This window comes from Alexandromys fortis, unplaced genomic scaffold (assembly GCF_014885135.2).
Source record: "Alexandromys fortis isolate MF-2015 unplaced genomic scaffold, M_Fortis_MF-2015_v1.1 scaffold_3, whole genome shotgun sequence".
NCBI classification, from domain to species: Eukaryota; Metazoa; Chordata; class Mammalia; order Rodentia; family Cricetidae; genus Alexandromys; species Alexandromys fortis.
The window spans coordinates 19,554,562-19,615,509 of record NW_026067909.1 but is presented as its reverse complement, the minus strand read 5'-3'; the positions used below and the strand labels follow the sequence as shown (position 1 = coordinate 19,615,509).

The following is a 60,948-nucleotide window of genomic DNA, read 5'->3' as shown; positions in this document are numbered from 1 at the left end:
TCGTCTCACAGGAACAAGGCACAGCCTCTTGGTCTTTCTTGGAAGCCCCCTGGGGATGTGCACATTGGACACGTAATTGGGACTCTTAGGGGTTCACCTGGGTTGGTGGGCTTATGACAGGCAGCCTGGGTTCCCCCACCCCACCTCTTGTAACAACAGACCTGGCTTCCTGGCGACCAAAACCACAAGCAGAGAGTAGAGGTGTAAGATACTCACGGCAGGCTGGGCCTGTGTGTAGGAGAGAGAGAGAGAGAGAGAGAGAGAGAGAGAGAGAGAGAGAGAGAGAAGCACAAAGGAGAACAAGAAGAGGAAGGGCAACGCGGGTGAGAGAGGCCACCAGGGCACGGCCGCCTCCCCGCACCAGGATGGCACTTCCAACAGGCAGGCGTGTATAGCAGCTGGAGATGGCACCAGACATGTGGCTCCTCGTTGGGATCGCTGGACTACTGACAGCGGCTCTCTCAGGTAGATCTCTCCTGCCACTTTTGCTAGAGGACCTGGGTCCTGTGAGCTTGACCTCTTGCCAGCTGTTTCCTTGTGGCCACCTTTGTAGAGCTTTTAAGTTAAGACCTTAACTGGTGTTAAGACAATACCTTGGGGCTTGAGATGACACGGGGGCCCCGTAAGGGACCAGAATGGGCTGGATGGTGCTCTCATCCTGAAAGGCCTCCTGGGAGTGAGATGAGCAAGCTTTGTGCCTGACTAGGGTCCTAGGCCTGGGGAGGGGAGCACACCACCACCCACCCGTAGGCTCAGGAAGTCCCCCCATACGCCTTCTTACCATCTCACAGGAAGGAAGAAACCACTCCTTTGAGAAACAGGACCAACCGACATCAGTTAAGCCCCATGTTAAGCCCCAGGGTAGGGCTCCCCGGGACCGGAGGCAGAACCCAGGGAGACCCAGGGGACCCTTAGACTGTCATTCTCGGTGACTTCAGTTCATCCTCTTGGATTAATTTGAGACACAAGTGATCAGGAAGGCTCTTGAGGTCCCAAGTTACCCTCCGAGTGCTGAGGTATTCTGGGCTCCTGGGCCAGGGTTCGGGGGCAAAGGCCTGGGATCACCAGACACTTGTGAGGTACAGTAGAGGATGGAGGCCAAGTTACTGGAACAGGCAACAGTCCAGAGACTCAGAGTTCCTGTGCTTGCTGGGACTTACATCTGGGGGAGAAAGATGGTATAGAAACAGATTTAGGGCCTAAGGAGTCAGGTCTGCCCTACAGCAGGAAAGCCTGGGCCGAGCGGCAGGGATAGCCGGCTGGCTTCAGAGGTTGTGAGCACTCAGGGATATCCAAAGAATTGTCTCTTCTCTGTCTGGATCTGTGGCCATGTTCTCTAAGCTTCCTGATGTCACATTGGCTTAGGGAGAAAGTCATTTTACTCTGGAAGAGGGACTTTCACATCTTGCACAGGAGGGGCCTGGGGCTGGCTGTCCTTTCTTGACCAGCCATTCCCAAAGCGCTTACTCTCGGGACTCAGCTGCCCTCTGCCCAGGCGGACTGCAGCTGGTGAAAGGCCTCCTGCCTCTTCCTGTCCGTCAGTGCCACCATCCCTGCCCTTCCTAAGAGGCCCGGTACAGGCTCAGGATTAAGTCCTAAAGCAAAAGGACTGCTAGTAGCCCAGACCGGGGCTTCAAACGAACCAGCTCCTTCTCTTTCCACTGCCTCCCAGTAGGAGTGAGGGCTGGGGCTGAGCCGGGTGGATACAGGAGCCCTTTGTGCTGAGGCTGAGGTGGCTGGTCCTAGGTCTGAGAAGAAGGGTCCATGGGAAGGTAAGATCTCGGCAGCAGGCCGGTCCAGAGAGTCTCCGTCGGTGTGTACTGTGCCTGCCTCCTGCACGGAATCAGTACCTCCGGCTCCCTCCTGTCCCCCTGTCCCTGTGTCAGTGTCCCCCCCAGCTCCCTCCTGTCCCCTGTCCCCGTGTCAATGTCCCCCTGGCTCCCTCCTGTCCCCGTGCTGATTGCCGATGTCAGTTGACTTTCTTATTGTTACCAATACAAGTTTAGGTTTTTTTTTTTTTTTTAAAAAGCAAACCACTCAAAAAACTTTGTTATTTTGTAAGTGGAAAACTCTTATCATTCACCAGTAATTAAGGGGAAATTAAAAATAAATGGGGGCAAAACCCAACCTGTGGCAATTGAAATGAGGCCAACCAAGCTCCTGGCGCCTAAGGCCTAGACCCACCTTTCCTCTTAGTTAAAGGGGTGATGAGGGAGGGATAAGGACATCCTGGTTAAAAAGTGGTTATTTTCTTCTGAACTTGTCCAGCACTCTGAGCAGGAATAGTCCCCTCTTTGGGCAATGTTTGTTCATCAGTCACTGATGGTCTATGTCCCACTGAGAAATGTCCTGAGAGGATGAACTTTGCAAGTGTAAGGAAAACTGCACCCCAAGGCGTCCCCATGTCTCTCTCCTGCTGATGTTAGGGAGGCTGAGACACTGCGTTCTGGGCTTGAACGTTCCTTCCCCTCTGCCTGACCTGGTAGGCCCTGCTGACTGGGCATGGAAATGCTTACAGGGGTGGTGGATCTGTGTGGACCACACGTGCCTGGGGAAAGGATATTAAGAGAAAAGAGGTAGAAAATGAAGAACAGCAAGAATAAAGGGAAGAGAAAGGTGAAGCCTGGTGAGGTTCTGGTGCTCTCTGCTCAGGAATGGGTCCAAGCCTGAGGGGTCCAAGCCTTGTTTGGTTCTGTTCTGAGGGTCAGGAGCTGGCAGTTGTAGGTGCTGGCTTTCCTAAGAGCTGTAGGACTCTCCTCTTCTTAGGCCTCCTCAGTTAGGCCTGGTGCCTAGCTCCCCACTCAGTCCCACACAGCTTTCTCTGCCTAACTGGCCCCTGCTAAGGCTTGGATGTTACTGGGTGACCATAGCTTAGAGAGACAGACCCTCTGGTTCACGATGATGTTCCCTGTTACCCGGGCCAAGTTCTGTGCCTCTGGGTCCTGGTCATCCAAGGGAAGGAGACTGAGATAGTAAAGTAGGAGCCCTGACGAGAGGGAAGACAGGGTTATGAAACTGGTTTTCACCCATTGTTGCTTCCGATTCCCCAGGGCCTGAGCTCCCATCCTTCTCTGGTCCCCACTTTCCTGATTAGTGGATAAAGTCTTTTGTGTCCTGAAAAGGCAGCTTGTATTATTTTAAAATATTAGAACTTTGGGCTTGGAGATGCCACTCAGCGGTTGAGCGTTTGTCTATTGTGTACAAGATGCCCACTTTGACGCCCAGCGCCACACATAAAGAAATGGTTTAATTTTTAAAAATCTATTTTTCCTTATTTGCAAATATAAATTTTGTTTTATTTGTAAGCTTGATCATTTCAAGGGGCCTCTGAATCAATCAGGCTGAAGAGAGCAACTTCTTTAAATAATAAATGCCCCTTACTAATTAATTCTAGCTAATTAATTCCCTCTGCCCTGTGCTTTCCAATATGGCAGCCACTGTGTTACTTCCATCTGAGATGTATCAGTGTAAATCACAGAACAAACTCTGAAAATGAGTTAAAATTATATATATATTTATATAGTATGTGTGTATATTAATGCATGACACAGAACACATGGAGGTCAGAAAACAGCTTTTAGGAACTGACTTTCTCCTTCTGACATGTGGGTCTTGAGAATGGACCTCAGGTTGCAGGCTTGGCTGTAAGCACCTTTGCCCATTGAACCGTCTTACCAGCCCAACTTTGATATTCTAAACTGGATTTAGAAATTGAGGGGTTCAAATATTCACACACATCCCTCACTGAGCTCCAGTCCTTGCAGGTTCTAGGCAAGTGTTCTGTGTGTGCTAAACTCTCAGACCCGTGAATCCGTTCGCCTTCACAGTAGGGAACAAACTCTTCCCAAGAAAGGGTGTTTTTAGACCTAAGACTCTGACATGAGCAAAGCGGGCGCGAGATTCTCCTAACTATTCTAATGAGGTTGGCAGATATTATCAAATTCTCTTGAGTTTTTACATTAAACTGTGAACTGAAAGTAGCGGCTCCATCATGTGCACGAGTTCTGAGGACCACATGTCCTCAAATATCACAAACACGGGATTTTTACATACCAATGCACAGAAGTTGACCCAACTTTCATTTTGTGTTCCTCTAGAAATACTAGAAGGTTCTACTTATTTAATCAGGTATGCTATGTAAGGTCTAGCCTCATTGGAAGGATTTTCTGGAGGCTGGGGCTTTCTCAAGCAGTGAGAATCTGTCATGTTGGTGTATTCAGTTGAGGTCGGCTCTTTGGTCATTTTACAAAAATAGAAGGTATGATTCCTGTGTGCTGCAAATGGTCACGCTGTGTCTTTCAGTCCTTCAACTGGGCGGTCCTTTGACCCACAGTTTCTGGGTACATGGATCACAAACCTAATCTTCTATATCTGTGTCCTCACCTGGGCAACTAAAATCCATCACGAGTCCACTCTTTCATTCCATTCCATGTCCCATCTTCCTGCCTGCATTACAGCTCACAGATGTATCAGTGACACGGGACAGACTTCCGCATCATCTGGCTTCTCGTGCTGTTTGGCCACAGGTGACAACTGATAAGGGACGAGTGGCCATCCTACAGGGTAGTGCTGGCACATTTAGTTAGCTGTAGATGGTTTCAGAGTGATCTGAGAGGTCCAGGATACATTGCCGACAGCTCCCATGCTCGTTCTGGGCTTGCCAAGACCTTCTTTGCTGCCCATACCAGCCTCATTCCTTACAAGAAAGTTCTTGAGAAAGCCAGGCTCTGGCTGCTGGATTCTGAGGCTAAAAAAAACCCCGAGTTTTCCCCTGAGACAAAAAGAATAAGTAGCTTTTGGTGGGGGTCAGTAAGATGGTTCAGCCAAATCTGGTGACGTGAATTAGAGCCCTGGGAACCACATGGTGGAAGGAGAGAACAGATTCACACTTGTCCTCTGACCTCCATGTATGTACTGTGACACACCCATATACATACGAGAGAGAGAGAGAGAGAGAGAGAGAGAGAGAGAGAGACAAAGAGAAAGAAAGAAAGAAAGAAAGAAAGAAAGAAAGAAAGAAGGAAGGAAGGAAGGAAGGAAGGAAGGAAGGAAGGAAGGAAGAAAGAAAGAAAGAAAGAAAGAAAGAAAGAAAGAAAGAAAGAAGAAAAGAAAAGCTGATCAGGACAGGGCTGGCAGGTCTAACAGAAAAAGACCAGGTCACCTTGCCCAAGCCTGGACCACAGACTGAAGCTACAAATTTCAATGCCTGTGCCAGGTCCGAGGCTTGCACCGAGGAGCCCTTGAAGGCTGTCATTCCCAGGTTGCCAGTATCCTGAAGCTCTCCACCCCTTAACCCTTCTTAAAGGACGTTTGAAAGTGGACTCGTGTTTATTCGTAGAAGAGAATCCACGTGGCTCACAGGGGAAGCTGTTGGAAAGCACCTGAACGTGCCGTCAGTAAAAAGAAATGTCGTGGAAACAGAGCGATGTCACCAGACTCTAGACGCCAGCCCTCTGCTTTGCTACTCTCTTTCCTCCAAAGCGGGGGTTGCGGGTGCCAGGGATGTTTACAACTATTCCCTCAGGAGACCCTGTCCTCCATGACAAGCTGCAAGAGAAACAATTCGGTGATGATAGTGTTGAGGTGGCAGCCAACAAAGCCATTGTGCAAACTTTTGGGTGTGTACTTGCACTTTGGAAACAGTGATCAAAGAAAGGGCAGAGGGGTTGGGCCTATGCCCCTTTGACAAGACTCAGTCTGAGGAAACTGCTCAGCTGCCTGGAACATTCTGGATATAAGAGTGCCATAACAGGCAGTCCCAGGGTACTCTGAGAAGCTCCTGAATTTCTTTGGTGAGCCTTAAAATAGGGTTGACACCCTTACTCATGCCCCATGACCCAACTCTGGTTTGTGTATATATAGAGCCAGACAGTTCCTCAGTAGCCAGCCATCAGCCTTGTTAAGACAGCATCTTTGGCTGGCCTGGAACTCACAAATTAGATTAGGGTAACCGGCCAGCTAGTTCCGGGGATCTGCCTGTCTTTCTCTCCAACGCTGGGACTATAAACACATACCCCATACTCCGCTTACTTTGCATGAAGCCTGGGGATTGAAATTGGGTCCTTGTGCAGGCTGAGCAGTCCCCTCCCAATCAACTCTGGGAAATGGATTCCCTATGACCTGGGAAAGATGGGGAGTCTTTGAAGGGGTGAAGTCAGGCTGGGTTTTGGGAATCAGCTCTTGACTTAACGAACTCTGCAGGGTAATCTCTGGCAAATTCCTTCTTTTCTCTGGTGCTGGTTTCCTCCCTGGAAAATGAACATATTGGGCACTAAGGATGGATCTAAAAATCCTTGTCCTCTAAGTATAGCCCTGGAGATCACAGGCTGAGAGAGCAGAGATCCAGTAGACACCTAGCCTCAGGATGGACAGAGTGTGTCACAACTCCAGCCAGGACCCTGGGGTCAGACAGAGTTTTTCCAATCCCAGCTCTGTAGGACCCCAAGGTTGTTTGTAGGCCTGCAGGCTACAGATAGCAATGCCTGGCATGCTTAGGTGGTCAAGCCAGCTTAGATAATACATCCAAAGTTCCTGAGCAAACTGAGGTGTTCATAATTGTTATACTAGAAATATGTCACGTGAGGCCGAAGGTGATTAACCTTGTACAAGTACAGAGGACTCAGGCATTAAGCTGGTGCCATCGGCACCATGAGCTCATTTACCCAGAAGGCAATTCTCTCTTATAGATGCAGAAATGGAGGGCTTAGCAAAATCTATAGCTAGTGAGTGCCAGAACCCGAGCAGCCCAGGGCCTTTTCTCCGTAAGAGGCCTGATTGGCAGTCTATCAAGCTCTGTGGTCCCGGGGTTCTGGAGGGCCTTTAGCAGTACCGGAGACATGGTGTGACTGTTTTACTCGGCCATGGCTCCCTTAAGAGAGTTTGCCTGGCCGTGAAGATGAACACCGGGACCGGGCAGAAAAGTGAAGCTCAGGAGGCACCGGGAGCCAAGGGGAAGCTGCTTGCCTGGCAGGAAGTCCTATCTCAGCATGTTTATTCTGCATTGAGCCTTGCGCTGTACTGAGACGCAAGACGCAAAAGTCATCTCATTATGAAGAAGGTGGGGAAATATGCCAGGTCAGCCTTGCCTACTGTGGCCACAGATGCCAGCCAGTGAACTATAGCCCCCATCCATTGCTAGCAACAACCATTTTCTAAGCCTCAGCTTAGGTGTTTATCATACCCTAACCTCACAATTCTGGGGCAGCCACCCCCGTTTTAGAGGCAGGGAAACGGAGGCTCAGAAGATCATGTAATTTGTCTCAGTGGTGCCTAATGCTAAATTTAAGGGGGGAAAAATCATGTCCGGTACTGGGGAGATGGCTCGGTGGATAAGGTGCTTGCCTTGTAAGCATGGAGATTTGCATTTGAACCCCCAGAACCCATGTTAGAAAACAAAAGCCTGGCATGGTGATATGGAGCTGTAATCCCAGTGCAGGGGAGGCAGTGGCGTGTGGATCCCTGGGGTTCGCTAGGCAACCAACCCAGCTAGTGAGAAATGTTAACTGGAACACACCGAGAAAACTATGAGACGTCCTGGGAGGCTGCGAGGGCCTCACAGCTCCTTTGGCGGGGGCCATGTGGCTGAAGCATGGGGCAGCAGAGGAGGAACAAACATGGCCCACGTTTCCTCCCGCCATTTTGTAGGTTCAGTAGCTGGACAGCCTACTGCTTGAAACACCTGACAAACGCCAATAGTCAGAGAAGCTGATCCACTGTTGAGCAAGCTGTGGGGCTGGGCCTGGCATACCTGAGAGCTTGGGGACAGGGTCTTCACCCTGGGGACGCAACCTCTTGATTTCCTCTGTGAGAGACGCAGCTCCTGGGTCTCCACAAGTCTTCATGATGAGGCGATCGTAGAAGATCTAGCCTCCACATTTTCAGGCCACTCTCACAATCTTGGCCTGGCTGATGACTTCAGACAGTGCTGCCAGATGCCCAAAGGGCCTGCTTGGGACTGAAGGCATGTGTAGGCTGTTCAGGAGTGGGGCCAGCTGGAGAGGAGAAGACTCAGAGCTCAGTTAGGAGTCACCTGTCTCTGTCTGGGTCAGGGAGAAGTTGCTGTGACTTCAGAACTAGGGACAAAGCTGAGCAGAGGTCTGCCCCTATTATAGAAGAACAGAGTGATACCAAAGAGCCCTCAGGTCCCGACAGACTTGGTCACCAGCTCACCCCCACCAGGTGCTGCTTCCTCAATGGGGTTAGGGGGAAGGGTTTTCTCTGCAGACAATATGCTTTCTGCTAGGGCGTTTACCTCTTCCTGGAGGGGTGCCTGGGGCTGACTGGGGGTCAGGGCAGAGGTAACAGTGCATTACTGAGCTGTCAGAGACCTAGTTCCTACCCTGCTCATCGCTCTAGCCTTCTCTATGTCCTTTCTGGACATGAGAATTAAGTTCCTTGGAGAAGCGTCTTCTGTCCAGACGAGACTCTGGGCACACAATGATGTCTAAGCGGAAGGAAACCCAGAGTGACCCAAGGAGGAAAGTGAACCCCAGAATGCGAAGTGAGGTGTCCAAGGTCAGGGCGAGAAGGCAACTCTGCAGGCTCCCAGTTCCCACCCCAGGCCTCTTCTCACGTTACCTATGAGTCTGGCTCATGCTCAGCTCCCCATCCTCATGCCAGAATAGTTAGGGGATGCTCTGGTCTAACCTGGTCTCACTTGAACACAGGTAACCCTCAGCTTCAACTTGCTAGCCAGCTGGGTGAAGAGAGGAGCTGTCTTGGGCAGCCCCTCTACCCTGCCCATCTACCAGCTGACTCAGCCCCTGAGTTCTGGCTACTTTTTTGTAACATGAGGGCTGGCTTGTTGGGGTTTCTCTCCCGCCCGGTCCTCCAGCCGTTTAGTCCCAGAGAAAATTCCACAGAGATCTCCATAAGATTATAAAACTGATTGTCCCATTAGCTCAGGCTACTTATAGCTTATATTAACCCAATTATTCTTAGTCCAGCCCAGACCACCGAAGAAGCAAGATGTGAGCTGCTCGGATGAGAAAGGTACCAAGCCATGTGGCTAACATAGATAAGAATAATGGGTTAATATAAATGATAAGAGCTAATACAAAGCCAGAGTTAATGAGCCAATCAGTTTATAATTAATGAATGCAGACTCTCTGTGTGATTTTCTTTGGGGGCTTACCGGCTGTGGGAACTGGGCAGGATATAAACCCCAACAAGCCAGCTCTCATGTTACACTTTTTAACTTATCTTTTTCCATTCTCTCCCTCCCTCCCTCCGTCCCTTCCTACCTTCTCTCTTCCTTACTCTCTTCTTCTATCTTATAAATTTTATCATAGCCATTTAATCTGAAACTTACTGAGAAGTTTCATTAATAACACAAGACTTCCCATGAACCCTTCACCCAGACTCACAGCCATTAAGTGCCTCCCATTTGCTCTCAGAGTCAGTTTTCTGTTATCCGTTACCATTTTCCTAACGGTCTGAGAGCAGGTTGTGGATGTTCTGTCTCTTTCCCTCTAAATACTACAGTATGTTTTAGTTCTGTTTCTTAGGCTGTATTGCTATTTTGTTTCATTTCTGAGACAGAGTCACAGACTCTTACTATGTTGTCCTGGTTGGGCTCAAGTAATCCTCCTGTCTCAGTTTCCCAAGTAGCTAGATCTACATTCATGTACCATCATGGCCAGCACTAGGTCTTTTTGTCTGTGAGAACTTCATACCTGTATACAATGAAATATGACCACATATCCCTCCAGTCTCTCCTCCAACTCCGTTCCCCCCCATATCTCTCCCTCCCAACTCTATGCCCCCTTTTATAGCCCAATAAGTCCACTTAGTGCTGCTCGTATGTGCACAGGTGTCGGGTCCTCCACTGATGCATGGGGAAGGTACAGCAGCCACATGCTAGAAGAACGATTTCATGTCTTGTAAAAGCCATCAGCTGCCAGCAAGTCCTCAGCAAGGGTGAGGACCTGGGGCACCTCTCCTATCTGTATGGGCGTTTTGGCTGGCTTCATCTTGAGTTTGTGACTACATCTGCTGTGTCCATAGCTACTTATGTATGTAACTGTGCACATAAACTGAGTTAAGAACTGTCGCTTTAGCAACAGCTATGTCACGTTCAGAGACAGCATTGCACAGCACCCTTTCCCATCCTCGAGCTCTTCCATGTTTTTCCTTCCTCTTCCAAGATATCTCCTGACCCTTGGCCGCCTTGTGTGTGTGTGTGTGTGTTTGTGTTTATATAAAATGTTCCATTTAGGGTTGAACACTTTCGATTTGGGGAGTGGGAAGAAGGCATTCTCTTGCGTAATGACAGTGCACTTTCCAAAAGCCAGGAAATGACCACGGACACATTACTGCTCTCCAGACTTTACTCAGACGGTGCTGTCAGTCCAGTAATATCCAGAAGAAAATTCTGCTTCACGTTCCGTGTGAGGCTTTCGTGTCCGTTCTCTCCCACCTAGATGATTTACCAGCTTTTTCTTTCTCTTTTATGACATTGCTCTTCTTGAAGCACACAGAACAGTTGTTCTGTGAAATGTCCCTTATCTGGTTAGTCTAGTGATTGCCCCTGATGGATGTGAAAGGAGAGACCCCAGGGATGTGAGGGAGAGGGGACAGGGGCAGAGAGGTTAGCAAGGATCACAGAACCTGGGATTGGAATCGACCCGAGCAGGGGGGCGGGGAGGGGGAAATCAGGGTTTAACATATACAATATATTTATACATATGCACCAAAACACTGACAACAAAGGGGTCAGTAAAGAGCCTGCCACCAAGCCTGAGCGGGCTCCTCTCCCACTTAGAAGGCGGTAGGAGTTAAAGGCTGGCAATGCTGTGCTGGTACTTTGGTCTTATTGCTGTTTGTGTGCGTGCACGCGTGTGCATGTGGCTTTGTGTTCACACGTGCATGTGTGCTCTCGCACCACAGTCTATGTAGAGAGGTCAGAGAACAGCTTGCAGCAGTCGGTTCTCTCCTCCCACCATGTGGGTTCTGAGGATCCGGCTCAGGTTGTCAGGCTCGGCAGTAAGCTGAACCATCTCGACCGCTTCAGATTTTTTGGAAGGATTGGACAGTTAGAAAGGGTGTACTTCGATTATTATGCAATTCAGTGCCCTTTAATCTCTTATCTTAAACTGTCTTCTGAGCTAAGTCTGCTGTGGGAAAGTTTCACTAACTGGCGGGAGCAGTAGCGGGTAAAGGCAAATGGGGGAAGGATGGGGAGGGGGCTATGTCATGAGGGATAGAAGCACAGTTTGCAGTAAACCAGGGTGCCCTCTGCTCCTTCAGCCAGACTCCAGCTGGTCCAAAGAACCCTTTAATAACAGAGAAACGAGGCTGTGGAAAGGATCCGGGTCTTACTGCCCAAGACGGCTACAGTAGCTGGCCTCTTCTGCTTACTCTCACGGCTCCCACCCAACTCTAGTGAACGTTCAGAAACAATGTAAACATTAGTCATCCTTATTGTAAAAAAGTTGTAACAACCACATTAAAAAAAGAATGCAGAGAGAGCAGAAGTCTCACCTAGCCCCTTCACACAGCCCACTCGGTCCTTGAAGAAGGGACCTTTTCATTCCCAGAAGCATGGAGGACATTTTGGCCCCTCAGCACATAGGTGGGGGTGCAGAGAAGTAGGCCTGAGGCAGGTTCTCAGCAGCTTCTGCGGAGCGGCTGTTTGTATATGGAGTCTGGGGTCTTCAAGCTAAGCTCTAGCCTGTCTGCTGTGAATCTGGAAAATCCCAGCCCTCTCAGGTAAAATGAGAGTAGCCAGTAGGTCAGCCCCTCAGCTCTGGGCTGTGACAGACCCTGTGGCTCCCTATATGCTTCTGTAGATAATATTTAGTTACCAGCATCTATGAGACTGTTTTAGCTCTAGCGATATCAATATAGCCACAAAATTCTGGCTTTAGAAGGACTTGCTGGTTTATAGCTCTACAATTATCCGGAAATAAAGGCTACGTCCCTCCCTCTTGCTGGTTCCTCTCCTCCTTCCTAGAATTCTCTAGAATTCTAGGCTCCTCCCACCAAGCTGCTGCTGAATTTCTGTTTAGATATGAGTGTAAGGGTGGGTGATTTACTGTCCTGGGGTTAAGTGGCACAGTCCCAAAGACTAGGTGGCCCCAATAAGAGACACCTGTTTTCACACAGCGCTGGAGGTTTGAATTAAGACCAGGGTCATGATGTCAGCCACTGGGGTTCTTGCAGAGGGCTGTGAGGGGGCATCTGTCCTCATCGCCTCGCTTCTGCAGGTTTGTGTCCCATCTAGGGTGTTCCTTTGACTTGCAGGAACATCACTGCGGGTCTGGGAATGTAGCTCCGTTGGTAGACTACTTTCCTTGCGTGCAACAAGTCTTAGGTTTAATACACGGTGCTGTGTAGACCAGGTGTAGGTCGTGGACACTGTGGTCCTAGCACTTGGGAGATGGAGGTTGCGTGACTAAGAGTTCAAGGCCATTCTCGTTACATTGAGTTCAAGGCCAGCTTGGGCTATAGGAGACTCTGTCTCAGAAAACAAAACAAAAGGAAAAACACCCTCCAGTCTCTGACTTAACCCTAACATAGCCTTTTCCCTAGGCACTACATCTGAGTAGTTTTTACGAAGACATCAGTAATCTTAGACTAGAAACTGCCTCACGGACTTCATTTTTACTTGATGAACTCTATAAACACATTATTTTACTTATTTATTTGTTTATTTATTTATTTGGGTATTTTTCAAGACAGGGTTTCTCTGTATAACAATTTGGTTATCCTGGAACTTCTTGTGGAGGTCAGGCTGGCCTCGAACTCACAGAGATCCACCTGCCTCTGCTTCACAAGTGCTGGGATTAAAGGTGTGCGCCACCACTGTCCGGCTTAAACACTTTATTTTTAAATAAGGTCATATTCTGGGGTAACTGGAGTTAAGATTCCAGTATTTATTTTTAATGGTAAAAATATCACACACATGTACAAACCAAAAAGATAAAAGAATAAGAATGGGTAATTATGGCATTTCTGTGTGTTAGAATAATATTTACAAACTCCCCCCCCCATGGTTTCTCTGTGTAACAGCCCTTGTTGTCCTTGAACTCACTCTGTAGACCAGACTGGCCTCGAACTCATAGAGATCCACCTGCCTCTGCCTCTCACTTTAATAGCTGGGATTAAAGGTGTTCGTCACCACACCTGGCTTGTTACATTCTTTTTGTTAACTTCAAAATACCTTTTACTATGACATTTGACAATTTTTTTACTCAGTTTTATTTTGTGTGTAAGAACACTTGTCTGAATGTGCATGTGTGCTTCTTGAGGCTGGGAGAGGGCACCAGATTTTCCAGAACCGGAGCTACAGATGGTTCTGAGCTGCCACGTGAGTGCTGGGACCCAAACCCAAACACTCTTAAAGAACAGCAAGTTTTCTGAACCACGGAGCCATCTCTCTAGGCCCTCATTAAGGCACTTAAAGAATAGTTTGTTGTTTTTTGCTTCTTCCCCCAGCCCCTCATGCCTCCACCAATAGCTTTCTCTCTTCTTGTATGTCACGTGTTGTGCCTCACCCTTCCGATCCCTCGTTCCTCTCTAGTGGTCTTCTCTCTAGTCTCATAGGGTCTTCATCTACCTCACAACTTTGAATTTACATACAACATTACTTATATACAAACATTAAAGGGCAGGCTCTATGTCTGAGAGAAAACGTGTGGTCTCACTCTGACCTGGTCGCCTCACTGAATATAGTCTGTTCTAGTTCTCCTGCTTTTTCTGAAAATTTCATTATTTCATTCTTCTTAATAGCTGAGTAACAGTTCCATCCTGTATGTGCACTGGGTGTCCATCACCCACTCAGCCGTGGGTGGGCAGCTAGGCTGCTTCTATTTCCTGAGAAGAATGTGCAGGTGTCTAGGTAATGGGAGAGAGTCTCTTAGGTGTGTTCCTGGGAGTATTGCAGTTCTATTTTGATTTATTTATTTATTTAGGAACCTCCCTACTGATTTTCATAGTGGCTATGCTAGTTTATACCCCAGCAGAAGTGAATAAGGGTGGGCCTTTCCACACTTGGCTTGGATTTTTAAAAGTCGGCACGATGGATGCACGTATTGTCCATGATGCAATGTGTCGGAAGGAGGCAGGCAAGCTGCTGGAACCGCTCATATTCACACCTCAGCAGGAAAATGCAGGGTTCCTCACTCCTCAGAGATAAATAGAGATTGCAAATGGCTCCCTAGATCAGGTCTCACAGCAACAGTTATGGAAACAATTTCTAGAGCCTCAGATTTGCAGTATTGGCATGTAAGAATGTCCCAGGGTGGTGACTAAGGCAGACCCTGGGTGACTATGCTCTTTTACTGCCTGACATCAGGTTACGTTGACAAAACCTCCTGAGGGTCATAAATAGAAAGCAAGGGATTTGAACCCATCTCAGCCTGCCTCTTTAGATCTTCTCAAGCTGTGGAGCTGACTTCTCTCCCCCAAGGACTCCAGAGTTCAAAAACTAAATCATAGCTATGTGTGCTGTTCTGCATCTTTAATTCCTGCCCTCCGGAGGTAGAGGCAGGTGGATCTCAAAGTTGAAGGCTCTATAGAGTGAGTTCCAGATAGCCAGAGCTACACAGAGAAACCCTATCTAGAAAAACTGAAACCAAAACCAACCAACCAAACAACAAAACCAAAACAAAACAACAAAATCTAAAGAATATACCAGAAGAGGAAGCTGGGTGTGAGCAGGCAGGTGGCCATCCAGCTGGGGCAGACCATCATCCCAAACAGTGGACAGTGATGTCCAGAGCCTGGCATGGCTGCTTTTCAGAAGTTACCGAGTAGACCTTACACTTTGGCCTTGACAAACATTCCACCAAGTCACTGCCAGCCCCGTGTTGAAGACTTACGGACTTTGTATGAAGGAGCCGTATTGACCAATGACATTCAGAGGCTGAGAAGGCAGCATTGCACCCTCAGCACTAAAGCTGAGATTTGAATATTTTCCCAGAAAGCCTATGGGTTCCCTGTTGTACCATTTCACTGATGAAGAAAGGAAGGTGTGCGTGTGGATGGGGGTGGAGGGCAGTAGGAGTGGCAGGCCACTGTTCTACACAACGACATCTTACTCACTCACTCTCTGAAAAGGTACATGTTAGCTAGCGTAGGTCGTTAGGCAGAGATCGGACTTCTGTTCTATGACATCCTCGTTCTTGAGAGTACCTGTCTTTAAAGTATCATTCTTTCTCATCTTTATTTCCCTCCAAGCACTTTGCTTCAAACGCCAAGATGTATTCTTTTTTTTATGATCACAGTAATCTGTGAACTCTGCCAGGACAGGCTGACACAGAGCTGGCTAAGAAAAAGGAATCCATAGAAAAACGAGCAACCCACACCTCCCAGTGGAAGAGTTTAAAAGACCTAATAACTAGAAAGATTTGGAGCTGTCACAGAGGCACCCAAAATGTGGCTTACAGGGTGTTGTGTAGGAGAACCATATGGCCAGGTAGTTCAGAATGCAGGTTTGGCTGCAGAGACGCCGGCCATCTAATCCTGGACGTGTTGCTTAGTAACTGTTACCTCTGCTGCTGAGCCTCAACTCTCTCAGCTGTAACCTGAGATTCCATGGGTCTCTAACATAGATGAATGAGCACATTACTATACATACAAAGCAGGGGTTCGTGGTGGGCAGTCAGATCCACCTTCATTCCCTAGGCCTAGCTGGACCCTGAACCACCCCAACCGTTAAGGACGCATGGTCGTCATGAAGCAGCAGGCTGTGGACCCTCAGTTCATCCCTAGCTCCTCTTTGAATCTTGTTACTCCTGACTTCACTGGAAGCCCGGTGGTGGAAGAGAAGAGGACGGCAGGATTATGGGGTCTATGGACACAGGAGAGATGCCAGCGTTTTCTCCTGAGGAGAGATGACTCGTAGTGGCTTCTGGACACCCATCATCAAGGTAGCTTTCTCCCAGGAGAGTTCAGCTGTCTTAGAAAGGTCCTTGTCATCATCCTTGGCCCCAACCCGGCCCCACAGCACAGAGACTGTTCAGTTTGCCCAGAAACTGCTGCCCCAGCATCCCCGGAAGGCCTCACTGTAGCCCCCAACCTCCAGTCAAACCAGTGGGTGGGGACAGGCCCCAGAGGTGATACTCGGCCTAGCAGTTTCGACCTCTGCCCCTTCCAGCCTACAGAAGCCAGCTCAGCCTTCACAGCGACAGCCAAGCTCTAGACAGCTCCTCAGCTGAACACACGGGTCCCATGCTATCCCCGGGCCTTTGCTCACAGCATCTCCCGCCCAGCTTGCAGCTTCTACCTCCTCTCTTCTATTGAGGCCACCTGATATATTGGAAGGCGTGGGATCTGGAGAGCAAACCTGGATCTAATTCTCATTCTGTTATCTCCAAGTCATGTGACCTGAGGCTGGTAACTTAATTTCTCTGAGCCTCTTTGTCATTGAAATGGAATGGATTTTTCCTATGCGTGTTTTGCCTTCTTGTACGCCTGTGCACCGTGGGTGCACTGCCCATGGAGGCCCAAAAAGTACATCAGAGCCCCTGGAACTAGAATTACAGGTGGTTGCTAACTGCCATGAGGGTGCTGGGAATCAAACCTGGGTCCCCTGGAGAATCAGTCAGCTCTTCTCGGCAGCCATCTCTCTAAGCCCTGAGATGGGTTTCCTAGAATTCCCTTATGTGGCATAAGTATTTCAACCACTCAGCAGAGGGGGCATTCTTGTACATGTGGCTATCGTTCACCAGACCAGTAGGAATCTTCTTCCTGAAGGTCATTAGCCTGAAGATCCCTGACCTCTCCTCCAGCCTTCCTAATGTCAGCCAAGCATGGATGTGCACATGTATAACCTTGGGCTGAGGTTGGAGGACCGTACGTGCAAGGCCTACCTGCACTACACAGCAAGGTTTAAGGCTAGCCTGTTAAAAAAACAAAACCAAACACCAAAAGAACAATGGGCTGAGGATGTGGTTCCAAGCAGAGCCCTTACTTACCCAGCATATATTAGACCCTGGCTGTAATTCTTAGAACCAAGAAAACAAAACCAAGATCTTCCTGGATTTGCTGGCTACCCTGCCTCAACGGAGCAGTCCTTGCCCTCCTGGCCCATCGTTCCTACTCTGCCAGCATCTACATTCTACAGAGAGAATTCTTGGGCCTTCAGGCTGGATGATGCCAGGGTCCCACACCTCCACTTCCTTACAGAAGAGTGGCTGGCCTGGGTTTGGCTCAGGAAGCACTGGTGGAGTGAAGTAAGCCTTAAGGCTCTTCCATCCATCACGAAGGTAACCAGGGTTTGTGAGTCACCCTGACGTGACTGAGTGATAATTGAAGGAGTCCAGAATATTCCCAGTCGGGCTCAGATCCTTGGTCTGCCTCTTAGGAGTTCTACTGTTTCAGAAAGTTCCTTCATCTCTTAAATCCTATCTCTTTACCAATAAATTTATCTCTGAGCACCATTACAGAGAGTGAAAACCATGGTTTCCAACCAAGAAAGGGCAAAAATAGCATTTGGCACACATGACCGTGACTCCGGTGACTTCCGGGGCCTCCCACTTCCGGGGCCTCCCACTTGTGGATTTATCAGTTCTTTTTCTTTTTTCACTACAATCGCACATAGTAAATGTTACAGAATTTTGAAAGTACAGAAAATGCCAATAATTCCACCTTCAAAGGTAGTTCTTATTTATTTCGTATTCATGCCGCAGCTTCTGTGCGGCAGTAAGAGAACAGTTTTTGAGAGTTCATTCCCTCTTTCCACCACGTAGCTGCTGGAGCTAGAACTCTGGCCACCAAGCTTGGCAGCAAGTGCCTTACCCACTGAGCCATCTTGATGGCCCTCAAAGATGGATCATTACTACTCTATTACAGAATCTTCCAGAGTGTTTTCATAACTATCACAAACATACAAGTGTACTGTGAGTGTCTTAAACAAGCCAACATCATCCTTATCCTTCAGATTTAAGCTATGTTTTCTTTTGCTACAGTTGCCCAGATCTTGTAAGGACATTATTAATTGGAATGAAAAAGCATACAGATATTATCAAAAGACTCCCTTGTCTTTGCCACCCAGAGCATCCACCCTCCACGACCAGCATGATGTGCGCATCTTTTCTTCCAGGCTTTTGTATTTTTATTACACAAAAATTCATCCTTGCACAGAGGGCAGTATTAGGATATGAGCTGAATTGTATGTAGATGGCATTCTCCCATCCAAGTACTAACCAGGTCTCACCCTGCTTAGCTTCTGTGATCAGCCAAGATCAAGAGTACATAGGGTATAGGTAGTATGTGTGACTGTTGAAATAGGAGCGGCGGGGCTGTGTCCCCGGCACCCGGCCGCCCGCATGGCTAGCTTATGCCCAAAATAATTACACGGAAACTGTATTCTATTAAACACTGCCTGGCCCGGCTAGTTCCAGCTTCTTATTGGCTAGCTCTTACATATTGATCTAACCCATTTCTAATATTCTGTGTAGCCCACGAGCTGGCTTACCAGGGAGGATCTTAACCTGCGTCTGTCTGGAGTGGGAGAATCATGGCGACTCTCTCACTAAGCTTTCTTTCTCCCAGAATCCTGTTCTGTCTACTCCGCCTACCTAATTTTCTGTCCTATGAGGGCCGAGGCAGTTTCTTTATTAGTAAGAAATCACTCCCACATCATGTGACTTGCTATGGGACACACGGTCCTAAACTTCCACCCTGTGTTCTGAAGATGTGCCAATGAACTGCTTCATTCACAGTTAGGTTGTTGGGTCTGCATACAACACAGTACGCTTACAACTTGTAGGCTATTAGATTGCTTCTCACTGTCTTCTGCTAACAATGAGCATCTTTTGCATACATCAGCATGAAAACACCCAGGATGTTTTTTCCTAAGCTACACGCATGAAGGGATGGTTTCCAACATCTTGAGTTTCATCAAGGAATCACCCACCACCAGCCATTTTCTACACTGTTGCTATTATAAGTAAAGGGATATCCTGTATATTTAGGGTTTCCCCACCCACCAGACACATATGTGCGTAAATGTATTTATCACATATGTTATATATTTGTACTGGTCTATTCAACAAGGCCTTCTTGGGTACTGACTGAGCCAGTTCCCAGAATGGGCTCTTCTTGTGACCTTGCACCAGCTCTGTGAGGTTTTTACACACATGAGGAGGCAGTATGTGAAGAGATTTGCCTGAGATCACTCCATTGGAAGGAAAAATGAGTATTTGAAAATAAATGTTATTGTTTTTTGAGACCAGGCCTCATGCACCCTAAGCTGGCCTCTAACTCACAATGTACTTAAGAATGACCTTGACCTTGTCACCTTCCTCTCCTGTTGAGGTGTGCACCACACCTGTTGTGTGATGGTGGCAATGGAACCCAGGGTCTCATGAATGCTAGGCAATGACTCTCCCGATTGAACTACTGTCCAGTCAAAAGAAATGGCACAAGTGAATAACTGTGGTGCCTATTAGCATCCAAAGCACGTGCTGGCCTCCAGGCTCCTTCAGCATTCCTATTACAGAGCCCAGCTACAGAGCCCATATTTCTGCTACAGAGCCCATGCACCCTGGCTCCTATCCTAAACTTCTCCAGTTCATGGACTTCCCTTCCCCCAACTTCTCACTCCTATATAACCCTGCCATATCGGCCTTGTGGTCTCTTGGCTCCTGGTCCTCTCTCTTGGTCCTTTCTCCTATTTGCTCTCTCTTCCCTTCCTCTCTCATTCTCCTCCTCTCTCTCCTCTCATGGCCTGATTCAGTCTACCGGTCATGTTTAGTCTTCTATTCTCTCCCTGCTCTGGACTCTTCCAGATGCCTCTGTCTGTACTCTCCCTCATATCTACAATAAAAACCTTCCCTCAACCATATCTTGGAGCAGGTGGTCATGCCCTCACTTGATACACTACATCTCTAGCTCCAAGGCTAAGTCTTGAACTCACTCATGCATGATTCCAATCTGCTGTGTAACATCTGCTAGAACAGATGGTCCTCCCCCACTTAGACAGACTCTGTCTAAGATCTCCCAGTGAGCGAGACTCTAGGAAGGGACCTGGACTTCCTCTACTACTCTAGTCTGATTCCTTAGTGGGAGATCAAAGGTATGAGGCAAAGGAAAAGGCAGTGTTCCTGGCTGCTGGGCCCGCTTAGATGCAAGGTCTCCCTCTCACTCCTTGGGGATTTTATTTCGAGTGCTCTTTACTTTCTGTGAAGTGGTATCTCATCGTAAAGTCTGGTAGCTGCAAAGAAGGTACAACCTGAGCAGGCCTGGAGACCAAGAAGGGAGCCTTTTCACATAGAGAAACTCTTGTTACTATGGCAACCAGAGCCCACATCTCCTCTTCAGGAACAGAGGATGCCACGTTTGCAGAGTCAGGGAAACCAGCAGCTAAGTTGTGAAGGAGCGGCAGCTCTAATGAGGTTAAGGAGAAAGAGGGGGAGGGAGAGGGAGAGCATGGGGCTTTGGGGAGAGGAGGGTTGTTCCTGTGCAAAGACAAAGGCTGAGAGGCTTCATGATCACCACGATGCCAAGGACAGAATATATAATTAATGGTCCTCTGCGCTCTCAAATCCACTTGGACTGAACTAGAGAAGTGAGGACGGAGCCTCAGGGTGAAGTGTGAGGTGGCTGCCATGTGCCAAGTCCTCCACGTTCCACAGACTTCACCCCCAGAGCAATCTCATGTGCATTGTGTATTGTGCCCAGCACCAGGTTATAGCTAGCTGGGCTTAATGACTTTGCCAGGCCCCGTAGCTGGTGATTGGCAGCGGTGATCTAAATCACTGTTTGTTTCCAAGGTCCCTCTTCTAAATCATGAAAACAGAATGTCTTGAGAGCCGAGGCCACGACACCGAGGAACTGTTGCTCTGGAAGTGTGCTGCTTTTACTTCGTAGATCATTCCATTTCCTCTCATCCCTTCACACCCACCCCAGCTCCCAACATGAAGCTGAGTTCAGCAAATGTTAATGGGCTTCTTGCCTACATTGGCAAACAGGCACCAGGCTTGTTTCTCAGCGTTGAGAAGAATCCGGCTCACATGTTCTCACTGTCTCCCACTGGGGCAGGGGAGACCCAAACCCTATGGAACTGTGAAGACCCTACCAGGGAGGTTCTGAACTGCCCTCTTCATCAGCCTGGACTCACTGGCAGAAAGGAAAGGAGAAAAAATCAGAATTCAGGAAGGCATGAAAGAGCCAAGCAGGTGAACACCTTCTGCTGTGCGCTACAGTGACAAGGATGCTTTTAAAAGCTGCACTCTTGGGCTAGAGAAGTGGATTGACTTGTAAGGGTGCTTGTTGCCTAAGCATGAGGACCTGGGTTCAGTCCCCTGTAAAAGCAAGGCATGGTCACACACCTGTGACACTAGCATTGTGGCAGTTAGGGGTAGGCAGGGGTATCCCTCGGGCTTATCAGTCATCAGTGACAGAACCCACCTCAAGAAAATAAGGGAGAGAGTGAAACAATGGGACACAAACACCCACTATTTGCCTCTGCACAATCATGTGTGTGTATACACCATACATGCATGTTCATGTACCACACACACACACCCACTTACATACACACACACACACACACACACACACACACACACACACACGCAAAGTTGTATTTCTTTGACCTGAGAGACTGAAGTGCTTTGGGTTTGGAAGCCTTTGAGCCTCTGACACTCACGTCTCTGTCAGTCAAGTACATAGAGACTTCTGTGCATCCTCAAATCTTTCATAGGTAGCATGGGTGAATGGAAAATGTAAGGCTTCTGAAGTAAAGTGAACTCATACTGAAACTCCAAACTAATAATGCTACCTTGATCAAACAGACAAAAGTTAGTTTAACAATGCTTTATTATTTAAAATATTTTCATTTCAACATATCAAAATAATTATTAGTGAGCCTTTTTATACTCTGTTTCCCTCACTAAGTCATTAAAATATGGTATGGACTTCATATGTAAAGGCCATCTAAATTTGGACATTAATTATAGAAATAAGCAATCTGCCCTGGGTATGGTGACTTGCACCTGTAATCCCAGCTCTCGGGAGGTCGGGGCAATAGAATGGCTGGGCGTCTGAGGGCTAGTATGGGCCAGAAGAGCTAGCTGTGTGACGAACCCTGTCTCAAAAAGAAGAAAAGAACAAAGACAGGGAGGGAGGGAAGGAAAGAGAAAGGGAGAGAAGGAGAGAGGGAGGGAGAGAGAGAGAAAGAGAAGGAAGAGGAGGGGGAAGGAAAAAGAATTATCTGTATTAAGATTTCATAACTATCCAGTTGAACAAGGAGATTGTTGTACCCAAGTTGTTCTGAGCTTTTTTAAAAAACTCTCCAGGCCAATAGAGATGGTTCAGGAGATAATCACAATTGCTGAGCAGGCCTGGTGACATGGATTAGATGCCCAGAATCTATACACAGGTGGAAGGAAAGACTCAGCTCCACAAAGTTGTCCCCCAGCCTCCACACATGCACTGTGGCATGAGTTCCCGTCTCACACAGCGATGATGGCGATGGTGACAATAATTTATCCTTTAGAGAAGCTCTCCAGGGGCTGAAGTGAACTTAAAATGAATAGCAATGCCTCAGACGAAGTGAAATGAAGTTGTCTGTCCCTCGGCCGTACACACCACATGCTGAGTGCTCTGTGTGCCCTCTGTCATGGGGCCACAGCACAGGCAGCTCTCCCACCAAGCTGTTCAGGGCAATCTCTAGTCTTTTCAGATCCGTGTTCCTGGCGACCTTTAGGCTGTGAGCTCTCCACACACAGTGGCAGTGGCCCAGCCTCTGCAGTGGGATGCCAGGTGTGTAAATACGCTGTTCTGTCTGTGCTTGGGGGCTTAGTGAGTGGCTTCAAATCTTGCCCTTGGTACTGACCAGCTGGGTTTCCCTAGACTGTCTGCTGCACCTCACTGTGTCTGCTTATTTGATAGTGATATAAGACTGAAAAGGGGGCCCATTCTAGAGAGTTCTTGGGAGGCCTCTGGTCCACCTTCCATGTAAAACAGCTGAATGACGGGTACATCTATAGAACACGTTAAGTGTTCAATAGTTGCTCTCTCTCTTTTTAGATTCGAATTGTCAAAGAATGTAAGGGGTAGAAGAGATCAAAATGGTCATCTACTCATTATACCAGTGAGAAAACAGAGTCAGACAGGCAAAGGACTCACCTAAGGTCACCCAGCAAGTTAACGACAGGAACCAACCACGATCCCTTTCTGCAAGTGCTTAGCTTGGCGTCCCCCCTCCACTGCACCTCCCCCTGGAGAATGCTGACATTTGTGTGGAAAATGCCCAGATCTTGCAGTCGTCTAAGCTGTTCGTTTCTTCCCCAGGAGGGAGTTGGCTTTGGTTAACCTGGCCATATGGCTTTTTCTAGTTTTCTCTGCAGGATTGTGTGAGCAGAATGCCCAGATAGCCAGCCCTAAAACTCATTTCATTGGTGCCGTGGGCAGCACCTGGCACATTCATTTAAAGATGGATGAGTGAGTAGGTGAGCTAGCTTTCATTTTGATGTAGAATACATGGACATTTTAAGGGAACACGAAGCAGGCAGGAAACAGAAAACCTCACAGTAGGAGAATGTGTTTTCTTTCTCCGATGATCTTTCCTCACTGGCAAAGACTGAGCTCCTTCTATTTCTATCCTTTTAGCACTCCTTTTGGGCGAGGCTCTGTGTTCGGTGCATGTGGCCCGCAAAGCGGATATGGATGCTGTCCATGTGTCGCTTAAAATATAGCAGAGCTGTGCTGGCCAGGCTTTCTGTTGCTGTGGCAGATACGCTTGAAAGTGAATTAAGGGGAAAGGAGATTGATTTGGTCTTATAGTTTCAGAGGTGTCCATCCATCACTGCAGGGAGTACATGGCAGGGCAAAGTTTACTGACTGGTTGCCAGTGAGCAAAGAGAGAGATGGAGGGGAGAGGGAAGTGGGGATGGAGGGGAAGGGAAGGGGGTAGAGAGAGCACACACACAGCTGCACTTATGGCTTGCTCTTCTCTCGAAGCCTGTGGGATGATGCCACCCACATCCAGGGTAGATCCCCTCCCCTAGTGAATGAACTCTCTTGGGAAACGTCCTCAGGCACACCTAGAGGTTTGCTTTGCTTTCTTATTTACCTTCCATTTTAAATTCAGTTTTTATATATTTTGTGGGGGTGTGATTGGGATGGTCAGATCAGAGGACGACTTGCCGGAGTCTGTTCTCTCCCATCACGTGGGCCCCCAGGTACCAAACTCAGGTTGTCAGGCTCAGAAGCAAAGCCTGTATCTGATTTACCAGTTTTCTAGAGGGTGAACTGCCATTCCATTGTAAACCTTCACCCAGCCATTAAAACCCCTCCATAAGTAATTTATGACAAACATTTTGAGTGTGTGTGCTCCCAGTCAGCTCTCCAGTGGTTTCCAGAGACCTCAGGTGTCTTCAGTTTCGGGAAGAGTGGGTATCTGCTTGCTTTGGCTTTAGAACTTTGAGAAACAAGAAGCTTTTTATCTGAAACAACAGCGCATTTGGAGTGCTGTGGTCCCCAGGCCCTGAATGACTAAATGTCATATTGATTCTTATAACGAACTTGTAATATGGTGAGACTTCTTTCCAGTTTGGGAAGGAGTCACCTGGGGCTCAGAGACATAGATAGAGTCTCAGCTGGAGCAAGGTCTCTCCAACCACTAGTTCCAGATATGGACTCTGAGCCCCATGAGTAACCTGATCCAGAAGCTCCCCTCCCTTCCCTTCCCCGCTATTCTCTCCCCCTCTCTCCCCTTTCCCCCTAATCCAATGGGGGGGGGGAAATACACAATTTAGGTGAGCTCTCTGGCTCCAATTCACCCCCAACCCTCAAGGCCACTCCTGCAAGCTACAAGCCCAGAGGCAGAGCGCAGGTACGGAGGGCTTCCTTTGCGGCTGTTCCTGATATGTGAACTTGAAAACACTTTCCACACTTCTAACCCTGCTGCCAGCAGCGGCACATGCCACACTTTCCACGAGGTTCTTCCTGTAGACTCAATCTCCTTATTTCTCAATCCTCCCTTCCCCTCCTCTTCCCCAACACGAACCCTTCATCCATCACGTGCTCAACTTCATTAGGCACCTGTGTTTTTTTTTTTTTGGCATCTTGGGTGGAGCTGTGGTCACAGGCGCCCTGAGCTATAGCTGGTACCTAACTGACACATACGACTGGGAAGGGAAGCGAGAGTCTTCTTACTGAACTTGTTCCAATGCTGGGATGGCCTGGGGGCCTCAGCTTCTCTTTTAGTGTCCAGGCTTCTCCCCACTGCCCTCCAGCATCCCTTCCCTAGGATGTCCATGAACCTTGAAGACACAGGATAAATCAGAGTCCCAGCTCCTCAGACTCTTCTATGGGCTTTGTTATTCTGATACTGAGGCTCACTATTATGTAGCCAAGGGCAACTGAACTTCTAATCCTCCTGCCTGTGCCTCTGAGGTGATGGGTTTACAGACATGTACCACCGTCCTGGGTTCTTCCGCAGCTATGGTTTGATGTTGTTTCTTTCTGAGACGGTCCTGCTACCTAGCATGGGCTGACCTGGAATTCTCTGGCTTCCTCTCGGTCCCGCTGGGTAGTATGGACTTGTGCTGCTCCTGGCTTCCTTTAGACTTTTGTCCTTCCCCTTGGTGGCATCTTCCCCTGAACCTTCTCCACAGCAGCTCTTGTCCCACCTGGGTTTCTGCTTGGGACCGGACTGCAAAGGCAGCCTCTTTGCAGCCTGGGGTTGCTCTCTCTCCCTTTCTTCCTCTCCACCTCTTCCCCTTCCTGGTCCATTGCTTTCTAGCACACAAAGCACAGTTCAAGGTTTTGTGTTTGGGGAAAATGAAGGACAATTTAAGGTGGTCAGTGAATTCAACATACAACAGTGAATCATTGTGTAGCCAAGGATGACCTTAAATTTCTGTTCCCCTTGCCGCCACCTCTCAAGGGCTGGGATTATGCACCCAAGTGCTACTGTGTCCGTTTTGTGCAGTGCAGAAGATGGGAGCCAAGGCATGTCTGACACTCACCCCACTAAAGCCTCCGTGCTTTCCTTCTTTTTAATATGCTTGCAGTAGCACCTGCCATCTATTTCATGCAAGCGGTGTGAAAGGAGCTTTGCGTTTCAATGTTTTCTCATTGCTCACGTACATACCTTTTGCACACGTGACTGCTTTATTAAACTAGAGTACAGCCATTGAACGAAACACTTCCTTCATTGTTTCTTTTCTGTGTCTTGCCTTTTCTACTTAATAGAGCATGAAAATCCCTCAGATCAATGTGGCTCTATTTCTTTTTCCTTCCTCCTCCTCCTCCTCCTCCTCCTCCTCCTCCTCCTCCTCCTCCTCCTCCTCCTTCTCTTTTCTTGCCCTGAGAATGTGCTAGGCAGACTAGACTGGACTCAAGCAGAAATCCACCTGCCTCCGCCTCCAGGGTGCTTGGATTAAAGGCATGCACCGCTATTTCAACCCTCTGTCTTACAAAGGGCTGCATACGATGCCATGCTATGAGCAGACAAGACTTTACAAGCAGTGTGTCCATGGACAGACATTTGACTTCATGGGTAGTTTTGTACTATTCCATAAAAATGCACTGAACACTGCTTTCCTTTCCAAAAAGCACACGTATTTGTTTGTGTGTGTTCATGCCACGGCATGCGCATGAGGTCAGAGTCAACCCTCTGCAGCAGGTTCTCTCCTTCCACCATTTGAGTCTGGGGGCTGAGCTTGGGTCCTCAGGCTTGTTAGCAAGTGCTTTTACCTGTGGAGCTGTCTCTTCCATCAGCTTCGCACCTTTTTAAGTCCAGGATTCTTAATAGTACAAGGTAAACTCGTGGGGAAAGGCAAAAATGACCCTATTTGATATGGGAACTGATGGCCAGTCAAAGTGTTGGTGACAAGGAGGAGGGATTCCTGCCCATGGTGGAAGGAAGGTTTGAGGTAGCCTCTGTTCTTGTTCCCACAGCAAGAAATTCAAGGTCACACAAAGCCACCAGGTTCTTGCAACCAGGGATGGGACAGGCCTGTAACACATAGCCCACGGTGCTGGAGTACAGTCAATTTCAGTACATTGGTGACAGCTTCCCCGGGAGCTGGCAGCTTCCAGTTTGCCCTTTCATTCAGTTTGCCAATCAACAAACACTGAGTCCTGGAGGACCCAGCTGGGATCTGCCCTCCAGGACTTTCTGGTCTAGGAGAAATAGCACTCACCTTTACGCACAAGAAAGTGGTTGTCCGCCCTAAGAGAGAGATGATACCAAAGGAGCCGAAACCCCACCCACCCCAAACACGGTTGCATACACACATACTTGGACATAGGACCAGATAAATACAAAGTCTCAATCACATGCTGACACACTCACACACAGCCCCCAGCTCCACCCCACCCCAAACATGATTTTGCACACACACACACACACACACTCACACACGCACGCATGCATACACACACTTGCACACGTCCGTGCGCATGCACACAGACACACGCACACGCACAGACATTCAACCAGATGAATACAGAGTCTCAATCACGTGCTAATACACTTACACATAGCCCCCCAGCCACCATTCCAACCCTCCCTTCTTCTTCCTCCCCCGCATATGCACAAATATTAAAAGCCACACCTGGGCACTGGGCTCATTGCTATGGGAACCGGAATTCTGCAAAATTCTGCAATCTTCATTCATGCGCATCTGAATTCTCGCTCTGAATATTACAGTCGCTGTGGAGTTTGCAATTTGAATTCTGAGTCATTTCCCCATATAGGTCAGGCTGGGAAGCAAAGGACGGAACTGGTGAAGACTGGCAGTTAAAGACCTGATGACTTTCTATCAGGGTGATGGCAGGGCCTAGATAGGAAGGACTGTGTCTCCAAGGGTGCTGCCCCGGGACTTCCCTGGGCCCTAGACAACACAGTGAGCAGGGAAATCCAGAGGGAGACAGTTGAGAAAGGTTTATCCTTTGAGAGAAGCAATGGCATTCAGATAAGTAACAGCCTGCTCAAGGGACCTCACAGGGAGGGGACCGGGGGACAAGCACCATGTTTCTGTTGGCCTCCCTCTCTCTCTCAGCTCTTTTATAGCTCCCCATAGCCTGGATCCAACAGAAGCCCAAAGACCTAGGCAGATGCTGAGGTTGCCTCCTGGGACAGAGTGGACAGCAATGGCACTAAAGGGACAAAAGCCCCCTATCTGGCATTGGCAACACATTTTTTATCACTTGTGTTTCCCTTTCTGATCTGTAAAATAGGATTGATAACTATACCTGCACTGTGTTGTTGAGAGTAAATGGATTATGATATGCAAAGATCTGGAACAGGCCCTTAGAGAAAACCAGTTTCTCTGTCATTGGAAAGCACTTTGTAGCACAATGATTCCCACACAGAGAGAGCCTCCCCCACCCCAGGCTAAAGGGAGCAAAGGAACCTGAGGCTGAGGACCACATTTTCCCAAAAGCCTCAGCAAGCTCCCGTCATTAAGACATCTTGGTGGCTCCCAGGCTGGAGCTCCCTCACCCACCCTGGCTACCGCTGTTTTGTTTTTCAGGCCTCCCGTCTCCATTCCCCTCTGTCCAGCGCAGAAACGGCAGCACCACACACATACCCTTGGACCCAGGTAAACACACCGTTTTCCCAAGCCCACAGTCAACTTTCTGAGGCCAAGCAGAGTGCCTCTGGGTGAGAAAGGACAGTGGACTTACAGGTACAAAGGAAGCCCTCTGACTCCAGAGAATACCCCTTCCTCCTGGCCTGGGAACCAGGTCCCATTAGGCTCTCCTTGTTGTCTGAGAACGACTGTATTTGAGAGTCTCATGTATACCACAAGCCACTTGAGGGATTTGTGCAGTGCAAGCCGGGGTTTGTGGTGGGGTGATGAGCACCATCGACCCTGTCTTTCGTTTTCTCTGCAAGTGTTTACTGATGCCTACTCTGTGCAGAGCTAGCTGTGAGCAAGCAGTGGGGCGCGTTCTGGCGAGCAGGAACAGGTTATTTCTATAGGAAGGTCCCTGGGACCTAAGAAAGGTTCCTATAGGAAGGGCACCCAATCCACTGCAGCAGCAGGTCTTGTGTGTCCTCTAGGTTAGAGGTTCAGTGCAACCCAGGGACTAGGAAGGAACTCTTGGTGCAACAAGGGCCCCTGAGCCAAAATCCTGATTTTCTGTTACAAAGGATGCCACTGGAGACAGGGGTACCAGATAGGGGATTGTGGGACCCAGTCTCTGATTCTCACACTGGGTCTAACCTACCATAAAGCACCAGTTTGGTTCCTGAGCCACACATTTTCTCTAAACTGAACTCTAGAGTGAGGCCTTGATGTGCGCCTGTCTTTTCTGCATCCTACTGGCAGGAAGGCCCGAGAACCAGAGCTGGGAGAGGTGTTGGCCAAGGTCATGAAACAGGGTGGAGGAGGATCCCCCAGTTGTCAGTTTCACCCTGATTTCTATGGGGGAGCAAAGTTCTTAAGAGCTCTCAGTTCAAATTTGACGCTTCCAGAGGAGCAGCTGAGGGTCCGCCTGGTGAACGGGAGCAGTCGCTGTAGCGGTTTTGTGGAGGTTCTACTGGTGACGTCCTGGGAGCCTGTATGCATGGTGGACGGAGACAGACTCACTACCAAGGCTGTGTGTGAAGTGCTGGGATGCGGCGCTTTGGAGAAGGCTACCTACCTGATGCCACCCACCTCGGAGCTGTCACCCGGGGCCACCTCTGGGAACATCAGCAGTGCCGGGAATACGACGTGGGCCCAGGCACCAACCGTGCGATGCAGCGGAGCCGATTGGCAGCTCTGCAAGGTGGTGGACCACGAGTGCAGCAGCGACAAGAGGCTGGTGCGGGTCACCTGTGCAGGTACATGTGCCTGCCCCCTAACTACCCCACAGTTTTAGACTTCAACCACTGCAGTCAAACTTTGGTCCCCAGACTTCCACCACCAGCCTCCCAAGTCGTACCAGCTCAAGGGGTTCCATGTTGATGCCCCACTAAATCATGTCATTACCAGATCTGAGCATCACCTCAGATGTGTCCTGCAGACTCCTCAGCTGGATCTCCAGAGCATCCTCTTGGTCCTCTCTGGTCTCCTATGCTAACCCAATCTGTTTATTCCCTTTACCCTTCCTGATTGGGACTATATGTTCACTCTTCCCTCCAGATAGATAAATTTGCCATACTCCCAGGCTGTCTTTGCTCTGAGTCTTGGTGACTGAGACAATATTCAAGGCTTTGCCTACCTGGTCCCTAGTCCTACCCCCTGTTCTTCAAATTCCTCCCACATAATCTCTAAGTCACGCCCACGGGGTTCACAGTTTAGAGGGGGCTCCCAATCCTCCCTCTAGGTTATAGCCACTCCCACTCCCACTCTTCCTGCCCCACCCCCAACACCCAAAACCCTCCCGTCCTCAGCGAACCAGGCTGTGCGGTTAGTGGACGGTGGCAGCCGCTGCGCTGGCCGCGTGGAGATGCTGGAGCACGGCAAGTGGGGGACAGTGTGCGATGACACGTGGGACCTGGAGGATGCGCACGTGGTGTGTAAGCAACTGAGGTGCGGCTGGGCAGTGCAAGCGCTGGCTGGCTTGCACTTCACCCCCGGCCAAGGACCCATCCACCGAGACCAGGTGAACTGCTCCGGGACTGAGACCTATCTGTGGGACTGTCCGGGGCTGCCTGGAGACCAGTACTGCGGTCACAAGGAGGATGCAGGAGTGGTATGCTCAGGTCAGTCGGTGAGCCTGAAGGAGGTGGCATATTTATGATGGGACATCCTTAGTAGAAGCAGGATTGAAGGCGGGGAGTGTCATATCTACCCCTCCCTCATCACTGTGGAGCCAGGGCTTCCGGTCCCGCCTGTGCTGCTTTTTTATACCCACAGCAATGGCGTTAGTTATCTGTAACAACCCCCAGAATGAGCTGCTGCGGTCAGTTGTTCACAGCTCATATTTGAGCTCAAGATCTAGAGTCCCACCAGGGGGCTGGCCAGAGCAGTGGGGTGGGCAGAGGGATCACAGGAGCAAGAAGGACGAAAACAAGGGCTGTCTGGGCCCATCTCCGCGTTGGGGTTCTAAGTTGACAGCGGTTTGGGCCCAGAACATTCTAGCCCAACTCTGTCACCTGCCCACAGAGCACCAGTCCTGGCGCCTGACTGGAGGCATCGACTCCTGCGAAGGGCAGGTGGAGGTGTACTTCCGAGGGGTCTGGAGCACCGTGTGTGACAGCGAGTGGTACCCGTCTGAGGCCAAAGTGCTCTGTCGGTCCTTGGGGTGCGGATCGGAGGTGGACCGGCCCAGGGGGCTGCCGCATTCCCTGGAAGGTAGAATGTACTACTCCTGTGAAGGAGAGGAACCCACCCTCAGCAGCTGCTCCTGGCGGTTCAACAACTCCTTCTTATGTCGCCAGTCGCTGGCAGCTAGAGTCGTCTGCTCAGGTACTCCTTCCCCAGTCCCTCCACCACTAGATCTGATCCACAAATTCTGCCTACAGATGGCTAAGCAGCTGCCAGATACTGGCCCTTACCATGCTCAGGCAGACATGACTAATGGATCAGAATGATTTTTTTTTGTTTTTTTTTGTTTGTTTTCCTGCAAGATACTCAACTCAGAACCAAATTCATAGATTAAGTAATTACCAAGAAAGTCATTATTATGTGCTAAGTAATTGGTCCCTGTTGATTGGAATGGTTCAGGAGGTGAAGCCAACTTGCTATCCCAAAGGTGATGGTTGCAGGAAAAAACAGATTAGGACACATGGATGGTAACAACATGTGTGACAGCATCTGGAGCTGTAGTCACATGCCAGATACTGCGAGGCTCTTGGCAGCTTATTTCGGTCCGGTCTTACACCCACTGTAGGAGGAGGCTGCTACTGCACTTCTCCAATTCTAAGACCACAGTGGAGGTCATAACATAGGTGTCTTATGGCCTATAAAGACAAAAGCAGACTGGAGGTGCAGCTTGGTGGTAGACCACTTGCCTAGGTGTGCCTGATGCCCTGGGTTCAAACCTCAATACCTCAAGGAAGGGAAGAAGGGAGAAGAGAGGAAAGGAGCGGGGGAAAGAAACACCAAAAATCCTGCTGAGGTTGGTGTGGTGAAAGAAAGCAAACTTGACACGCTGTCACACAGAGTGAGGCCATTGCTCTAGTGACAGAGGCTTTGTAGTATGAACGTGAGGTCCCCCACCTGTAGGAACCCAGTGTGAGCCTCCCTGTGGGGCTCAGAATCCTGACTCCAGCTTTGCTGTTTAGCAGCAAGGAGGACCGGGGCAGCTCCCCAACGTCTGAGGCTTCAGAATAAAGGGTGCTCTTCTGGGTAGCTGGAGACTGAGTTGCTGGCTCCCCGACGTCTGAGGCTTCAGAATAAAGGGTGCTCTTCTGGGTAGCTGGAGACTGAGATGCTGTGGCTTAAGGCCTGTGTAAGCGCCACAAGCTAGGAAGCAGATCCGCTAGAGGAAGTGTGGATTATATTGATGAGAACACAGCTCCCCAGTTCCTGAGGTCCCAAAGAGCAATTGAAAGTCGAGTGGGGAAAGGACACGGTCTGCAGCAGCTTACTGAGGAAGAAGGGCTAGTTCTATCCACCCCCATCCTAACTGAAGCCTCTTCCTCTCACTGCTATGGGCATGGTTCCTGTACCCTTAGGCCTACAGTGGGATCCAGGGCGCTCGTCTGTCTTGTTCAGTTTCTAGACCAAGGTTTGGTACACAGTAGATACTCAGTAAACTCACTAAATAAATTGGTGGTACTTTCCAACAGACTCGCGGAGACATCTCAACCTGTCCACTGCTGAAGTGCCTTCCAGGGTCCCTGTCACGATAGGTGAGTGTAGCTGCTCCCACAGCGCAGGTGCCTGTGTTTGCATGTGTGTTCGTATAGTCATGGGTGTCTGCCTGGGGACAGCTGATGGATTGTTTCCAGGGCCCCCAATCCCACCGATGAACCAGTCCCTTGGGGGGCATCCTGCCATAAAGGACATATGTGAGCAATATACACCACACACATGCACATGCACGCCTTGTGAGCCAGAGAGATCCTAAGTGCTTTGAAACCACTTGGGTGCCACACTCCTGGCACCAAGAGCACCAGTCAGTGTGAGTAAGGTTTAGGGTGTGTGGTCTAGTGCCCTCCTGCATTATTTCCCAAACCTTTTGGCACCCCCCCTCCCGCCGCCATCAACTGAGGGAAGCCTCTCTAAAATCTGAGGAACAAGCTGAGGTCCAGAGTTAGGGTGACAGCAGCCCTGTTGGCCAGCACTCAGACTTCAGCTTCTTTCCAGACCTGTTCCAGGTCCGTCTGCTAGCTCTGTGTAGCTTGGCCAGCACCAGGACTGGCTCCTGGGGCTCACATCCCTGCTGCGGGTATGTTCTCTGATTTCATGAAAGAGTATCCCAGCACTCCGAGCGGTCTGTGCAGTAAGAGCTATGTGGAGGTCCAGCACTGGCTGCACTCCCTGCTGCTCTGCCTGATCACTTGCACCCGCCTCAGACCCTCAAGATGGGGCAGGACAGGGCCTGGAGGAGACACCAAAGGAACAGAGTCCTGTCAGAGGCCCTGGCTACGGATAAAGAAAATAGACAGGAGTGAGGCGCTAGGAACTGCCCAGGCTATGGAATGAAGTTGACAGAACTTGCAGCTCCCATGTCCCTTCTTGGAGTCAGGGTGGGGAGTCACACCTACTGCAGAGAGAGACTAGGCCTCCTGGAGTCAGGTGGGGATCCACTGTCAACACTTCCCTTAGCCCCAGCGGCTTCCTCGGGGTTTACACCCCAGAACCCCCACATTTCAGTATCCCCTTACAGTGCTTCTGGGTAGCAAATCAACCTTCCCTTCCTAGCCCAAATCATCCCTGACAACAGCCAGAAAGGAAAGGAGAGAAAGTGAGAACTGATGGAGAACTGTGTTTTTCTCTGGGAAAGCAGACACAGTTAAAGCCTATGGCCCTCCTTACAGCCCCCCCCCCCCAGGCAGAGCCTCCAGGCCTGTGATAATGTCATCTGGTGTAACCCTAGGCTATAATGCCTGACACACTGTGGTACTAAATGATTGTCTGCTGAACAAAGGCTGGGTGCTGAAGGCCGAGAGAGGAAGAGGGAGGGAGGGAGGGAGGGAGGGAGGGAGGGAGGGAGGGAGGGAGGGAGAGTTGTGGGCTAGTAGCCAAAGGGAAATTTCAGACAGTAAATACATTTAGTGAACTGCTCATTTAATATGCACTCACAGAGCACTTACCATTAGAGGAGGCACTTAGAAGCCAATGGGAGGAGGAAAATGGTGGAAAGGAAGGTGGGGATGCTTCATGAAAGTTGAAAAGGCAAAGGAAGGTGTTAAAGGCGCTCACATCCATTTCTTTTCCTGCCTGAACTGGGTTTCCAGAATCTTCTGTGCCGGTGAGCGTGAAGGACAAGGAGTCTCCAGAGCTGACACTCCTCATACCCTGTATTGTCTTGGGAAGTCTCCTCCTTGTTTCCCTCGTTTGCATAGCTGTTCTTCTCTTAAGAGCAAAAGGACGATATGGTAGGTGCGACCTTCCCAGAGCTACTGCACAGGAAACAGCAGTTGTGAGGTATAGGCATCCCCTAGTACATGAGGTGTGGAAGAGCCCCGGTGGGAGTGGTCCTGCAAGGACCACCCAGCTCAGGCCTGGGGAAACCTGCTGATGGGAAGGATTTTCCAAGCACGCATAGTAGTAGAGCCTACTAGCGGAGGTTTCTCGGGAGAAGCAGACTCTGCGTTTGTGTTGGGTGTGGAGTGAAGGAAATGTGCCCTTGATGGAACCTGAAAGTCCATCTGGTGTAACAGGGAAAATAAAAATGATGTATAGGCCTTCTGCCTCCCTTTCTCAGCCCTCCCTGCTTCAGTGAACCACCAGAACCTGCCCGCTGCCACCCAAGCAGGAAGCAATAACTATCACGCTGTCCCCATCACCATTCCCAAAGAAGGTAGGATGTCCCCCATGGGGGAAGGCAGGCAAAAGACGGGAGGGTGGACTCTGGAGGGTCACCATTGCTGAGGTCGAAGTGGCACCAACTGGAGGAGCCAGGCCAGACTATACACAGGTTGTGTTGCCTTGAGCAGTCACAGCCTCTCTGACTTAGCAGACTTTCTAGTTCAGCCCTGCACCGACTCTGAGCTTTTGAGTTCTGAGCAAATACAGCCAAGTGTTTGGACTGTTGGTTCTCGGAGGAAACGTCATCTCTGCTCACTAGCTAGTAGACATGTGATGTCACTTCTCAAGATGCTTCCCAACCAGATGCCCCACAGGCCCACCACCATCCTCCCAGAACAAAGGCTGGGGGTGTGGCTACACTGGTAGAGTACTTGCTTAATACACACAGACCTCGGTTCAGTCCCCAGCAGCACACAACCCAGACAATGGTGCACTCCTGTTAAGCCAGTACATGGGAGGTGGAGGCAGGAGGATCAGCAGTTCAGGATCATCTTGACTATATATTGAGTTTGGGGCTAACATGGCTTACAGGAGACCCTATCTTTAAAAAAGAAACAAAAAAGATTCTCTTGGGTCTTATTTTTTTTCATATTCTCTGAGTAAAAAAAAAAAATAGAACTGTGGAGATAATTGGTTGAGGTGCTTGCCTTGCAAACATGAGGACCTGAATTCAGTCCCCAGTGCCCATGCAAAAAGTTGGGCATGGTAGCATGGGCCTATAATCCCAGTGCTGGGGAGCTGAGACAGGCAGACAGATCCCTGGGTCTTACTGGCCACTCAGTCCAGGCTGATCAGCAAGCTCCAGGTCCCAGTAAGAGAACCTGTCAGAATGTGGTGAAGGGTAGTGGCTTGCAGCATATGGCTTTAATCTTAGGTCTCCAGAAGCAAAGTTAGGCAGATATCTATGAATTCAAGGCTCGTCCTGTTGACATAAGTGAGGTCCAGGCCAGCCAGGTATACTCAGACAAACCCTTATCAAAAACAAACAAAGAAAAAGAGACTGCTATCTCTACACACACACACACACACCCTTTAGGACACAGATTTGCCTCCAGAAAGTTTGAGCTCACATTCATCGCATTGTGAAACAAAATGGATCACCTGCTATTCTGCCCCCGTCCCTGCCTCTGGGCTCTCAGCCTCTCTCTCCCCTTCAGCGTTTTGCCCACCTTGGTGCTGGGTCCTGTGCCCCAATCCTCTGTTCTCTCCCCAGCGCCTATGCTGTTCATCCAGCCCCGGGTCCCTGAGGACTCAGACACCAGTTCCGGCTCTGACTATGAGCAATATGACTTCAGCTCCCAGCCGCCTGTGGCCCTGACCACCTTCTACAGTGAGTGCTGGGCTGGCTCCAGGGGCTTGGGACCTGCAGGAGGGCACCTGCTGGTGCCCACAAGACTTTCAGGGGACTTCCTTGTTGCTCTCCTGTACTGACTCCGAATGGTCCTAAAACTTTCAAAGTGCCCTGTGACCCTGGCTATCTGCCTACTCACAGGAGTGTGGCCTATGCCATCTCTGGCTGGGTAAGGTCTCAGTACCATCACCAGGCCCCGTACATGCATCTAAGGATGCTGAGTTTGTGCAAACCCTGAGACTCCAGGTGAGACACAACTCAGGGAAATTCTTACACACTCATCATCCCGCAACCACGTCTTACTCCGGCCTGCCCAGTCCCTCCACTGCGACACCAGTGCATGCCTCTTAGTCTGTCTAGCTCTGCCACTGCCTGCTGGGAGCAGGACCAGGGAAGATGGCACCTACATCAGAAGCCAGGCAATGCTTGGGGGACAGACAAGGCCGGAGGGTCCCACACCTCTATGGATCCCCTTGAAACATGTCAAAAATCCTTGAGTGCCACTTATGCCTACTGTACAATCAAGTTAGTACCGGAGTTCGGTCATGTGTGACAGAAACCTTCCAACTACCAGAGTCCTGGAAGCTGAGGGAGTCCCAGATTCCTTCAACGCTGCCGTGACCTTTATCTACATGGCCACAGAACGAGCCATTGCCATATCCACACAGCAGGACAGCAACGTTATCCTTCACTTCCATCCCTCACTCAGAGCACAAGCCTGCTAGCTGTAAGGGGGCAGGACAGGGAGCCTCTGAAGGTTCTGCAGAGGAAGGATGGACGCTATCCCACCTCACAGCTGACTTGGGGTCTCTGGGAGGATCCCAGAGGAGGACCCACCTCCACTGACCCATGGGTGAGGTTTGGTGGCCATACAGACACAGCGAGACATATGAACTCAGGTGTATAAGGTGTCATGCCGTGTCCCAGATGCTATGACACTGGAACTCACAGTCACGGTCAAACTTTAAAGAGCTGACCCATGTTCTTAAGCCTGAGCCTGAGCCTTGAAGCTGCGCAGAATGCAATGATTCTGGGCCATGTGGCTTCTCCGCCCAGGAAGTGCCTCCCAGGTCAAATAACAGCCCATTTCTGGACCAACCAGGGGGGCAAGCCGCTGAGTTGGTAACATTCTTATAAGGAACATGTGTGGCGTGGGGCAGGGGTGGCGGCAACCACCTGTCTCCACACTGATCCATGGTAGACCTGAGATACCATAGATGATACTCGAACCCTGTCCCAGTCAGGGCCGTCCTCCTCCAGGCTCCTGGTAGGAGACGGACCCCATACCCGCCTCACCCACCCTGCTTCCTGCAGATTCCCAGAGGCATCGGGTCACCGAGGAGGAGGCCCAGCAGAACAGGTTTCGGATGCCACCCTTGGAGGAAGAAGGTGAGTCCAGAGCTGACGGGTCTTAGAGAAGATAAGCAGGGTGCCAACACTGCCTCCAAACTCGGTAGCTGAGCTCATCTTCGGAGGTACTAGCAGAGACTTTCCTCAACTAGTGTCTCTGGCCTAACATTCCCATAAGCAGTAAGTTCTGCTGCGAGTCTAATTGAAAACCCTCTTGCTTCCTTCTTTCCCTTTTCCTGGCCCAGGACTCGAAGAGCTACATGTTCCCCACATCCCAGCTGCTGACCCCACACCCTGTGTGGCCGATGTCCCACCTCTGGGCTCTCAGTACCACGTGAGGAGCAACAGTGGGTCCAGCACCTCCTCTGGGGAGGGTTACTGCAACAATCCCAGCAGCAAGCCACCTCCGTGGAGTTCCCAGGTGTTTTCTTCTGAGAAGAGTCCCCCCGCAGAGCAACCCCCCAACTTGGAACTGGCTGGCTCTCAGGCAATGTTTTCAGGTAGTTGTGTGTCCCCCAACCTCCCAATCCTATGTCAAACCTACCCAGCAGAGGCGCAGAGCCCAAACTCTGAGTAGCTAGCTGGCTGTGTGACCTTGGACAAGTCTCCTTCTCTCTCTCTCTGGGCCACTCCTTCCTCATGTGCCTAGCTCCAGACTTGGCTCTCTGGAGTCCTCAGGCTTGCTGGCTGAGAGTAACTAGTCTGGGTCTTCAGCAGGGACGGCAGACGGTGACAGTTCCAGCACCTCATCTGCATCTGAAGAGTGGTACCAGAACTTCCAGTCACCACACCACAATCCTCCAATGGAGCAGTTTGAATGTCCAGGTACAGGGGCAGAGGCGGGGTGGGGGTGGGGGGTGTGAACAGGGTGGAGAAATATTTGGAGGTTTCTGTGAGAGGAAGTGAGCTCACTGCCACTGGAGGCATCCAAGCAGAAGCTGTTGGCCACATAGGGGAGGTGCCAGTAGCGGTAAGACTGCCCGCACACACTCATTCACTGTGCACCAGTCTGGGAACCTCAGTTATGGACTGGGGGCAGCAGTAGGCAAGAGGATGAGCTGATTTCAGATGGTGCCACAGGGACCGAGGTAGGGGGTGGACACAGGCCTGCTCACTGCCCCATGGCATGTCATGTCCCATGACTCCGCCCCCTGCTGATCTGATCCTCCTGGCCCCACAGGACCCCCTGGCCCCCAGTCAGACTCCACTGATGAAGAGGAGGACTATGATGACATCGGAGCAGCCTAGCCTGCGTCCCTGAGGCTTACGGATGGCCCCTCCCTCTGCTCTCCTGCTCTGCCACCTATCAGCTTCCAAGAGGCTGCGGCCCCTGGCAGAGGTGGAAGGGCATTCTCCCAGACCTTTATCCTCCACCTGTCCATCAACCTGCAGGAGCCTGGAGCAGAAGGCATGGCCAACTGTGTGAGCACTGCGCTCTGGGTTGAGCTAGCAGGGGCTGGCCACTTCTGGCAGTGGTGGAGGGCCATGCTAGGTGACTCTGAGGCCTCAGCTCACTCTGCCATGTCAGGTACTTTGATCCTAAGTCTCAGGAAGCTGCCAAGGGGCTGAGCAGGTCATTCAGTGCTGCAAGATAGTTCCTGGGTCAGGGGCTGCCATTATCACCCAGGAAGGCACTACGGTCTGAATGTAATCACAGAAGCGCCCACTTAGCATGGGACATGGCCTTCCTGGGCACTGTCAGCTGAGAGCAACCAAGACAAACACGTGCTCCCACCCAGTCAGGCCGAGGCCAGTACCTGCCCCCCAGGGTTCTCTGAGTCCACCACAGGCACTGGCTGGACCTTGTCTCTATCCCTGGACAATAGAACATTATTCTGAGATCCTTGGGTTTATAGGGGTTCCCTTTCCAGTCACAGAATCAAGAGATGGGCAGCTCATTGGGGCAAGAGCACAGAGGTCTGTCCTGGGAGGGTCAGAGCTCTGAGTCCCCAGAGATCCCCTTGGGTTGACAAGAATGCTTTAGGTGACTGTGGCTATTGCACCCAGGACTTTAAACAGGACCTCTCCCACAGCCTCAGAAAACTGGAGGGTTCCAGCCAGGCTATGGTGGCCTGTCCTCAGTTCCTGAGATTAAATGATTGCTGTGTGAAAATGAGGCGTGTTGTGACAATTCCTTAAACTCAGTGCTGTGTGTGCTTGTGTGTGTGTGTGCGCACGCGCGTGTGCACGTACACGTGCACAAGTGGCGGCACACATTTCCTCAAGGGTAGAGGAGCTCAAGTCCTTGCAGTGGAATGTTCTGGAGGCTCCAGCCATAATTAAGGAAGGAGGCGACACCATATACAAGTTCATCTGTGCTCTGGCCATCCAGGTTCAGTCCTGAGGGCTATCTGGACACACCCCTGAAGGTTGTTCCCCAAGGGATGAGAGACGGGTATCCTGTGGTTGTTTGGGGACTTGGGAATGCTTCATCCTCCCCCACTCCCCACCATCACCCAGCTGCCTTAGAAGGTAAGCCCAATGCTCTGGTGTTCCCCTAAAATACTCTCAATGCAAAGGTGGCCTAAGAGCAGCGACCTTCCCATGACACTGTCTGTAGGAGACCAGCTGAATGCACTGTGTCTGGGCTCCACACTAGCTGTGGGCAAAGTGGAGGCAGCTTTGATCCATTTGGGCAAAACTTCAACGCTGTCATCTACTGTGGCCTGGTACTCTAGCCAAATATAGGGAAAGGAGAGCCAGGCCAGCGTGGTGCAAAGGATGGAGGACAGATGGGAGTTGCCCAGCTGTTTCCAGGCCTGTGGGCCAGGCTGGCTTTGCCAGATCTGCTGGCTGTCCGCACCCCCAGGCTGCCTGCACCCCGACAGTCCAGGGGCCTCCCCAGACAGAGTAGATGCTGTGGTCCATGTTGCCTGACTGGGATTTCACACAGGCGCAGATGACTTCAGCCTTACTGCTGTCATTGCTCAATGCCGCCTGCGGACTGTGGGTCTAGCCTTCCTCCGGGAGCTGGGGTGCCGGTTGATGGACCTGCTTTCCGTTCCTGTCTCTGCTGTACCAGCCACAGGCACTCCCGGGGCAACCGTCCCAGGATGTGGTCGCCTGTGTTGAGGTACCTCCCAGCAAAGTCTCCGACCACTGCGGGGGATTCCTAGGGGAGGAGTCGCAGCTGCAGGGCGGAGCATTTTGCCGGTCTGAACCACAGGGAAAGCTTTTGCTCCACAGTCTGTGTTCTATTAGAGCATCCCATAAATCCTGCGCCTCCTCAGGCCAGCAGCTCTCCTGCTCTGGTCCTCTGCTAACAGAAGCTTGACTGCTGGGTGTGCATAAAAAAATCACCGGTGCTAGGGAGGGTCAGGGGCTCTGCATCCAATGGTTCCACACTGGTAGAAAGATTAATAAAGTCTCACATTAGGAGGACTTGGGGAGGAGGGGGGCTGAGGGTGGGAAGGGTCTTGTCCCTGGGTCACTGAGAGGGATTTAATAAGGAGTCACAAATATGGTTGCCTTATCTCCAGCCCAGCCTCAGACATAGAGGAGACACCTTCTCTAAGCCCAGATCTTCTGAATCTATGAGAAATATAAACATTGGCATGTCTCTCCTGCCACTTTCCAGTCTCTGGGCAGCGAGGACTTGTAGCAGGGGAGGAGGGGATGGGAACCTGCAAGCAGGCCTTTTTTGCCCTTTCCTACCCCTGTTCCTAAGCAGCAAGCTTGAAGGAGCAGAGGGCAGGGAAGTCACTAAAAAAGCAAGTGTTTTCCCCTCCACTCTTGTAGGACCTTGAGTTAGAAAAGGCCTCAGGGGTCTGGTGTGGAACAGAGCCCTCGGGAATCCCACCCAGGCAAAGGGCGTGGCTGCAGAGATGGGGGGCGCTATCAGAGAGGGGTGCTACCACAGTTTCAGATTCTTGGAGCCGCTAAAGGATGGTGGAGGCTCCCCTAACTCACAGAACCCCTGAGCTAGCTGTGTGAGCACTCACAGGAAGGCCTTCAGGGGCTGACACCTGAGCAGGTCTGGCAGGATCAGTAGCACTGGCAGTGACATCGGGGAGGACGGGGCGTCTAAGTCTACGCTAGACGTGAACAATGACACCAAGGAACTGAGGCCGGGAACAGTCCAGTTCTCAAGCCAGTCCTCTTCTGTGGGTGAGAGTGCTAAGGCTCATAGAGGTTCAGTGTCACACCCCAGGCCACACCCCTAAAAGGTGACGTGCATGAGTCTGGCTCCTGCATACTTGCTCTGTCCCTGTGTGGTCAGAACCATAGGGCCAGGCCCAGCAGGGCCTCCTGCCTCGCTCTGGAGGTCTGAGCTGCGGGTGTGTGTGGGAGGGGGGGTTACACCAGATTCCCTGATAGGGCACATACCCTCCTAGGCTCAGGGACACAGAAAGTTTAGCATGCACAGGGGACCAGGCCCTGTGCTTGGGCCCTGAGTGCACATAGAGGAATGGAAGCTGGCTGTCACCCTTGGGGACTTCACAGTCTGGGTTGTGGATGGTGATGACAAACTTGACAAGCAATGGAGGGGAGCAGCGTTCGCCAGGGGGATGTGGTTTCATAGCATCGTGATAACGGCACTCTGAGAAGGGATCGTCTGCGCCACTTAGAAAGAAACCGAGGCCAGAGAGCTTGAGTGGCCAGGCAGAAGCCACATGGCAGATAGCACAAAAGACCCCATGTGGAGCCACTTGCTAACAAGGTGAGTTCACATCATGTCTAAGCCACAGGAACCTCAGGAAACCTGCTTGGCACCCCCTTGCTCCCAAACAAACCTACAGGGCCAAGACAGGCGGCAGGGCTTTTCTGCTCCCTCACCCCCCAGGCTCTCCATCCTGGACACCGTGGGCTTCTCCCCATACTGGAAGACTTAGTTACTAAAGACTCGGTTCTCACGTGTGATGCTCTAAAACAAACTAGCTATTTTACTGAACTGATCTGAAGTTTTGACTGACGCCAGCACTGAACAGTCTTTATGGAAGTGTCATCCTGAAACACTGACGTCACCCAAACACACCATCTCCACCTTGCACAGGATACGACCACATCGCTACAGTAACAATGGGAACAGAGATGAAAAAAAAAAAAAAAACAGTGTCTAAAAGGGTGTGGTAGGAGAAAACAGAATAAAAGAGGAGGTGGCTGAACTGGCCACTGAAGGGTGTATAGGGTTTGCAGGGTAAGAAAATAAAAATATCCATAGAGGCATCCAAATTTGGGCTGCGCCTCCTGTAGTCTGGGAACAAGTCTCCAGGTAAAAAAGACCATTGCAAGTGTCTTGGAGGCTCACGTCATTTCCCCAGGGTGTCGCTCACTGTTCTTGAGGCCCCTGGGGGAGTGATTTGATATGAGGAACTTCAGAAACGTCTCCGTTGTAGAAAAGAGGTTGTCTGAGGGCCACTGGGGAGGTGGTTTTGGAGCAAAATGGCCAGGAGTGGAGATGGAGGACAGCGGGGAGATTGGAGAAAGACTTGGGGTTCAGAGAGTGTTCACTGGTGTGGGGGGTCATTTTCTTAACCACCAGTCTCTGGCCGTAACAGAGACGCTGACAGTGACTTTGATAATGGCAGCTTCAGTCCTGAGCTCACACACGCCAGGCTGTCCTGGGCACCAGCCCTTCCTTACGATGGAGGAAACTGAGGCTGGGAACCAGTCTTTCTGGAACGGTGTGGCCAGGCTCTGGCTGACACTGTGTGGCCTCCTGAAGGTGGCAAGGTCCACGCTAAAGGCTCCTGTCTGGGTCTGCTACTGTGTGAGAGTGAGGCCTAGAGCCATGCGGCTTTCTGCAAGTCTCCCAGTTCATTTACATCTGAGATGTCTGGAGAAGCCCCAGTGGATGGGACACAGTTCAGGAGGAATTGCTGGAGGACTGCCTAGCCAGAGCCAGCACAGACCTGGTTCCGAGGTTCCCTCCCTGGCAGGCTGGCCACAGGCTCTAGGGCTCAAACACTTGCCTGCAGGGTGGACCTGACAAGCTCTACACTCCATCCTCCCTGATCTGCGGTTGCCACTCCTGCAGATTCATGAAGACCCCTGTGAGGGTCCTCAAGGTGGGCAGGGATGCTGGATTGTGGCTTCTCTGCGAGGACCCCTCTAGAGATGACCTTGATACTTTGGCCTGGCCTAGTGAGATGGAACAGGGTCCCCTTGGCTAGGAGGAGCTGGGGAGCCCCTGTGTGAGGGAACCGGTTCAAAGACATCTTAGTGGAAAGTTTGTCTCCTACCACATCCTTCAGCTGTTTACAGGGTGGCGGGGGCCTGGCATCCTGACATGAAAAGAGGCTCACCCCGCACCATCATGGAGGAAGGACCAAAATAGCAGCTAGGGGAGGGGGACAGAGAAAAGAAAGAATGTCACGAGCAAGGTACATCCCGAAGCCTTGGTGAGTCCTCACCCCGGGCCTGCAGTTTCCTGGCTCACCTGTCTTCAGTCAGGGCTATGAAGCCCAGAAAAGTCTTCAAAGTAGGTCAAGGCCACCTGGGTGGGGCTCTGGGGCCTGATTCAGTTCACTAGTTATTGCCCAGGGTAGACAAGATGAGTGGGAAGGGCTGGCTGGAGGGGCCAAGAAGGCTGGGCAGCTGGTAGGTCTTCTTGGGTAGAGGCTACGGATGACCCAGAAGAGCCCAGCCATCCTGGCTGCAGGAGGATGTTCCCTACCCAACCCAGGCCCACCTGACCCCAGTCACCCCCTAAGTCTGAGGAGAGAGAGAGAGGGCTCTGCCTCAACATTTGCCTCTGAGAGGTCACCAGCTTCCAAGAATACCTCCTACCTCTGCCACCGCTCTCCGCAGCATCAGCTTCCCTGTACCGTGTCATATCGCAGAGGTGAGCAGAGTGAACAAACACACCGTGTTCCTCCATGGCCACACAGCATCTCTCCAGAGACCCTGGCTTCAGTGCATAGAGCTGCAGCTAAGCCCCAGCCCTGCCCTGCAGCTCCCTTACTGGGTACAACAATCATTTCCCTGGCCTCCATCTCTCCCCTAGCCTCTACCTCTCACCCAACCTCCATCCCTCCTCTGAACTCCACCCCCTCCCGGTCCTCACCCCTACCACGACCTCCACTCTTCCCCTGGCTTCCATACCTCTCTCCTGGCCTCCATCTCTCCCCTAGCCTCTGCCCCTTACCTGAACTCCACCCCCACCCTGTCCTCATCTCTACCCCGACCTCTACCCTTCCCCTGGCCTCCCCCCCCTCCCCGGCCTCCATCCTTCCCCTTGGCCTTCCCCTGGCTCCCAAGTATGTAGCCACTGTGGTTCTGAGAATGAGATACTAAAATATTCACAGCACAGTGACCCCCAATCCTGACTGCTTGGTTACGGCCCAGTGACCCCTTTGTGATATGACCTCAACGGTCACCTTTTGCTCCCCCAAACCTCTAGCTGGCATCCTGACTTCCTAAACTTGGCTTTGTGCTTTCTGTCCCTGATTCTTTCCACCTTTTCTGCAGCTTGAAGCAGTGTTGGGAAGGGTCAGGAGGGCAATTATAGACCCTCAGACACCCAACAGGGAGGCCTGCCCTCTGCAGGACTATATAGACCCTTTGTCAAGAGCAGACCAACCCTCTTAGGGCTTAGGGCCAGCCATGTACACACACACACACACACACACACACACACACACGCACACATGCACGCACGCACACACACACACACACACACACACATGCGCACACACACACACGCATGCACACTCACAGTGGGGAAGGTCAGTCCAGAGCCGCGTCAGTCAGGTTACCCTGTTAATGGGAGTTGCCGAGTTCTGGCAGTAGGAAACTATCTAGGCAATCTAGGGAGGGTGATAACAGTGGCACCGGCTCTGGGTCCTGGCCTGTGAAGATCCTGAGTGCCCCCGCCAGGAGTCCTGGGAACTGCCTGCCCCTATTTGGTCCTCCCTGCTTGTCTGGCTCCAAGCCTGGTGTCCCAGCCGGCTTGGTTAAGTTTATCTTAACCCTTCACCCATTCAAGAGCACATTCCTGCCCCCCCCAGAGCGCCTAGGGGAGAACCTAGTGCTGTACTCCGCTTCTTGGGGTGGGCTCCCTGCTCCTAGTCTGGGGCATTTTCAGGGTCAGCTCTTTGTCCCACTGTCAACCATCGTGAGAACGCATGGCAGAGCACCGCTGATTCAAATCGTTTCCTTGGCCCATTTTCCCTGTGGGTCTTTAAGATTTTATATGTGGAATGCTGGTTCCTCTGGGTACTTTACTAGATTTTCCTTAAATGAACTCATTTTGTAGAAAATAAAATAAAAATCTATTTATTTTCAAAGGGATCTTTGACATTTTACAAAGCGTCCGTCACACACTTCTCGAAAGACAAAATATAAAAACTCAGAAGCAGCTTCCTGTCAGAGAAGCCATCAAGGGGAAGTCTCAGAACTCGGGTTTTCCTTGCTAAGAAGGCAATAATGGCAGGCACAAACGGGTGAGGTCCACAGGTCGAATAGCAGGATGCAATCAGGATCAATCTCACGCTCTGAACTATGTTAAGTCTTTAAAGAGATAGTCTTGCTTTTAGAAAACACACCAGTCATCCCAACACTCAGAAGGCTGAGGCAGAAGGATGAGAGATTCAAGGTCATCCATAGCTACATAGTGAATTCAAGACCAGCCCGGATGACAGGAGGCCCTGTCTCAAAGACAGACAAGCAGGCAAGCGTACAGGGCACAGCCTTCCACTAGAATCCTGGCCCATGGCGGTGGGGTTCTAGAGTGCTCAGCAGTATGGGTTCCGTGTGAAGTCCGAGCACCTAGAAGACAGGGACCATGTCCTCGGAAAGTCATCTTGGGTGTGGAACTGTGTCTCCGGTGGAACTGGCCTCTCTGAATCCCTCACTCCTGGGGTCCCAGAAGTTCAGGGTGTCAACCTGAGAGAAAACAGATATCCAAGGAGTGCCTGCAGAGCGGGAGTAGCTCAGAGCTGGGGAGGAAGAGAAGACGCCATCAGAGCCAGGAGACAAGGGGACAGCCCGCCTCCACATGTCACACCCAAGAAAACTGGGCTTCCTACGTTTGCCCTGACTTTTGGCCCCAACTGGTTCTGTCCTCTTCTGCCCGCCAGCGCGGCTTTCTCTCCATCTGCCTCGGGCCATAGCTCCTCTTAAAACAAGAGTTTCATAGATGGTACAGAGAATTTCCCTACACCCTGAGCTTCATTATGAAGCTCTTACATACACAACATGAATTTGTCACAATTAAAAGAATTAATAGCAGCCAGGCATGGTGGCACATAAAAGCCTATAACCAGCACTTGAGAGCTGGGGGTGGGGAGCAGGGTGGAGAATTCAAGGCCGATAGCAAACCTATCTGATCTCTTTCTGCAATCCCTTCGCTGAGAGTCTTGGTCCAAGACCAAGCGATAACTGCCGTCTCCAACCATGTCAGCAGCACACACGGTCAGTCACCAAGGCGATGCTGACTTGTGTGCCTGCCTGAGTTGCCTCCACCAGCCTTCTCCACTGTGAAGCTATGGTTTTCCCATCCTGTTTGCTTGGAACACTCTGGGAGGAACTAGCTGTTCCCAGCGCACAGTGAAGATTCCATTCCGCGTGCAACTGTAGGAACAGAGCTTCTGTACAAAGACTCAGACTATTTCCCTTTGCCGCTTCGGATGGTTTCACACGCTGTGCAGGTTTCCTTGAATGCTTAAGGCTCAGGCCCTACAAAATGCTTCTGGCTTTCACAGGGAAGGGGATTTGAAGAAATGGTTCAATCGTGTGAACCTGGAAGACGGCACTGTAGGAGAAATGGGCGAGGCGGGAAAAGACAAATGCCTTAGGGTTAGTTACTTAAGGTAACTAACAGAAGGGAGAGGGTCCAGGGGCAGGTGCCATGGCTGGTGGCGTGGAGGGATTGCCAGGGTGTGGGGGGCAAACTGATTAGCAGACGTGGTTTCAGTTCCCCGGACACACAGATGAGGGGGAGTGACGGTTGCAGGCAACTGCAAGCATGTTTAACCTCACTCAACTACACACTTGGCAAGGTTGACGACTGGGCCGCTGAGGTGGCTCCGTGAGTAAAGATGCCTGCTGCCAAGCTCACTGCCTGCGTTGGATCCTCAGAACCCACGTGGTGGGAGGAGAGAACTGACTCTTGCCAGTTGTCCTCTGACCTCCACACAAGCACCGGGACACAAGCCTGCCCCCAACACAAAAGAAATGTGTTTTAAAAATTAATATTTTAAGGAGTTAGATTTTGGTCAGCCCTGATGGTTGTACTACCAGCACTTGGGAAGCCGAGGCAGAGGATAGACAGAAGTCTAAGGCCAGCCAGTGAGGGGGTCTTGGCAGGTGTCAGACAGAGACATGAACTGGGAAAAGACAAGAATGAAAACTCAGCTCAGATTGACTTCATCAACCTGAATCAAGACTTGTAAAGAGTCTGGTGTCAGGTGGTCATTCCTAGAGTATTTAAGACCCTTATGATTTGGGGTGGGAGGGGGGTAAGTTTCCTGATATAATACAATCCTTGATGCATAAGAAAGCATAATTAAAACATTAAAACTCAGGGTACAGGCTATTTGGGTTCTAGAAAGAGGCTACCCTTATTAGCCTAAGGGCCTAAGGAAGAGTCTGGTCTGGTCCTAGTCATACAGATAGAGTAGAGGTCATTTGGACTAACACCTACCTCTGGCCCTGGTTGTGGGACTTGGGGAGCCCCTGGTTGTAAGAGTCATTTAGATGACTGTGACCTCTGGTCCTGGTTCTAGGAGCTTGGTATGGCCTGGCAGATAACACAGATCACCAGGCTATTAATCACTTCCAGTTCCCAGCTTTCTGGATGGAAGAACAGGTTTTTCATCTTTCCCATTGGAAAGGCAGTCCTGTCTGCTTAACATTCCTGGTTTCTCTGGAGATCTGTGGGCTCAAGGACCTTCCACGCTATGCTCCCAACAAGCCTTGGCGACAGTGTGAGACTGTCCAAAGAGTGGCAGGTTTTATGTTCGTATGTCTCCATCTGCAGCTCCACACTAAATGCACACAGCTGCCCCATGATAATCCAGCACAACAGGGTGTGTGTCTCTAGCCTTCTCTTCCATTTGTAACCCTCCCCCACGCTGAGTGGGAAGCCTGACTCCTGCCGCCGCCATCCATCCACCCAGTCATTCCATCCAGTGTGTCATTTTGTATTATATTTCCATGTTTTCTTCATTCAGATTATAAAGTATTGCTGGGCAGGGTAGTGCCTACCTACAACCCCAGCACTCAGGGGTTGAGGTAAGCAGACAATGAGTTGGAGGCCTGCCTGAGCTGTATAGTGAGCCCCTGTCTCAAAAAATAAGAAAGAAGAAAAAAGATGAATAGATTTTTGAGAAGCAAAGCCTGAGCTTCCTGTTGGTTTGTTTATCTTTTCTGTCCCGTTCCCAGCATCTATCAAAATGTCTTACAAAACAACCTAGTGCTTTATGAATCTTTACTCTCTTGGAGAGGTGACACGGGGTGCTAAGTCCTCAGCTGCTCCCAAGGTCGAGCGATCTTTGTGGAACACTAAGTACATGGCCTTGGGGCCTGCCTGGACTGATGAGCCCTGCCCCTCAGAGCACAGTCCCCTGTGAAGGGGAGGAGGCAGAACAACAGCTCTACAGGGGCTGTGTCTGAGTCGCCCACATCTGCAGATGAAAGGGCGTCTACACTGAGGCCCGCCGCCCACCTTCCTAACTGCATCTGGAGAGCCCTGCTCTAAGGACAAATGGAGACACAGATGGGGCTAATTCCCGCGGCTGGAGCAGAGGAGCGCTCTCGCTGTGTGGCTGACCCCGCTCAATGAAAGCTGAGCATGAGCCCGCTGTCAGCTTCACTCAGTGGACTCTCAGAAGATTGCCCACATTCAGTCCTGAGGCACCCTCATCACCCACAGGGAAGGGATGGGATAGAGAACCCAGACTAGTCTCCATGTGGGGCTTCCCAGGGTCATCTGGTCCACCTCCAAGGCGTGGATCCCACTGTAGGTGCAGCCAGGGCAGCTCTTGGGTTAATTGTCTCTCTCTGTTGGTTTTGTTTCTTCCTTTGACGTGTGTTTCTATAAATAGGCTACCCTTCCACCTGAACATCTGTGTCCCACAAAGGTTTCTCAAAAGTTGCAGATGGGTGTCACTGCCATCCTTCATTCCTGCCCCAATTTAAAATAAGAACCCAGTGTCACCACCCCCCATCACCTTCCTGCCCCCTTCTTAGTTTGCTGGTATCACCCTGGGTGTCCTTCAGGCTGTAGGTGCTCAGGCCACACCAGAGCTAGGAGTGACACACCTGGACATGAAGGTTCCTGAGTTCATCACTTTTTAATTAAGCAAGATGAACCAATGAAAAGTAATTAGAAGTGGGGCTTCAAAGGGGCAGTGTGGGCATCATAAACTACCATCCCAAAGGAGCAGTGTGGGCATCATAAACTACCATCCCAAAGGAGTGGTGTGGGCATCGTAAGCTACCATCCCAAAGGAGCGGTGTGGGCATCGTAAGCTACCATCCCAAAGGAGCAATGTGGGCATTGTAAGTTACCATCCCAAAGGAGCGGTGTGGGCATCGTAAGCTGCTATCCCAAAGGAGCAGTGTGGGCATCGTAAGCTGCTATCCCAAAGGAGCAGTGTGGGCATTGTAAGCTGCTATCCCAAAGGCAGAGAGAGATGGGGAGGGGGACAGGATCTCGCTATTCATCCCAGGCTAACTTCTAACTCATCAGCTTCCTGGCTTGGCCAACTAAGAGCTGGGATGACAGACCTGCACCACCACACCCAGCTGAGAAATGGTTTTTATTCTCATCCAGAATGGAAGCCATCCCCCTGCTCCCACATTCTTCATGGTTTTCATTCAGTTTGCCAATATATAACCTGCTCACGTCCAAGGGCTCCTCATCCCCCCCCACCCTCATTTGCTCCTTTATCTCATGTAACAGTGGCAGCCATTGTTGTTAGCCCCAGGAAGACTCAAACCCAGCCCACACTATAAGTGAGATCTCTTCTCTCTCACTGTTAGCCTCTCTTCCGGCACCAAGGGTGGGGCTAGGCTCTGCTCCATCCATTCAAGGACATCTGATTTTCCTCCACTAGGACAGCACCCACACAAAAACCAGAAAGCAAAGCTTTAAGTGTGTGCAACGCGTTTATCGCCACCGCCATCTCCGCAGCCACCCCCTCCCCAGGATCTGGATCTGTAGGTACACCTCCGGTCTGAGAGGCTTCCTTGGGGGTGGGGAGTTACAAAGGACCTTTGGCAGCATCTCTGCAGTCAAGGGAAGAGCGCTCATTGGCACACAATCCAGGTGGTCCAGCCCTCACTTCCAGGCATGGCTGAAGGAGGGGCTTCCATGAGGGCTTTATATCAACCAGACCCAACTTCAACTCAGCAGCATCAGAATCCACGACCAAGATACCCAAACCACAGCAAAGCAGTGCTGTAAGGACTGGCCCTTGCACACATAACCCTCTCCTCTCACTAAATGCAGGACTGAGGCCCACGGATGGCTGGCAAAGCCCAGGACCCTGCCTAGCTTTGGAGATGAGGCTTTCCCCTCTCTCAGGCCCCAAACCGGCCATCCAGAGGCCAATCTGATCTGCAGATGACCTTTTGTCTTGCTGAGGATGAACCCATGGCCCCACCCATGCCAGACAAATAGACTTTTCTTAATTTTTTAAATTTTTATGTTTTTTGGAGACAGAGTCTCATTAAACTGCCCAAGTTGACCACCGAATGGGTGTCAAACATATGTGCCACCACAGTCCCCAAGCCTTGCACCAGGGTGGGACAGGCATGGGTATAGCACTCTTCAGTTTGCTTTGCCTGGCCTTGCCTGAGGCTTCCACAGGCCCAGGAAGTTCATGACCTGGGAAGGGGCCGTGAAAGGCATCTAGAACACTGCGGGGTGTTTGTGAGTGAACAGATGGGTTGATACAAATTTTGTCTGTTCCGCCAGGAAGCCCTCCTTTCCCAAAAGGTCCACAGCCAACCACACAAGTTATGGAGCTGCCATTAGCCCTTGGCCCTTCTTCATTAAGATGCCTGCTGTCTCAAGAGTCATTTAAAAAAGACGGCTTCTGCTGGCAGGTTCCAGTCATGCATACCTGAGCATGAATTCTTTCTTGGAGTTCTTAAATTCTTAGGGCTGAAACAGAGACCACGTTGTCCAAACGATGTACTTTTCCAGATTGAGCCATTGGCCAGGAGCAGGGCCACATGACCGGTAAACACCTTGGGATTTGATGGCTGCACCAACAGGGATACAGGCAGTCCATTTGGCCCCTGTACCACAAAAAGCCGGTACTGAAGTTCAGGCAATAACACTGGCTCTAACCCAGTTCATCTAAGACTCCTAAAAAATACGAATTTCTAATACCCGGATGCAACCATCAGTCCTCTTTTCCTGCCTTACGAACGACAAAGACTGCTCCTGAAGGGCACACGGCGTCCGAGAATGACAGACGGCAAGCAGCACGCGGGCCCTCACGCTCGGAAGCTGTTTTCTACAGAGTCTCGTCTTGTCAAAGGTTTGTGGGAGCAGGATGTGATTCATAACTCGTGTCCAGTGTCATATTTTCAAGACTGAAATTTGAAAAGAACACTTACATCATTATTTTAGAATAAACTTAGTGGGACAGAACTGTGATGCCTCCCCCTCCGCCAGCACGTCACGCAGTCCCGGGTCCTTGAGCTCTTCACGGAGCCTTCATCTTTCTTTCTTTTTAGGTTTTTGAGAGGAAGGCTGTGTGGGAGGGTGAGTGTTGACAAGCGTGCAAAACAGAAAACATCCTAAAGTTTGATGGGGAAATGGGTTAATTGGGGTGTCACGACCTCCCCATCCGGGGCCAGCATGGGCACAGACCTGTGCAGACTGCTTCACTCGACCCCCTGCTTCCAGACTGCTGTGTTTCTTGCTCTACCACCATCTTAATGATGTAATTGGCCCTACATTAAAAAAAAAAAAAAAAAAAAAAAACTTTAAAAAAATCCACTTGGCTGCTGTGTAACTTACATGCAATAAAAGGCATCCACTTAAGCAGACGGGGGATGGGGTGGTTCGGTGGTCATGAGCACCCTCTGGTCTAGAGGATCTGAGTGGTGTTCCCAGCACTCACAATGGGAGACTCACAGCCACATGTAGGTCCAACTTCAGGGGATCCGACACCCACTTCTAACCTGTAGGACCTGAGATTTCATTTCCCTTGGGCAAATGCACAAGGGTGAAATAGCCATTATCCTGTGTATCAGATAGTAACATTATGATTTATAACAGCAGCAAAATTACAGTTATGAAGTAGCAATGAAAATAATTGTAAGGTTGGAAGGGGTCGCCACAACATGAGGAACTTCAGTAAAGTTTGGCAGCATTAGGAGGGTTGAGAACCACTGAGTCAAATAGTGATCATTCACCACCCACTCCCCTGCAACCGTCACTTATAATTTAGAGCCACTTCACCTAAAAGTATGAAGAGGTTGAAGGAAGACACATTGAGCCTTGAGGTTGTAAAGATATTTTATAAGTGTTATATGTGTGTGTTTATAGCTATATATAGTGTTTATATATATAAGTGTTTATATATGTGTTATATATAAGTGTTTTTATTTGTAAGTGTTATACACACACACACACACACACATATACAAGGTCTCACTGCGTAGCCCCTGTCTGGCAGGGAACTTGCTACGTAGCTCAGACTTGCTTTCAAACTCACCAGAGATCTGCTTGTCTCTACCTCCTCGTGGCTGGGTTTAAAAGCATGTACTGCCACATCTGGCTATAAAAAAAGCTAATATATATATTCCCTATCTATATATTACTGAAAAGAATCAAATTAGGGCTCCAGATCCCAACCCTCAAGCTGTGAAATCCCCCGCATTGTTTGCCAGGTGTTTGTGTGTTTCACGGTGGCGAATGAGATGCACTGCACTTTTTTTTTAACGGGTTATTGTCACTTCCTAAAGCACCCTCCTTATTTTCAGACACAGGACCTGTCACAGTAAAATTTAAAAATTAAGTTAGAAAGGTAAGTGGGGCTGGGGATGCAGTTCAAAGGTAGGATGCTGCCTAGCCTTCCTGAAGAAGCCCTGGGTTCCACCCCCAGCACCACTTAAACTAGGCATATCAGTGTATGCTGTAATCCAGGCTGGTGGTGGAGGCAGGAGGTTCAAAAAGCTCAAAGTCAACCTTGGTTGAGTAGCAACCAACCTAGGCTACTTGATACCTTGTCTTGAAACGTCAAATAAAAATAAAAAATTGGTAAAAATAAAAAAACAGAAATAACACATTCCTTCTCAAAGCTAACAATACACAATTCACTCTTCGGAAATGCCTCAAATGCATTCAGCCCTTCAGCCTGATAGACGCTGCAATATGAACACTGAGTGCTTGAAACACATACAGTCTTGAAAATATTGAAAGTGTTCATCATTTGTCAAAAAATTATTATTATTTACTTTATGGGGGCATTGGGTGCACGTGGGCCGTGGTGCACACATGGAGGTCAGAAGTTGGTTCTCTTCTTCCACCATGTGCTCCTGCCTGTGCTTCCCTGGTTGTTAAGTTAAATTAGCCGTTTTAATTGGAGGAATTAAAGAAATGTGCTACTATGTTGGTTGTTCTAAAATTCTTAAGTAATTAAAGAGGAAAAAATATTTCTCACTTTTGAGTAAATTCTTAGGGTGGGAGGTTTTTTTTTTTTTCTATTTCTAACCTTTTCCTTTGGAAACTGCTTACATTTTCGTCTGCCCCGAGGCGCTTTAATCTTTCAAGGATGCACGTGTTTTCAATCCCCGACATTTACAGCAGTGCCCACTCCCAACTGCTCTGAGCGAAGGTTAAAAGAGCGAGCGCAGATGAGGCGCTAACCCTTTTTCCTATTGTTCTTTCTTATCAGACAGCTGAAACGTTTGCTCATATTGCTTGTGGTTTGCAGAATTTTAATATCTATTTCATTTTTCTTTTGGAGCTTGCCTTGACTCAGATAAACACCGTCTATAGCACCACAGCCCTGAGGATGAAACCCAGAGCCTCGTGCATGCAGGGCCAGCCCCGGGCCACTGGTTTCATCCCAGCCCTGGCACTAAAACCTAATGCCTGGAGGAGAAGCTCCTTTCGCCTGCCTCTCTTGGTTTTTTTTAGCCAAATCTTAGAGCCAGGCAGGGTGATGCATCCCTGTAATCCCAGGATTCAGGAGGCAGGGGCTGAAGGATCCTGTTTCTAAGGCTATCTTAGGCTACATAGTTAGACCAACTCAATAAACAAACATCGTTGGTAAATTTTACCAATGTTATCTTTGGTTAACTTTGAATTATTTAAATGCACCATCAGCACCACCATCACGGTCTACAAAACTATCTGGGTTAGGGAAGGCTGCTTTTGACCAGTGAGCCTTGAGGTCTGGTATTCAGGGTACCTTCATTCTTTTGACACCTCCCCTCTGCTCCCTGGGTCTTTACTGGAGTGACTGCAGGCTTTGGAACTCAAGTTCTCCAGCATTTATCATTCCCTGGGACAGCCTCTGAGTGTCAAACTGACAAGCTCAAAGACGCCTGCTTAAATGATTAGTGAAGGGTTCTTGTCTTGTTTTAATATTTATTTAGTCTCTCTCTCTTTTCTCTCTCTCTCTCTCTCTCTCTCTCTCTCTCTCTCTCTCTCTCTTTGTGTGTGTGTGTGTTTTTGTGTGTGTGTGTTTTTTTTTTATGTCTGTGTCTGTGTCTGTGTACCACATGTATCCAGGAGTCTCTGGAGGTCAGCAGACCATGTGGGTTCTGGGAACTGAATCTGAGTTCTCTGTGGGAACAGTGAGCTCTTCTTACCTGCTGAGCGACCTCTTTAGTCACCTCTTTTTGTTGAGTTTTTGTTGTTGTTGTTTGTTTTGTTTTGGAGACAGGATCTTGCATAGCTCAGGCTACCCTCAAATTCAGTAGTTGCTGACGGTGACCTTGATCTTCTGAACCTCCTGGCTCCACCTTCTGAACACTGGGATTACAAGCAATGTCACCACACTTCTTTTTGTGGTGCTGGGAAGAGAACCCAGGGCGTCATGTATATAAGGCAAACAGTCCCCCAACTGTGTTACACTGCAGCCCAGTTAGGGAAGGTGTAAAAAAAAAATCAGTCCCCTAGCTGATGAACTTGGGTAACACAGGTTCCCTCTCACGCTGGCAGTTGGAAGGAGGCTGTTGTTTGAAGTGGCTGGAACACGTATACTGAAGGTTTTAAATTTGAGCTCATATTGCTTTGTGATTTCAAATTTTAAGTTCCGTTTCTATTTTTCTTCAGGAGCTGGCTTTACCCTGTGTGGTTTCACCAGGAGAATGACATTTAGAAACTGCTAAGAAACCAGGTGTCTAGCATCTATAAAGCCATCCAGTACACATGGAAAGTAGAGAGGTTTTAGACAGCTTTAAGATGATGCTCTTTAAAAACTCGGCCGGGTTTTTGAAGCCCATTCCATATGGTGGGATGCCTTGCCCAGTCTTGATGTGTGTGTTGGGGGGCATCCTGCCTCAACTGAAAGTGCCAGAACTTATTGACTCCCCATTACCCCTTCTGAGAAGTGGATTGGGGTGGAGGTGCGGAGTGGGGGTGGGGGTGAGCGGGAGGAGGGGAGAGAAGGGGAACTGTGGTTGTTACATTTAAAAAAAAAAAAAAACTTGGCTGGATGGACAAGAAGTTTATCTGAGCGTTGCCTGTGAGGCTCTCAACTGGATGGGATCCTTTCTTACTAATTTTTAATGGAATCTTAATTGTACAGAATGTAGGCCTGGTTTTCCAGTTTTTAAAAATAATTTTCCAAGTTTTAGACTAAAACCATGTTCCCTTAGTACCTGTTTGCTTGATTATTTGGGAAACATTTCTCACTACACAGTCCAGTCTGGCCTCACACTTTGCAGCCATTCTTGCATCTACTTGACAAATGCTGGGATTGCAGACTGAAGTCGCCACACCCAGCCTTCCTTGATGAGTTCTTGTAGCTTATCTTAAACGATCCAATTAATGAGTTTTTTGTTTTTGTTTTTTTAAATGAATTTAGGAGTTGGAAAGATGATCAGTGGTTAAGAGCACCGGCCATTCTTCCGGAGGACTCTTTGAGGCCCAGGACCCACACAGCAGCTCACAAATGTCTGTTACTCCACTTCCAGGGGATTTAACTCCTGCTTCTGGGCTCCCTGGGCACCAGACACATATATGTGACAGATATGTATGTGCAGGCAAAACACCCAGGAGAGAGTGAGAGAGAGAGTGTGTGTGTGTGTTTCTAGGGACTAAAAGCTTTAACACTGCATGAAACCTAAGGGAGAAGGCAAAAATAATCTAAAAGCTCACCATGGATACCCAGCTTGTACAATGACAGGTAGGTGTATATATCTACACATTCCCATTCTCTCCCTCCCCCTCCCTGCTGCCCTCATTCCCTCTCTCCACATTCTGCAAGCTGCTCTTCACTTGCCGCTATTCCACAGACATCCCCCACACATGATAACCGCCCATCTCGCTCATTCTTACTCAGTGGTCCGCACTAAAATGTTTCCACCTTGCACAGCTGTCCCATTATTTACTGACAAATATTCTCTCTGACGCCCATCCATATTTGAAGTATTTCACTTGGTCACAGACATCAATAGGTGGCCTGGGTGGAGAGCCGGCTTGTACTCTATCCTCTTATCCAGTTAATTCCCACATCAGAGCCTCGACCAACAACGGGCAGTGGGTATCGCAATACGAAGGAGTGCTTGCGTAACCGAGAGTAAACCACACAGCTAAGGATCTCCTTTATCTGTAATATTGTGCTGTGCCAACCCTCGGGCTTAAATGGCTCCCCATCTACAAGGGATCTAGGTGGTTTCCGGTGTCTTCTTGAGTCCTAAACGTGCCGGGTGCATTCCTGTGCTCAGAAGCACAGCTGTGTAGCCTCTGCTTTACAAACACATGCACGCACACACGCACGCATGCACGCGCACATACACAGAGAGAGACAGACAGAGAGACAGGGAGAGACAGAGGGTGCCCTCAGCTCTGAACTGGCTCTAGGGCACTTGTCTCCACATTACCCACTGTCAACACTGTTCCAGGCCCCATCTTCTTAGCAAAGAGCCTCTGAGGCTGAACAGCAAGCAAGAGAACGGAGTACAAGGCTGGGAAGATGACTCCACAGATAAGGAGCTTGCTGTGTAAGCATGAGACCAGAGTTCTAATCCCCAGCACCTCTGTAAAAGCCAGGCATGGCGATACATGTCTATAACCCCAGCACAGGCAGATCCCAGAGGCTTGCTGGCCAGTCAGTCTAGCTGAAATGGTGAGCTCCAGATTCAGCGAGAGACCTTGTCTCAAAGACAAGGCAGAGAATGAATGTGTAAAGGAAGACACCGACACCAACTCCTGGCCACCACACATGGGTAAGTGCACCTACACACACACACACACACACACACACACACACACACACACGGTAATAGAGGAAGATTTTAAATTAGAGAAAGACCTAGTCTGCTGAAAACTTCCTGCTCCAACAAAGTTACATCTATTCACATGTTTCTGAGGCTTTCATTTGACTCTGCTTTGAGGCAGACCTCCAGGCACAGAGAGATTTTTTTTTTCAAAGAAACAGATCCATGAAACTTGCTGCTTATTGCTCATGGAGATGCTGAGACCACCTTTCAGGAGAGCAGAGAGGGTTCTCAGGCTTTGAGGTCACTTCTTTGCTTTGCCTACCAGGAATTTCAGAAGCAATCCCATGTTCCACCCCTTACTAAGTGGGTGGGCCTTATGGTATGAGGCATTATGGCTAGGCTTCCCATCAAATCCATCTTATTTTATACCCTGCTTTCTGTTCCTCTAGGTACTTCGTGATTATTTTTCAACGTTTTCCAGCATATGCACTGCTAACTCATATCCATGAAGGAAGGAGAGGTAGAACAGATAAGTGTTTTCTTCATTGCAACTCTTCTTTTTGAGTGTGTGTGTGTGTGTGTGTGTGTGTGTGTGTGTGTGCACAAGTGGATGCCAGAGGACAACCTTGGTCATCCTCAGGAAGGCTGTCCACCTCCTTTGAAGCAGGGTCTCTCACTGACCCAGATCTCACTAATTAGGCGAGGCCAGCTGGCCAGTGAGCCCCAGGAACCCTTCCTGCCTCCTGTCTCTGTTTCCCCAGTACTGGGATTATAAGCATAGATCATCATTTTGACCTGGGCTCTGGGCATCAAACCCAGATGCTCCTGTTTGAAGGCAACCCCCAGTGCCCCCGTTGGACATTCCTACCCATTAAAACAGACCTGCGCTCTTTGCCTAGCAAGGTAAGGTGACAAAGTCAGTGTGCACAGTGATCTATGATAAGCTGGCTTCTGTGAATCCAGAACTTTGCATTCACGACCTACAGGAATCTAAGGGCACAAGAAAGATGGTCAAATCAGGCATACATCCCCGTCACAGGGCACAGCCAGCACCCTCCTTCTGATCTGAAGCATCTGTGCCAAGCTTTGCATCCCTCAGCTGGTGCCTGCCTCCACTACAAAGCCCTCACGGACCTGAGCATCCAGAACTGGAAGGGCCACTCTTTTTCCACTCCATTCCTCCTTCAGCCTTTCATCACTGTTCTGTCCCATGCCACATCCCACCTCCGGGTCCCTCACCAATGTTAGTCTGGTTTCAAGAGAGACCACCGTCCATTTTCTGCTTGGCTGCATGCAGCCTTTCCCTCTTAGCCCATGCTCTGCTAAAGCTGTGAAGCTGGCTGGGACCAGGACGGAGAAGACCCCACACTGCAGTATATGTGATGAGTCCATGTTCAGATAATCCCCAGCACCCAGCCCAGCACCACGAAGTAATGGCTCCCAAGAAACAATCACTGCTCATGCCCCTGGTACCTGGAGGGGGACTTGGCCTCCCTCTCTTATCCCATGAAGTGTGGAGGATCACTGGGCCCACCCAAGCCTCTAGGGGTTTTACTTCCCTTCTCTGTTTCCGCACCTCCTTGGGTGGCTGTGGTTCTGCTGTGCTGAGGGGTGTCAGTCACATACCAATGCCAGGCATGGATAATGGCATGATTATCGAGTTACTGTGACCGTGCTCAGCATGAACGGGACTCAACCAGAGTCACAGACAGTGCCGTCTGGCTCTGTCTAAATTTCCAAAGCCCGTCTGCCGTTCACACGCTGTCAGTGCACATTTTGCTGAACCGTCTTCTCTGTACAAACGCCACGGTTTCACTACGGGGAGAGAAGAGGCTTTGCCTTCCTTTCTGTTTTATTTTGTAGAGAGATGTTGCTCTACAGTCATAGGATGTTACCTTAGCCTGGTTCTTTTTTTTTTTTTTCTTAGAATGAATGGGCTGGTTCTGGCTATGCTATCCCTGGCCCTCTAGGCGTTTTACCTCTTATTTCCTGTGTGTGCGTGCACCTGCATGTGGAGAAGGAAGATGCTTTATGATGTACAGCGGACAACTTTTAGGATCTGAGGATTGAACACAGGTCATCAGACTTGGCAGCTAGCACTTTTTCCTGTGGGCCACCATCTCACTGAGCTCCCTATAAGTGGTTTTAAAAAATAAATAAAACATCAGAGTCTGGGGAGAGAAACCACCCACAGCCCTTCTTTGTCTCCCACAAACCATTCTGCCCTGACCCCAGTCCCTTATCCTGCCGCATGACTCTGTTTCCCCATGTGGCCTCCCTGGATTCTGCCTCATGCCTGGTTGTGGCATTTTCCTGGGCTCATCTGTAATGAGCCTAGCCTGCTACTGGGGTGGGAGCTTTTGTTTTGTTTTGTGGCCTGGTACTCACTATGTAGCTGAGGATACTCCTGCCTCCATCTCTGTCATCCTGAGCTTGGCTGATGCGCTGTGAATCCAGGTCTTTGTGCGCACGGAGCAAGAACTCTTTCTACCGAGCTACAGCCCAGCTCTCAGCCTGTCACTGTCAATGGCAGTTTCATCTAAGTGGCTCTTTGTTTGGTCTCTTTCTTTTAGCTCCTTTCTAAGTGACACATTAGTCTTTACCCAACAGAGAAGCCTGGAGTGAGCTATTTTAAACCCGTACGTTTTTATCTTCTTCTAAATTGAGTTCTTTCAGCTAGTACATTTAAAGCAAGAAGTGTAATCACGTTTTTCCTGGTTTAAGTGTAGTATTCAGTGAAAGCACCTCAGATATGCCCCCCCAAATGCATCTATGACGGGGGGGGCAACTTTGAGCCGAACCTCCTCTGCCTTGCGGCAGGGTGCAAACTTCCTTTCATAAAAGGAATTCCAATTGTAAAGGTGTCCCATTCTCCCACAGGGAGAGAAGGGGCACTCTGCACCACTGGGGGCTGGACAACACCTGCCAAGGGACAAGGCTCCAACTGGAATCTGCAGGGCACGTTTCTCTTCCTACATATTTAACACAACCAGCTGGTCCTAGAGCCCCGTCTACTTCCTTCTCCAGAGCTGTTGCCCAGAGTGTTCTGTGCGCCCCAGGTTTCACCCCTTCTGTGGTTTCTACTTCTTTCCATTCATACATGAAAAATACAATTTTTTCTAATGT

At 49.9% G+C, this 60,948-nt stretch overlaps 1 protein-coding gene and 1 long non-coding RNA gene across 9 annotated transcripts in view; one reads left to right on the top strand and one right to left on the bottom strand.

Annotated features, from left to right (window-relative positions):
- The first annotated feature begins 275 nt into the window (after positions 1-275).
- On the top strand, positions 276-39,620 carry Cd6 (CD6 molecule). Of its 6 annotated transcripts, none has more exons than XM_050137896.1 (13): positions 276-465; positions 28,440-28,508; positions 29,387-29,737; positions 30,290-30,601; positions 31,005-31,307; positions 32,633-32,695; positions 34,247-34,387; positions 34,717-34,812; positions 36,034-36,150; positions 37,486-37,560; positions 37,767-38,021; positions 38,239-38,346; positions 38,702-39,620. In XM_050137896.1, exons 1-13 carry the CDS (start codon positions 405-407, stop codon positions 38,767-38,769), a joined length of 2,019 nt encoding a protein of 672 aa, XP_049993853.1. In that variant the 5' UTR covers positions 276-404; the 3' UTR covers positions 38,770-39,620. The 6 variants fall into 6 exon arrangements, with proteins under 6 accessions (XP_049993853.1, XP_049993851.1, XP_049993852.1 ...); XM_050137894.1 differs by having other exon boundaries at positions 38,236-38,346; XM_050137895.1 differs by having other exon boundaries at positions 37,767-38,024.
- Positions 39,621-47,262: 7,642 nt separating this feature from the next.
- Positions 47,263-60,948, bottom strand: part of LOC126498666 (uncharacterized) — a 23,181-nt gene continuing 9,495 nt past the window's right edge. For all 3 annotated transcript variants that reach the window (XR_007590871.1, XR_007590869.1, XR_007590870.1), the window contains 2 exons: positions 52,292-52,374; positions 47,263-52,011 (listed from right to left, as the gene is read on the bottom strand). This is a non-coding gene — a long non-coding RNA (uncharacterized lncRNA). The remainder of the gene's footprint in view (positions 52,012-52,291; positions 52,375-60,948) is intronic.

Excerpts from the sequence above, each read along its gene's own strand:
- Cd6 (XM_050137893.1), top strand. The coding sequence starts at position 405 with ATGGCACCAGACATGTGGCTCCTCGTTGGGATCGCTGGACTACTGACA. Across the intron at positions 466-28,439 it reads ACTGACAGCGGCTCTCTCAG|GCCTCCCGTCTCCATTCCCC; the intron begins GTAGATCTCTCC and ends TTTGTTTTTCAG. Across the intron at positions 38,347-38,701 it reads GGAGCAGTTTGAATGTCCAG|GACCCCCTGGCCCCCAGTCA; the intron begins GTACAGGGGCAG and ends CTGGCCCCACAG.